The sequence below is a fragment of the Nicotiana tomentosiformis genome, chromosome 9 (assembly GCF_000390325.3).
Source record: "Nicotiana tomentosiformis chromosome 9, ASM39032v3, whole genome shotgun sequence".
In the NCBI taxonomy this organism is placed as follows: domain Eukaryota; kingdom Viridiplantae; phylum Streptophyta; class Magnoliopsida; order Solanales; family Solanaceae; genus Nicotiana; species Nicotiana tomentosiformis.
The window spans coordinates 6,175,157-6,247,245 of record NC_090820.1 but is presented as its reverse complement, the minus strand read 5'-3'; the positions used below and the strand labels follow the sequence as shown (position 1 = coordinate 6,247,245).

The following is a 72,089-nucleotide window of genomic DNA, read 5'->3' as shown; positions in this document are numbered from 1 at the left end:
ATTCGTGTTGATCAACCGTATAGAAGGGAGGTTGTCCAACTGTGTAATCTTGACCAATTTTTGGCAATTCTCAAGTTCAATAATTGCTAGATTCTCTAAATTTGATACTGGCGGGAGTGTTTGAAGATTCTCACAGTCATTCAAACACAACTTCTCCAATAATCGTAACTTAGAAAAATCGAAGGGTAGATAATGGAAACTATTGCCACTCAAATCTAAAAACTTTAAGGAGGATAAGCTCCCAATATCCCTAGGAATATCAGCATCGGACAAATTCCAGTATCTAAGGCTCAATTCGGTTACAAAAGTTAGCAAGGAATATTGTATCCGATGGACTCCTCTTCCAGAAATACTCATTTTGGCCTCTAACACTTGACCTCCCACTCTCAAAGCTACAAGATTTCTTAGCATTTCAACAGATCTAGGCAATTGTTTTATACCCGTACAAGATGCATAAAGAAATGTTAGACTTTTCATATCTCCAAGGTTATCTGGCAGTGTTTTTATAGAGGAACAGTGATGAATGAACAATTCTTCAAGGGATATTAGCTGGCATATGCTGCTTGGAAGATCCCTAAGTTTTTCGCAATGAGACATATTTAGTTTAATTAGTCTGTCCAAATTTCCTATTGATGGATGGATCTCTGTCAGACTTGAGCAACCATAGAGACTCAAAATCTCAAGACTCAGGGAACCATTGAAGTTTGGAGTGCTTCTGAGTTGCTTGCAACGAGAGAGATTCAGCTTCTTCAAACTTCTACAACACTAAAAGTAAACCAAATATAGTTTCAATTAACATTTTCTTTCACTCAGTTGCAATAACAGTACACATGAAATTGTAAAATTGAGTAACAAACCTGAAAATTCAATTGAAATTCTTGGATATCACTCTCCTCCATATCTAGAACTACAAGATTCTCAGCTGGAAAATTTGATGATATACATTTTAAAGGACATTTTTTCCAAGACAACCATCTGAGCTTCTTGGACAACAGCCCAAAATCTCCACTAATATGTAACTCATTGATTATAAGCACCCTAAGATTCTTCATTTGCTCAAATGCTTTGGTGCTCAAGTTCACTCCCTTTAATGTCCCTGGATCTACCTTCAGTACTTCTACATTTTCGGAACCCTGCAACTCAGTAAAAAGAAAAGTAACTTAAGCTCATGTTAAGTCCCAGAAATTAAGCGAGAAAAATGCTTTATACAAATTGGTGGACAAACAAAGAAAATACACCATGTATCAACAAAAAATGAACTTACACATTAGAGGATGTTAAACAAATTTAAAATTGCTCAAAAAGCTAAGATGAGAGCCTTTCAAAACTGGCTAGCATCATTCACTAAGTTCACATGATAATATCAAAGGGAAAAAAATGAATAAAGAGAACAAATTGCATCTAGAAACCTGATAATAGCACCAGAAGATAGAATATATATTTGAATATATTTAAAAGAATATTTTGTATATATTGTTCTAGAAATAATGTTTCACATATGTACCTATTCAATAGTTTCCAAACGTTCACATGCCTGATTTCTTCGAGCAAGCTTAATTTCCGCATTTAGTTAAGTAAAGTCAAATATCTTTGAATAACTAATCGTGGAGATACTATGGTCGATGCCCATAAGCATGTTAGTTATAAGAATTTAATAAGAAATATGCATCACCAAATTTGGATAATTGTTAAATAGGTGATTTTTTTTTTTCTTTGCCTTTGGTGTGAGTAAAGAATTTAGCAAATGTCATTTCTAGTTTACAATGGTTGACAAACAACTACAAAACACTTACTAACCATAGACGAAGCACAAAATGAATTCACTTCTTATGATGACAACAAAAATTATAAGCAATAAACAATTAAATTGAGAAATATATTATAAACAAGATACAGGATAAACGATTTACCGACTTCATTTCCTTGTAGAACATCACGAACTTCTTGAGGGATGAACAATCTACTTCGTTTTCCGGCGTCTCGAGTTGATTCCATGCGAACGATTTCTCTTCCCATATCTCGCACTAGATCATGCATCACCAAACCATGCCAAGATCTTTGGAGCAAGTGTTTTTGGACTAAAGTTGCAATTGCACTTTTAGCATGAAAGCCACATGCATTTAATATTTCAGTAACTTCACGCTCATTAAACCCATGGAAGGCGCATGTAATATCGAGGAAAACAGTTTGTGTTTCATCATCAAGTCCATCAAAGCTTATCTTGAGAATCTTTTGGATATCACAATGAGGTATTGCTCTTAATTTTTCGAATTCGTATCCCCATTCTTCTACAGAACTTCCTTGTAAATGTGACCCCAATGTCACAAGAGCTAATGGTAGCCTACCTGAATATTTGATTATGTCTCGTGCCAAATTAACATAATCTTCCGGTGGAAAATGATTGTCAAAAGCATGCCAACAAAAAAGTAACATAGCTTCATTGTCATTTAATAGTTTGGCCTCATATCTTTCTTTTTCTCTAAGCCGACATAGCAATCGCTTGTCTCGGGTGGTAATGATTATTAAACTACCCGAACCAAACCAACTTCTTTCTCTTGTTAAGGATTCTAATTGGTTTTTGTGGTCCACGTCATCAAGAACAATTAGAACCTTCTTTGACTCGAGTCTTGCTTTGATTAGATTGATGCCTTGAGCAACACTACCAACTTTGATGTCCTTATTTTTGAGTGCTTGTTGAAGAAGTTTCTCTTGTAGCTTGACAAGACCAAATTCTTCAGCTTCTGATCTAACATCTGAAAGGAAGCAACTACTATGGAAGAGTCGAAACATTCGATTGTAGATAGCTTTTGCCAGAGTTGTTTTCCCTATGCCACCAACTCCGTGAATACCAATCATGCGAACTTCATCTTCACATTCATTTTGCAATAACCACTCTATATCTTTGACACGATAATCTACTCCAACTGGGTGCCAAGCAACATCTAGAGGTGTCTGATTAACCTCTTGTAGGACTTGCTGTATAATGTTTTCAATAAACTTTGATTCATGCCTACAAAGTTTTTAGCAAAAACAAAAAATTAAAAGAAATACTACTCCAGTAAATAAAACTTTGATATATGAAAATATTTGACGGACAAATCAAAATCGATAGCCAAGACATAACACAGTGGGATGAATCTAAGCAACAAAATAGATAACTTACCGCGTCATATAGGATATTTTAAGAAATAATTTAAGTTATACATATTGATAGGGTAAGTATTTCAATAGTGTCAATGTATAAAATTTAAACTCCTTTTAACAGTTAGTATCATATCGTATAAACAATAGTACCCGTCAGCAACATTTTGCAAATCCCATCCAGATAAATTTGCAGCTTCAGTAAGTGCAGCTCTCCATTTCTCCACCCTTTGAGCTCCAAATAATCGTTCCTTGTGTTTAGCCAAAGCTTCACCAAATATCCCAGTTTGCTTTCGCACTTGAGAAGGATCAACATCATAGAAAATAGGCAAAACCATCTGCTTTAATATCTCTTTGCATTCAAGAATTTTAACTAGTTCATTTAGACACCAACTGGAGGAAGCATAATTTCTTGAGAAAACTACAATGGAAATTCTTGATCCTTCAATTGCTTTCTCTAGTTCTCTTGAAATCACGTCACCCTTTCTCAATTCCTCATCGTCAATGAAGGTATTAATTCCAACATCAGACAATTTGGAATAAAGATGACCGGTGAATGTTTTTCGGGTGTCTTCACCTCTAAAACTGAGGAATACTTCATAAGAGAAGTGAGATGATTCTCCTCTAACTAATTGAGTGTCCATTTGATTTGATGAGAATGCAAGAATTAAGGGATGTTTTTTCAGTAAAGGGAAAGTAGCTAAGCAGAACTACATATAAGCACAGGTCTTATAATCTTGGGTCAAGTCAACTACAGCCCTTCAGTAGGGTTAAACGAAATAAAATGGATGTTTCCCTTGATATTTCTTAGATTTTGTAGTTTCTGGCAGGAAACAAGGGGCCCGTTTGGCCATAATTTCACTTTTTTTACGAATTTTTGTTTTATTGTTTTCCCGAAATTTCACTGTATTTATATCCAAACGCATACTTAATTCTTGGGTCAAAGTCATTTACAATGCCTTACATAAAGTTGTTGACCGAAATAAAAGAGAAGTTTCCAAAGTTATTCCTTAGATATCTTTTTTGTATATAATGTTTAGTCTTATAGTGTAAATAATTTTCACAGTGTAATTCATACTGTACATCTACAAAATTAAACTAGTCTATTAATACTATATATGTAGATTGAAGTGATAGTATTTCTTAATTTAAATTTTTATTTTTTTTTAATCACATTATTCAATAGAATTTGAATCGAGAAAAACTCTTTTTGAATTGAATTATTTAGAATGGGTCGAACCGAATTAATCCAAAATGGATCAAAACGACGAAATGTACACTCCATAATCAATCTCGTCTGCAGTGGTCAGTTGCATTAAAAGCAGTGACACCCGTAATTATCAAATTCTGGATCCACCTCTGAACTTGCAGATATACATGACCTAAGTGTATTTTCTTTGTAGAGTGATGAAATAAGAATTTTGCAAATTCCTTTCAAATTTTTAGGCCATTACATACCAAAAAGGAAGTATAAATGCACACAGTATAGTTCACGGTTTGTGAGTTGTTCTAGGAAATTAGTTTTCGGTTTTTTCTTATTGATAGTATATACAACTCGCCTTGTTTGTGAGGTCCTCTTCTTTTGCATGTCAAAAGTTTTTTTCTTTGAATCGTTTTCACATTATCAGCAAGTGAATTGAAAGAATTAGTCAAAATTCATTTCTTTTATCCGTCTCAGTTTATGTGATGATTTTTACAAATATGAAATTAAAAATGGAAGTAAATTTTTTAAAACATGTGATATAAAACAAGTCACACAGTAAATCATTACAATAAGAACAAAATAAAAAGATAACAACGGTTATGATATAAAACAAGTCACAGAATAAATCAATACAATAAAAATAAAATAAAAAGTTATAGTTAAATTATTAATAAATTTAATAAGATATTATTTTTTTGGGACCGAATAAAAAGAAAAAAATCGTTACATAACTCGGGATAGTTGGCGTAGTAAATATGATACTGTATGTTTCATATGTGTAGAATTCAATTTCCTTTACTCTTCTCTTACCAGCTGAGCCTACCCAACTTCACTAGGAAAAAAAAAAAGAATCAAAGAAATGACTCAATATAAATTAAACAAAATGTTCTTGTTAACCTACAAACAAAAGTAAATTATAAAAGAGATTTAATAAATTTCTTGAAGTTTAACTCTAGTTAAAAAGATAACAAGGGTTAGAAGTTTGGCCTTTTACTTGCAAGCAAGCTATCTACCCAAGTCACTCACTTTTTGGGGGAAATGAGATATATTCTGATAAAAGATGTCCTTTAAATACTCAATAGTCAATAGAGTAGTAATTACTCCGTGTCAAATTTAAATTTTTAGTTGTCAGAGTATATTTTGTTTCAAAATTGTGTCTAATTTCTTATAAAAGAAAGTTTTTTTTTTTAATACTGATCTATACTTATACTATAGTCTTTTACATTACTAATTCTTCCATTAAAAAATAATAATTCGGGACTCATTTTTATTCTTTATCAATGTATTGAAATATCATCACGGACCTTTAATACGAGACCAGTGCCTACTTTTAATTTAAACCTATTTGATTTGAATTTTGGAGTATTAGGTATCCAAATCGAATGAAACTCTTAAAATATGAAGCGAGGTGTAACTTTGTTTATGAGTGACCTCATTAATAATTCTTTTCTTCTTATTAATTAGTAACGCTCTTTTTTTTAGTCTGTTTAAAAATAATATTATTTTTTTATATTTAAAAATAGTTGAACTTGAAAATACTCATTTAATCTTAATGAGATAATTTATAGTCACACTAATGTTTAATGCGCGTTTTAGACCGTATATTTCAAAAATTTTCATTTCTCTCGTCAAGCTTTGTGCCTAGTTAAACAATATACATATACTAGTGAAGTTGTCCGCGCTTCGTGCCGGCATAAAAGATATCATCCGTGAATTTACAACATAATGTTTTTGAAAATTTATTTATACTATTCCGTAAGGAAAGCTCTTCTCGTTCATTATTTCACTTTCCTGTTTTGAATGAGAGTTTTGTATTAATTATGAGGGAAGCCCCAGCAAAAGAGATACGATTACGTTGTAAAGGAGCAAAAAAGGCCCTCCAAAAGCTTCGTGAGATGTTGTGGCATAAGTCTATGTATATTGTAGATACTGTACCCCCTCAAACTAAGAATTTTCAACTTTTACGTTTGTCGGAACTTATCAAATCAAGTCCGATTGACCTCAAATTTTGCACACAAATCATAAATGACATAACAGACGTATTCAGATTTTCAGAATCGAATTCCGACCCCCGATATCAATAAAGTCAACTTCCAGGTCAAACTTCCGAACTAAAATTTTCATTTTAGCCAATTCAAACCTAATTTAACTACGGACTTCCAAATGATTTTCCGGACACGCCCTAAGTCCAAAATCACCATACAGAGTTATTGGAATCATTAAAACTCTATTCCAGGGTTGTTTACACATAAGTCAACATCCTGTCAACTATTTCAACTTAAACTTTAAATCTTGGAACTAAGTGTTCCAATTCATTCTGAAACCTCACCGACGAGTCACATAATTATAATAGAATACAGGATAAGCAGGAAATGGGGAAACGGGACTGTAATACTCAAAACGATCGGCCGGGTCATTACAATAGCTGAGGTTTCGTAGCTATAAATACATTATGTTGTAGTGATTTCGATAACCAATTTAAACATTGTGATTATCTTTTTTTCTTGAAACAGTAGAAGTAATACGGGTAGACCATGTTGTAGCATAAGTCTACGTATATAGTAGATACTGTACCCCTTCAAATTTCATATTCTGAAGGGTTAATGAAAAATCACAAATAATCATGATACATCAACAATGCTTCTCACTGCACGGAAAAAAAAAAATAAGAAAAGAACAATCTAAGTTTTCGGATACAATTTGATAAAGCTAAAATATTATTTCCGTAGTTACATTTTGCTCATGCACAAAGAAAAATCAGCATAACTTGTGTTACTCAGATTCAACATTCCTTATATTTACTAATGAAGGAATTAGTTAGGCATTTGACAAATTTGAATTAGGAATAAAATTCGTAACATTCAAATCCAAAACTAATGATCATGTAACCTATAGCCACATGTGTATTTGATGAGAAGATAATTGAAACTTACCTTGATGAGAGCAAACCGGCCTTTTGTTGCTAGTTCAAAAATAAAAAACTTTTTTAGTACATAAAAAGAATTATAGCAAAATATGAAAGAAAAAAATGTGAAAAGAAAATTTAAGAGATAAATAAATAAGGACACAAACGATTGGAATATTTCTTCACTTAATAATTCTAAACTGGAAATATGAAATGACACAACAATATAATGACATGTAATAGTCATAGAAACCTATCAGATATAGGAATGGCTAGTCGAAACTTGAAAAGTGGCTCCACCTTGATAATAATCCTCCACATAAATGGTTGTCCCAATGTTGTTACAAGAAAGCCAGGAATTTAGCGATGCAAGATTAATAAGGATTGTATTTGATGAGTCGAAGGGTTAGTGTAATGTCGGTTACAAAAAGACATTTAATGTGATTTGCCGTTTCAATTTTCATATAATTAAGTGGTGAGTTTTTTCAGTTATCAGATTAATTGTACGAATTTATTACTTTCAAATAGATGGAAAAAATATAGTATTTGATAGGAAAAGTAGATGGAAAAAATAGAGTATTTGATAGGAAAAGTTAGAGAAATGATCAAATAGAGAAAATAGATAAATAGGATCTTTGGCCAAAGAGAAGTGTCACCTCATCTCTTATTATTCATATTTTATATATAGAGAGAGAGAGATTAGGACGGAAGAAGTATTATTTTTGGGTCAAGTCATTTAAAACCTTGCAGAAGGGTCAACCGAAAGAAAACAGAAGTTTCCCTAGATATTTCTTAGCTAGTTCCTCTTTTGCATAACCATAATAAAAGAATTTCTTAGGTACTGTAGGGGAAAGTTGATAGAAATTATGTGGATACATTCAATTTTTTTTTTTTAATTCATTATTTCCATATTCAAAAACGAAAACATTTATTACTAGTGAATTTTGATCAATTTTCTGAGTTCACTTGTCACCCATGTGAAAGAAGTTAAAGAAAAAGACTTAAAGCAAACCCCCCACAAAGTACTTGGAGTCTTTCCCTTATCTTCTATCCCCTACAATGCATTGGATGCTCCGATGTCTTAAAACATACAGAACTCAAAATTGGACTTAATTCTTCAAATGAATTATAATTCAGGAATTGTGCCTATATAGTGTATGGTTTCAAGTTATCATTTAAGCTCGCTTGCCTTTTCGGAATCTACTTTTTTTTTCCTGGTGTAACGACCCGACTTATCGTTTTAAGAATTTATGCCTCGTTCAGTGACTTAAGGTCTTGAGCAACTTCACAATATGTATTATGACCCGTGGGTGTGGTCGAGTTTGAATTACTGAAGATTCGAAATTAAATTAAAAGAACAATCCTTATTTAGAAACTTAAATGTAAAGAGTTGACCGGAGAGTTGACTTTTGAGCAAACGGCTCCGGAATAGAATTTTGATGATGTCAATAGCTCCGTATGGTGATTATGAACTTAGGAGCATGTCCGAAAAATTATTTGGAGGCTTGTAGTGGAATTAGGCTTGAAATGGCGAAAGATAAATTTTTGAAAAGTTTGACCGGGGGGTTGACTTTTTGATATCGGGGTCGAAATCCGATTCTGGAAATTGGAATAACTTCGTTGTGTCATTTCTGACTTGTGTATAAAATTTGAGGTCATTAGAACGTGGTTTGGTAGGTTTCACGGTCGTTTGTGGAATTCGAAAATTTTTAAGTTCATTAGGCTTGAACCCGTGTGTAATTTGTGTTTTTGGTGTTGTTGAAGGTGATTTGAAGGCTCGACTAAGTTCATATGATGTTATGGGACGCGTTTGTATGTTTGGTTGAGGTCCCGAGGGCCTCGGGTGTGTTTCGGGTGTGTTTCGGATCATTTTTGGCTATTTTGAATGCTGATTTTCTGATATCTCGTGTTGTTCTTCGCATTCGCGAGGAGCCTCTCGCGTTCGCGAAGAAGGATTTGGCTTATGGGATTTTGTTCTTCGCGTTCGCGAAGAAGGAAATCTCTGTTGCAATGATCTAACATTGGAGGCTCATATCTCGCAATATTTAAGGAATTTGGAGATGATCTAAAAAAGAAAGTTGTAGCTCTTTGTGTCTAGTTTTCAGAAAAGTAAACCATATGTTATTTGGAATTGTGTACCAAAACTTATAGTAGATACACTACAGGCTGTCTGGAAAGAGTTTGGAAATCTCTGTTGCACAGAGCTGTCTTTGGAAGCTTATATCTCACAATCTATAAAGAATGGAGAGATGAATAACAAATAAAAGTTATAGTCCTTTGAGTCTAGTTTTCAGAAAATTAAACCATTTGTCATTTGGAGTTTTGTACAAAAAGTTATGACCATTATACTAGAGGCTGTCTGAGAAGAGTTTGAAAATGGTTGTTGGAGAATTTGTTCATCGCGAACGCGAGGGAAGGGTCACGAACGCGAAGAACAAATCTCCGGGCAGCAGAATAAAGTCCAAATTCGTCTCATTCTTTCATTTTTGGACCAAAGAAGCTCGGGTGAGGCAATTTTTCGAGAGTTTTTCAAGGAAAACATTGGGGTATGAATTGCTAACTTGATTTTAGTTAAATTACATGAATCTATTATTGTTTTTATCACTAAATTAGTGAATTGGGTAGAAAATGGTAGAAATCCTCTAGACTTTAATTTAAGATTTGAAGGGCGATCCGTTATCGGAATCTGATAATTTTGGTATAGTTGAAGTCGTATCGGAATGAGTGTTCGGATTTCGTAAAAATTTTATCGGGTTCCGAGGGGCGGGCCCCGCGCTGACTTTTTAGAATAAAAATTTAAGTTGGTATTTTATTATCCGGAATTATTTTCGATGAATTTTAATGAAGTTGTAAAATTAATTTGGATAGATTTGAGCTGTCCGGAGGTCAATTCAAGCAAGAAGGCAATTTTGGAATATCGGCATAACTTCAATAAGGTAAGTGTCTTGCTTAACCTCGAGTAGGGGAATTACCCCTTAGGCATCGAGTCTTATGTGCCATTTGTGAAATGTAAAAATCCGTGTACGTGAGGTGACGAGTACGTACTCGAACTTATATGTGTAAATTTTATTGGTTTAAAGTTTTAGGCATTCTTATGTATTAAATTAGATAATTGTTAGCATTAGTAAATCCTTGAATTATCATGCCTCGTTCCTTAATTGTCAAGTTTGTATTTTATATAATAATTTGGTATTATTGTCACTTGGATTTTATGTGAATTCCGTATGTTTGTTGACTTGATATTTTTCTTGGAATTAAATTCATGATGGTATCATTATCTGGAAATATTTATTAAATAAGTTTAAATTGAGGAGTTAATATAATTATTAAGAATTTGGATTAATGAAGGCGTTGCCCTATACTGAGTATTTTTCACCTATGTTGATTGTTTTGAGGTTTTATATATGTTGTGTGGAGCCTTGGGATATTTGTTGAGAAATTTATTGATTCTGCTACATATTTGGAATTTGGTTGTGGTTAGTGGCAAATTGTGATATGAATTGTTGTATTATGTTGTGGTTTAAACACTCTCCTTGATGTTATTTATGCTTCCTACCTTGCTTGTTAATGATATACATGTGCTTGGTAAGGAAGAGTGTAAAGCACGAAGAGTGATGTCATGCCATTTGAGAGTGTAAAGCACGAAGGGTGATGCCGTGCCATTTGAGAGTGTAAAGCACGAAGGGTGATGCCGTGCCATTGAAAGTGTAAAGCACGAAGGGTGATGCCGTGCCATTTCATTTATATTATCAGGTGAGGATGAGAGTAAAAGCACGAAGGGTGATGCCGTGCAATTATTTTGATATTATCATATATTCATGGCACGAATGGTGTTTCCGTGCAGGCGAGGCAAAGAGACATACATTATATTTTGATATCATTTTGTTGTGTATACATTCATACCTTTATCTTGAGATGTTATTGTGCACCTATGTTTTCTATGTGACTTGTAGTCGTTGTTGCTTCCTGTGTTCCTCCACTTTATTTCTTTTATTGTTATTGGCATTTCTCCCACCTAGTTGGTACTGTTATATATATGCACGGTGAGAAAGATATAAATGCACGAAGGGTATTACCGTGCCAATTGATATATATATATATATATATATATATATATATATATATATATATATATATATATTGAGTGAGAATGAGACAAGTGCATGAAGGTATTGTCGTCCCATTTGATGCGATATGTTGAATATATTTCTCACGCCACGAAAGTTAAATGAGGTGTCACATGGTGATTTTTATTTGAAAGAATTATATTAGAAAGATATCTATTTGAAAGAATTATATTAGAAAGATATTTACTTGAAAGAAGTATATTTGAAAGATATTTACTTGAAAGAATTATATTCGGAAGATATTTACTTGAAAGAATTATATTCGGAAGATATTTATTTGAAAGAATTATATTAGAAAGATATCTATTTGAAAGAATTATATTAGAAAGATATTTACTTGAAAGAAGTAAATTTGAAAGATATTTACGTGAAAGAATTATATTCGAAATATATTTATTTGAAAGAATTATAATGGAAAGATATTTATTTGAAGGAAGTATATTCGAAATATATTTAGTGAAAATGACTATATTCTAGATACTTTTATTGAAAAATTTATAGATAAAAGATGTATATTTTAAAGGACTTGATTAATTGGTTGTACCTGTGTTTATTATTCGTTTGAGTAATATTTATGGTGTTCCCGTTGCCTTGCTGTTTAAATCACTAGTTGATTGGTATTGCTATCACTGCTATTTATTTTCTATTATTTTTGTATGCTATATTGCACAGATTATTTGACTAGTGAGTGTCTTGACTGTACCTCGCCACTACTCCACTGATGTAACGACCCGGCCGGTCGTTTCGAGAGTTATAGCCCCATTTTTTCCCATTTCTACTTTTTTTTGTGTTATTCAGCTATATTATATTATATCGGGTTAGTTGGTTTGGGTCTGGGAGGAACTCGGAGTGAAATGAAATACTTAGTCTCATAATTGAAAAATTGAGTTAGAAAAGTGGACCGGATATTGACCTATGTGTAAACAATCTCGTATTCGAATTCTGATAATTTCAATAGCTCCGTATGGTGATTTTGGACTTAGGAACGTGTCTCGAATATTATTTGGAGGTCCGTAGAGGAATTAGATTTTAAATGCCGAAAGTTTAATTTTTGAGAAGTTTGACCGGGGGGTTGACTTTTTGATATCGGGGTCGGAATCCGATTCTGCAAATTGGAATACCTCTGTTATGTCATTTATGACTTGTGTGCAAAATTAGAGGTCAATCGGACGTGATTTGATAGGTTCCGGAGTCATTTGTAGAAATTAGAAATTTCAAAGTTCATTAGGCTTGAATTGGGGTGTAATTCATGATTTTAGCGTTGTTTGAGGTGATTTAAGGGCTCGACTAAGTCCGTATGATGTTTTAGAACTTGTTGGTATATTTGGTTGAGGTCCCGAGGGGCTCGGGTGAGTTTCGGATGGTTAACGGGTTGGATTTTGGACTTGGAACTCTGCTGGAATTTTTCTGATGCACCATCTGGTTTCCTTCATCGCGTTCGCGAGTGGAGCCTCGCGTTCGCGAAGAGGAACTGGGAGGCTGGCAATATTTGCTCTTCGCGTTCGCGAAGAGAGGTGTTACGTGTTCGCGAAGAAGAGAGGAAGCAGACGAAGACTCCAGGCAATTAGTCTACGCGTTTGCATAGGGGGTGTCGCGTTCGCGTAGTGAGGGGGAAACGAAGCACCGCGTTCGTGATGGGTTGAATACGTTCGCGTAGAAGGCATTGATGCAGAGGCATTTTGTGCTTCGCGAACGCGAGGGTGATGTCGCTTTCGCGAAGGAGGAATTTGGACGGGAGTTATTTTGTGCTTCGCGAACGCGAGGCACTGACCGCGTTCGCGAAGAAGAAAAGTCTGGGCAGTGAGTTTAAGTTCTGAAAATGGGACTTCGTCCCATTTTCAGTTTTTGGCGATTTAGAGTTCGGAAGTGAGGCCATTTTGGGTGATTTTTAGAGAAAATAACGGGGTAAGTATTCTTAACTCAATATTGGTTAAATTACCCGAATCCGTGGTTGTTTTTATCATTTAATTGGTGAACTGAGTTGGGAAAATTTGAAAACCCTCTTGGTTTAAATTGAAGATTTGAGGGTCGAGTTTGGGTCGGATTTTGGTAAAATTGGTATGGTTAGACTCGTGGTTAAATGGGCTTCCGGATTTTGTAACTTTTGTCGAGTTCCGAGACGTGGGCCCCACGGGCAAATTTTGAGCTAATTTTTGGTTTTTTATGGAAAAATCATTATTATCTTGTGGAATTAATTCCAATGAATTTTATTGACTGAAACGAATTATTTATGACCAGATTCGAGGCGTTTGGAGACTAATTCACGAGGAAAGGACATTGTAGAATAAGAATTTCGCGGTTTGAGGTAAGTAACGATTGTAAATCTAGTCCTGAGGGTATGAAACCCCGGATTTCGTATCATTCTACTATTTTGAAGTGACGCACATGCTAGGTGACGGGTGTGTGGGCGTGCACTGTTGGAGATTTGTGACTTGGTCTGTCCCGTAGCAACTGTAAAGTTGCATACTTTGTTGAAACCATTTGATACTTATATGTTTTAGAAAGAATTTCTGTAAATTGGGCTGAATGCCATATTTGGTCCTTGCACCAATGCTGTTAGGACCCTTAGGGGTTGTTTCTTACCATCCTCTCATTGTTTTCGATTGAAAATCTATACTCAGTCATGTTTATACTTGTTTACCGTATAACTCAGTTTTATGACTCTATTTTGATGCATATAAATGTTTTGGGCCAAATGCCTTGTTTTACTAAAATGCCCGAGTGGCTTGAGAGATTTATGAGTGAGTGAGGCCGAGGTCCTGATTTGTGAGGATGAGTGTGGATCGGGGCTGCCCACCTGCAGCATACTTTATTATTTATGCATGTGAGTTGTCCGTGCAGATTATAGCGCTTGGGCTGAAGGAGCCCCTCCGGAGTCTGTACACACCCCAGTAAGCACAGGTACCTACTGAGTGCGAGTGCCGAGTACTGAGTGACTGGGAGGCATAAGTGATTGTGAGGTATGCCCGAGTGGCAAGAGTGATTGTGAGTATGCCCGAGTAGCACGAGTGACAGTGAGGTTTGCCCGAGTGGCACGAGTGACAGTGAGGTTTGCCCGAGGGGCTGTTTATGAGTGATGTTTTGCCCGAGGGGCTGTTTATGATTTCATCATTTCTTTTGCTCACCTTTGCATTAAGCCTTGGTTTGAAAAACTGTTGGAAAAATATCTTTAAATGATTTCTACTGGAAACGGGTTCAAACGAGATAATTCGATTCAAACACTGATTTTTAAAGCATGTTGTACTTTACTGAGATTTCATGATATGAACGTTATATGCTTTATTGCTCGTCACTACTGCTCAGTCTTTATTTATTATTATTACTTACTGAGTTGGCGTACTCACGTTACTCCCTGCACCTTGTGTGCAGATTCAGGTGTAGTTGGACATGATAGCAGTTATTGAGTGTTCTGGTTGCAGATTTTTCTTGGAGATAGTAAGCTAGCTGTTTGGCGATCACAGCCCCTGCTCTTCTCTCTCTTATCTTCCTCTAGTTGTATTTAGCTATTTTCCAGGCTGAGTTAGCCTTGATATTGTTAGACAGATTGTAGTAGATGCTCATGACTAGTGACACCCCGATGTCGGACTTTTTCTTTTCCACACTTCTATTTTTCTTTAATTTGAACTCTTTAAATGGAGGTTTTATTTTAAATAACCTTGAAATTATCTTTGAAATAAAAATATCGGTTTGTTTTGGAAATGAGTCGGCTTTCCTAGCTCCACGATAGGCGCCATCACGAAAGAGGTTAGTTTGGGTTGTGACAGATTGGTACCAGAGCCTAGGTTACATAGGTCTCACGAGTCATGAGCGGGTTTAGTAGAGTCTTGCGGATCGGTACAGAGACGTATGCACTTATCTTCAGGAGGCTACAGAACCTTTAGGAAACTCCACATTCTTGAAGTCTTGTTATGCCAATCTGTTGATTCTAGTAATTAAACATCTGTAGTTTCATTCTCTCACAGATGGTGAGGACTCGTGCTACCGGTCAGGAGGGCCAGCTACCAGTACCATCAGTCAGGGCCGCGAGAGGCAGAGGCCGCGGTAGAGGCCGTGGTAGGGGCAGAGGTGCAGCCCGTATAGCAGATGGGGCAGTACCTGCAGATCTACCGGTTGTCCCAGATCAGGACCAACTTCCAGTTGTTGATGCACCAGCTCAGGAACCACCTATGGCTATTGTGATTCCAGGCCTTCAGATTCTGACAGCGTGTATTGGCCTTGCTCAGGCGGTTTCTATTTCGACGGACGCAGCCACTTCTCAGGCCAGGAGAGGCACTCAGACTCCCATTGCTCGCATACCCGAGCAGGTTATTCAGGGACTTCAGACACCAGAGCTACCACCAGCCCAGCCGGTTATTGTTGCTCAGGATTATGTGGTTCCTGCTATGCCTGAGGATGATCAGTGCAGGTTGGAGAGGTTTAGGAGACTTCAGCCACCACCTTTCAGTGGCACAGAGAGAGAGGATGACCAGGACTTTTTGGACAGGTGTTAGAGGATACTCCGTACTGCTAGTATTTTGGAGACTTGTGGGGTCTCATTCACTACCTTTCAGTTTTCTGGGGCTACACTCAGATGGTGGGAGACTTACGAGAGGTGTAGGCCTGTTGGCGCAGCACCCCTTACTTGGCAGCAGTTCTCTGTGGTCTTTTTGGAGAAGTTTGTGCCTCGATCCCGCAGAGAGGAGCTGTGCAGACAGTTTGAACAGCTTCGCCAGGGCGATATGTCTGTGACACTCTGAGTTGGCTTGTCATGCTATCTGGTTGGTTCCCACGGACAGAGAGAGGATCATGAGGTTTATTGATGGCCTCACTTATCAGCTATAGTTTCTCATAACCAGGGAGCGGGTTACAGGTGCTACCTTTGATGAGGTTGTCGACATTGCTCGGCAGATTGAGATGGTTCGCGGTCAGGAAAGAGTTGAGCGGGAGACCAAGAGGCCTCGTGGTCAGGGTGGATTCAGCGGTGCTCCCACTCATCACTTAGTTCCCTTCCAGTTCAGAGTTCGTCCTGTGCTCCACCTGTTCAGGGCTCGTCTATGCCAGGTTCTTCTACCAGTCATCCAGGTGCTAGGGGTTCCCTTCAGTTTCCGCCGCCAGCACCAGAGAGTTGTTTTGAGTGTGGGGAGCTTGGGCATATGTGGAGGCAGTGTCCTCGTCGTCATGGAGGTCTATCTCAGTAGAGGAGTCAGCCTCCAACTACAGCACCAGCTACCTCACCACCCGCCCAATCAGCTCGGGGTGGAGGTCAGTCAGCTAGGGGTCGCCCTAGGGGGAGAGGCAGATCAGGGGGTGGTCAGGCCCGTTTCTATGCTCTCCCTGCCAGACCAGATGTTATTGCTTCAGATGCTATGATTACAGGTATTGTATCAGTTTGTCACAGAGATGCCTCAGTATTATTTGACCCTGGTTCCACGTATTCATATGTTTCCTCGTATTTCGCCCATTTTCTGGACATGCCCCGTGAGTCCTTAGTTTCATCTGTACTTATATCTACTCCTGTGGGCGATACTATTATTGTGGACCGTGTATATCGGTCATGTGTGGTGACTATTAGGGGTCTGGAGACCCGAGTGGATCTATTGTTGCTCAGTATGGTTGACTTTGATGTGATATTCGGTATGGATTAGTTATCTCCATGTCATGTTATTCTAGATTGTCACGATAAGACGGTGACGTTGGCTATGCCAGGAATTTCGAGGGTTGAGTGGAGCGGTTCTGTAGATTATGTACCAAGTAGGATGATTTCATATTTGAAGGCTCAATGCATGGTTGAGAAGGGTTGCCTATCTTATTTGGCTTTTGTGGGGGATGTTAGTGCAGAGACTCCTGTCATTGATTCTGTTCCGGCGGTACGTGATTTTTCGGATGTGTTTCCTGCAGACCTGCTGGGCATGCCGCCTGACAGGGATATTAACTTTGGTATTGATTTGGTGCCGGGCACTCAACCCATTTCTATTCCACCGTATCATATGGCACCGGCGGAGTTGAAGGAATTGAAAGAACAGCTTCAGTAACTCTTTGATAAGGGGTTTATTCGGCCTAGTATGTCACCTTGGGGTGCACCGGTTCTATTTGTGAAGAAGAAGGATGGTTCCATGAGAATGTGTATTGATTACAGGCTGTTGAACAAGGTCACAGTCAAGAATAAGTATCCTTTACCTCGCATTGATGATTTATTCGACTAGCTTTAGGGAACGAGGGTGTTCTCTAAGATTGATTTGAGGTCCGGTTATCATCAGCTGAAGATTCGGGATTCATATATTCTTAAAACAACTTTCAGGACCCGATATGGCCATTATGAGTTCTTCGTGATATATTTTGGGCTGACCAATGCCCCAGCAGCGTTCATGCATTTGATGAACAATGTATTCCAACCCTATTTGGACTCATTCGTTGTTGTATTCATTGATGACATCCTGGTATACTCTCGTAGCTAGGAGGAGCACGCTCAACATCTGAGGATTGTATTACATAAATTGAGGGAGGAGAAGCTTTATGCAAAGTTCTCTAAATGTGAGTTTTGGCTCAGTTCAGTAGCATTCCTGGAGCACGTGGTGTCCAGCGATGGTATTCAGGTGGATCCGAAGAAGATAGAGGCGGTGCAGAGTTGGCCTAGACTATCCTCAGCCACGGAGATTAGGAGCTTTCTTGGTTTGGCGGGTTACTACCGTCGCTCTGTGGAGGGATATTCATCTATTTCATCGCCCTTGACCAAATTGACCCAAAAGGGTGCTCCATTCAGGTGGTCGGATGAGTGTGAGGAGAGCTTTCATAAGCTCAAGACTGCTTTGACCACAGTTCTCGTGTTAGTTCTGTCATCAGCTTCAGGTTCTTACACCGTGTATTGTGATGCCTCGAGGATAGGCATTGGTTGTGTTTTGATGCAGGAGGGTAGGGTGATCGCCTATGCCTCGCGCCAGTTGAAGACCCATGAGAAGAACTATCATGTCCATGATTTTGATTTAGCAGCCATTGTTCACGCCTTGAAAATTTGGCATCATTATTTGTATTGGGTTCATTGTGAGATCTATACTGATCACTGGAGTCTGCAGTATCTGTTAAAGCAGAAGGATCTTAATTTGCATCAGCGGAGATGGTTGGAGCTTCTTAAGGACTATGATATCACTATTTTATACCATCCGGGGAAGGCCAATGTGGTGGCCGATGCTTTGAGTCGCTGGGCAGAGAGTTTGGGGAGTTTAGCATATCTTCCAGCAGCAGAGAGACCTTTGGCATTGGATGTTCAGGCCTTAGCGGGCCAGCTTGTCAGATTGGATATTTCGGAGCCTAGTCGGGTGTTGGCTTGTGTGGTCTCCAGGTCTTCTCTTTATGACCGTATCAGGGAGCGTCAGTATGATGACCCTCACTTGCTCGTTCTTCAGGACAGGATTCGGAGAGGTGATGCTAGGGATGTGACTATTGGTGATGACGTCGCACTGAGAATGCAGGGCCAGATATGTGTGCCTAATGTAAATGGGCTTCGAGAGTTGATTCTTGAGAAGGCCCACAACTCGCGGTATTCCATCCATCCGGGTGCCGCAAAGATGTACCAGGATTTAAGGCAGCACTATTGGTGGAGGCGGATGAGGAAGGATATAGTTGGGTTTGTGGCTCGGTGTCTAAACTGTCAACAGGTTAAGTACGAGCATCAGAAACCAGGTGGCTTGCTTCAGAGATTAGAGATCCCATAGTGGAAGTGGGAGCGGATCACTATGGACTTTGTAGTTAGACTCCCACGGCCTTCGAGGAAGTTCGACGCTATTTGGGTTATTGTGGATCGGCTGACCAAGTTTGCGCACTTCATTCCAGTTGGTACTACTTACTCTTCAGAGCGGTTGGTTGAGATTTACATCCGAGAGATCGTTCGCCTGCATGGTGTCCCAGTTTCCATCATTTCATATAGGGGTACTCAGTTCACATCGCAGTTTTGGAGGGCCGTGCAGCGAGAGTTGGGTACTCAGGTTGAGTTGAGCATAGCTTTTCACCCTCAGACGGACGGGCAGTCCGAGTGCACTATTAAGATATTGGAGGACATGTTGCGTGCTTGTGTCATTGACTTTGGGGGTTCATGGGACCAGTTTCTGCCACTCGCGGAGTTTGCATATAACAATAGTTATTAGTCGAGTATTCAGATGGCTCCGTGCGAGGCTTTATATGGGAGGAGGTATAGATCTTCGGTTGGATGGTTTGAACAGGGTGAGGCTAGGATCTTAGGTACAGACTTGGTCCAGGATGCATTAGATAAGGTGAAATTGATTCAGGAGCGGCTTCTCACTGCGTAGTCCAGACAGAAGAGCTACGCGGATAGAAAGGTCCGTGATATGTTTTTTATGGTTGGGGAGAAGGTTTTGCTGAAGGTATCTCCCATGAAGGGTGTTATGAGGTTTGGGAAGAGGTGCAAGTTGAGCCCCCGGTTCATTAGGCCTTTTGAGGTGCTTCAGAAGATATGAGAGGTGGCTTATAAGCTTGCCTTGCTACACAGCTTGTCGAGTGTGCATCCAGTGTTTCATGTTTCCATGCTCCGGAAGTATATTGGAGATCTGTCCCATGTTTTGGATTTCAGCACGGTTCAGTTGGAGGGTGATATGACTTATGATGTGGAGCCGGTGGCTATTTTGGATCGGCAGGTTCGAAGGTTGAGGTCAAAGGATATAGCTTCAGTGAAGGTGCAATGGAGAGGTCAGCCTGTGGAGGAGGCCACCTGGGAGACCGAGCGGAATATGCGGAGCAGATATCTACGCCTATTCGAGACTCCAGGTATGTTTCTAGACCCGTTCGAGGACGAACGTATGTTTAAGAGGGGAAGGATGTAACGACCTGGCCGGTCGTTTCGAGAGTTATAGCCCTATTTTCCCCATTTCTACTTCTTTTTGTGTTATTCAGCTATATTATGTTATATCAAGTTAGTTGGTTCGGGTCTGGAAGGAACTCGGAGTGAAATGAGACACTTAGTCTCATAATTAAAAAATTGAGTTAGAAAATTAGACCGGATATGGACCTATGTGTAAATGATCTCATATTCGAATTTTGATAATTTCAATAGCTCTGTATGGTGATTTTGGGCTTAGGAGCGTGTCCGAAATATTATTTGGAGGTCTGTAGAGGAATCGGGCTTAAAATGCCAAAAGTTTAATTTTTGAGAAGTTTAACCGGGGGGTTGACTTTTTGATATCGGGGTCGGAATCCGATTCTGAAAATTGGAATACCTCTATTATGTAATTTATGACTTGTGTGCAAAATTTAAGGTCAATCGGACGTGATTTGATAGGTTCCGGAGTTGTTTGTAGAAATTAGAAATTTCAAAGTTCATTAGGCTTGAATTGGGGTGTAATTCATGATTTTAGCGTTGTTTGAGGTGATTTGAGGGCTCGACTAAGTCCGTATGATATTTTAGAACTTGTTAGTATATTTGGTTGAGGTCCCGAGGGACTCGGGTGAGTTTCGGATGGTTAACAGATTGGATTTTGGACTTGGAACTCTGCTGGAATTTTTCTGATGCACCATCTGGTTTCCTTCATCGCGTTCGCGAGTGGAGCCTCGCGTTCGCGAAGAGGAACTGGGAGGCTGGCAATATTTGCTCTTCGCGTTCGCGAAGAGAGTGTTACGCGTTCGCTAAGAAGAGAGGAAGCAGACGAAGACCCCAGGCAATTGGTCTACGCGTTCGCGTAGGGGGTGTCGCGTTCGCGTAGTGAGGGGGAAATGAAGCATCGCATTCGCGATAGGTTGAACGCGTTCGCGTAGAAGGCATTAAGGCAGAGGCATTTTGTGCTTCGTGAACGCGAGGGTGATGTCGCGTTCGCGAAGGAGGAATTTGCAAGGGAGTTATTTTGTGCTTCGCGAACGCGAGACAAAGAAGAAAAGTCTAGGCAATGAGTTTAAGTTCTGAAATGGGACTTTGGGTAATTTTCAGTTTTTGGCAATTAGGAGCTCGGAAGTGAGGCAATTTTGGGTAATTTTCAGAGGAAACAATAGGGTAAGTGTTCTTAACTCAATATTGGTTAAATTACCCGAATCCATTGTTGTTTTTATCATTTAATTGGTGAATTGAGTTGGAAAAATTTGAAAACCCTCTTGGTTTAAATTGAAGATTTGAGGGTCGAGTTGGGGTCGGATTTTGGTAAAATTGGTATGGTTAGACTCGTGGTTGAATGGGCTTTCGAATTTTATAACTTTTGTCGAGTTCCGAGACGTGATCCCTACGGACAATTTTTGAGCTAATTTTTGGATTTTTATTGAAAAATCATTATTATGTTGTAGAATTAATTCCAATGAATTTTATTGACTGAAATGAATTATTTATGACGAGATGCGAGGCGTTTGGAGACCAATTCATGAGGAAAGGACATTGCAGAATAAGAATTTCGTGGTTTGAGGTAAGTAACGATTGTAAATCTAGTCCTGAGGGTATGAAACCCCGAATTTCGTATCATTCTACTATTTTGAAGTGACGCACATGCTAGGTGATGGGCGTGTGGGCGTGCACTGTTGGGGATTTGTGACTTGGTCCATCCCATAGCAACTGTAAAGTTGCATACTTTGTTGAAACCATTTGATACTTATATGTTTTAGAAAGAATTTCTGTAAATTGGGTTGAATGCCATGTTTGGGCCTTGCGCCAATGCTGTTTAACCCTTAGGGGCTGTTTCTTACCATCATCTCATTGCTTTCGATTGAAAATCTATACTCAGTTATGTTTATACTTGTTTACCGCATAACTCAGTTTTATGACTCTATTTTGATGCATATAAATATTTTGGGCCGAATGCCCTGTTTTACTAAAATGCCCGAGTGGATTGAGAGGTTTATGACTGAGTGAGGCCGAGGGCCTGATTTGTGAGGATGAGTATGGATAGGGGATGCCCACCTGCAGCATACTTTATTATTTTGGCGCGTGAGTTGTCCATGCAGCACGTGAGTTATCCGTGCAGATTATAGCGCTTGGGCTGAAGGAGCCCCTCCGGAGTCTGTACACACCCCCAGTGAGCGCAGGTACCTATTGAGTGCGAGTGCCGATTGCTGAGTGACTGGGAGGCATGAGTGATTGTGAGGTATGCCCGAATGGCAAGAGTGATTGTGAGGTATGCCCGAATGGCAAGAGTGATTGTGAGGTATGCCCGAGTGGCACGAGTGACAGTGAGGTTTGCCCGAGGGGTTGTTTATGAGTGATGTTTTGCCTGGTGGGCTGTTTATGATTTCATCATTTCTTTTGCTCACCTTTGCATTGAGCCTTGGTTTGAACAACTGTTGGAAAAATATCTTTAAATGATTTCTACTAGAACCGGGTTTAAACGAGATGATTCGATTCAAATACTGATTTTTAAAGCATATTGTACTTTACAGAGATTTCATGATATGAACATTATATGCTTTATTGCTCGTCACTACTGCTCGGTCTTTATTTATTGTTGTTACTTACTGAATTGGCGTACTCACGTTACTCCCTGCACCTTGTGTGCAGATTCAGGTGTAGCTGGACATGGTAGCAGTTATTGAGCGTTCTGGTTGCAGATTTTTCTTGGAGATAGTAAGGTAGCTGTTTGGTGATCACAACCCCTGCTCTTCTCCCTCTTATCTTCCTCTAGTTGTATTTAGTTATTTTCCAGGCTGATTTAGCCTTGATATTGTTAGACAGATTGTAGTAGATGCTCATGACTAGTGACACCCCGATGTCGGGCTTTTTCTTTTCCGCACTTCTGTTTTTCTTTAATTTGAACTCTTTAAATGGAGGTTTTATGTTAAATAACCTTGAAATTATCTTTGAAATGAAAATATCGGTTTAATTTGGAAATGAGTTGGCTTGCCTAGCTCCACGATAAGCGCCATCACGACAGAGTTTAGTTTGGGTCATAACAACTGAGGTTAGTCTTGATACTTAGTGGGTACCGACCGTGGTGTACTCATACTACACTTCTGCATATTTTTGTGCAGAGCTAGGTATTGAAGATATCGGATCCAGACAGAGATTAGAGTATGATCGCAAGGATTCAAGGTAGGACTGCTTGGTCATCGCAGTCCCTTGGAGTCTTTCTATCTTATTGTACTGTTAATTTCTTATTCGATCAGTACTGTATATTCGATCCTCGAGATAATTTCATGCATTTAGTTAGAGTTCGTGACTCAGTACTACCAGTCTTGGGAGGTTGTTATATTTATATTTGTTCCGCTGTTGGTTTTGCTTACCTATTTAATTCATATTCAAAAAAAATGGCCTCGAAATATAATGGAAATCGGCTTACCTAGTCTTAGAGACTAGGTGCCATCACGACGCCTGTGGTGAAATTTTAGGTTGTGACACATGGTTAGGTATGTAACAAGCTTAGCCGCAACTCTATTTCCTTTTGAGTCAGATTCAATATTCTAAACAAAGGAAGCACAAATAAATGAGAGAAATAAAGAAGAAAAATATACAATTGAAATAAATAATCATTGTATATGATTAAACTCAACTTATAAACAAATGTACCTTCCCTGTCACGGGCCCAAATCCTTACATTGGGTAGCGGCACCTGCTCGCCCGTGCGGCGCCTGCAGTTCCCCTCGCTGCAGGCCAGCCTGTTTCCTATCTCAGGATTCCCAAGCACAATCCTGTTCCTGTTGGTGGGACTCGCCCGTAGGCTTGCCCCAACTTGTGCCTCCTTGGCCCTAGACATGTCGTGGCGCTTCATCTTAGGATCACTATCCATGCGCGCCCTGGGGGAGTGGCTTAGGACATGTCTTGTCCCTCGCCCAAGACTGAGCATTGCTCTCGCGTGCACAGCCCAATCCTCAAGCTTGACACTCGCCTAGTACATCTGCGACTAGCTCATGCTTCGCCCGAGTAAGGCAACCTTTAGCCCTTGGCCATTGTCATGTGCGTCTTTCGTGCCATGCCCATACATTGCCCTCGCGACACGCTTCCATCCCGAATAGTGCAGTGTCGCCCCACAACTGCACCTTTAGGCCAACAGACCCTTACTTGCATGGTTGAACCCAAGTCATGCTCACAAGTCGACACATGATGCCCCTATGACAGGTGCGTCAAGTATCCAATCGGCACGGAGGTCTCGTTCCAACATTCGGCAGCCCGCAGGGCTGACCGTCCCACACATCGAGCCTCCAGCGCCACTTTGATGCCCAACGCTAGCCCGAAGGCGTTGCACCGCCCATAGAGTTTCCCTAACTCGTATGGGTATTTTTGACACTCCTTTGAGTCATCTAGGCAGGCCCCTGAGGTTGCCCCCAAGGTAGCTCGTTCTATACGGCTCGGTGGCAGCACGTGTGGGGGAGGCAGGTCGGAGCTTTCATCACCTATATCCTCCTTATATATGCTTAAAATTAAAAAGCCCAAGTTGCCCGAGTAGACAGTTCTACGTCAGACCATCAGAAGGACCTTTTCTCACCAGTTCTTGGCCGAAATCACAACTCCAAATTGCGAGTTGTGACATCCTCCTACACTCATAATGTCATCGTCCCCGATGACACATCATGGCTTAAGACATCCCTGAGTCTGCCTCCTCAGGTATGCCCATTCAAGCTCCCTTTGTCCTGTGGGTTGGACTTCCTCGAAGTCCTTTCTCAAAAGGAGTCATGCCCCATGCACTTCTCCCCCAAGTATCTTCCAAGCGTGCCTCTGTACTTCACCTCCATTCGGTGTTCACTTGGAAAGTGCCTCCGCACTTTCACCCTCTGGTGTCTAACTTTGTGATTGACCCACACTAGTCAATCACACCATGACCCTCACAGCCTTCATGTCCGTCTGAAGCTTTCCTTCACAGGTTAGCACATCAATGTGCTTTTTTGACGTCGCTCCTGTAGCCTTTAGCTTCCATAGCCTTAAGATGCCCTCTTTGGCATGGCTCCCATAGCCTTTCGCTCCCGTAGTATTAAAACGCCCTCTTGGCATAGCTCACGTAGCATTCCGCTCCTATAGCTTTTAGTTTCCCTCACTACCTTGAAGATGTGTTCGCTTCCAGACCCACGACTTCGCCCATATGCCTCTTGCATAGGTGGGATCCTCCCACACTCAATGTGGAGGATACATCTTAGCGCTGTCGTCCCACTTGGTATTCGGCCAGCACTTGGGATGACATTTGGTGAGTACTATATTCCCAATGGTATTCGGCCAGCACTTGGGATGACCTTTGGTGAGTACTATATTCCCAAAGTCATAGCATCGCCGCATTCCCGAACAAAGCTCTTTGTTTTCCAACTGTCACTTCCTCAGCAAGTAGCCAATGCTCCTGGTAGTACTTCAATACTCGCCCTATAAATAGGCACCCTCTTGGTCCTGCTAGCACGACTTCCCAGTTCGGTGTGCCTCGCACCAGGACACTCACGGTCCCCGATCATTCGACGTACCTCTTTCCAGAATGATGACACCTTATAACTTAGAAATCAGCCCAGTTCCGAAACTTCGCTATACCCTCGAATTCGTTTCCTCACCTTGGCAATGCTCTCAGGCAACCCAAAGGTCTTCTTCCGTAGGAAAGAGACTCAACTTGATGCGTTGCACGCATCCTTGGCAAGATCTCCGCTATGATCATGCCCAAGTTTATAGTCCATGGCTCCCACTCTTCGCAATATGGTTGCACAACTGGAAAACATGGCTTTTGGCCATCCGACTCATCGGCATATCACCTTATTCAGTAGCACCTTAGACTCACGAAAGACAATGGAATCACCCATTTCTTTCGTCGACCATCAGTATCGGGTTCTCGATCTTTGGTAGCATATGAACATCAATCTCTGCTTTGACGTGATCTCTGCACTGACATCCAAAATGCGCTCGCCATATCCACCCTTTGCCTTGACATTGTGCCATGGCATAGTATGGCCTTAATCAGCTCTGATACCAAGTGTCACGGGCCCAAATCCTTATATTGGGTAGCGGCACCTGCTCGCCCATACGGCGCCTGCAGTTCCCCTCACTGCAGGCCAGCCTGTTTCCTATCCCAGGATTCCCAAGCACGATCTTGTGCCTGTTGGTGGGATTCGCCCGTAGGCTTGCCCCAACTTGTGCCGCCCGTAAGATGTCTAGACCCTTGGCCCTAGACATGTCATGGCGCTTCATCTTAGGATCACTATCCACGCGCGCCCTGGGGGATTGGCTTAGGACATGTCTTGTCCCTCGCCCAAGACTGAGCATCGCTCCCGCGTTCACAGCCCAATCCTCAAGCTTAACACTCGCCTAGTGCATCTGCGACTAGCTCGTGCTTCGCCCGAGTAAGGCAACCTTTAGCCCTTGGCCGTTGTCATGCACGTCTTTCGTGCCATGCCTATACATTGCCCTCGCGACATGCTTCAATTCCGAATAGTGCAGTGTCGCCCCACAACTGCACCTTTAGGTCAACGGACCCTTGCTTGCATGGTTGAACCCAAGCCATGCTAACAAGTCGACACATGATGCCCCTATGACAGGTGCGTCAAGTATCCAATCGGCACGGAGGTCTCGTTCCAACATTCGGCAGCCCGCAGGGCTGGCCGTCCCACACATCGAGCCTCCAGCGCCACTATGATGCCCAACGCTAGCCCGAAGGCGTTGCGCCGCCCATAGAGTTTTCCTAACTCGTATGGGTACCTTTGACACTCCTTTGAGTCATCTAGGTAGGCCCCTGAGGTTGCCCCCAAGGTAGTTCGTTCTATACGGCTCAGTGGCAGCACGTATGGGGGAGGCAGGTCGGAGCTTTCATCACCTATACCCCCCTTATATATGTTTAAAATTAAAAAGTTCAAGTTGCCCGAGTAGACAGTTCTACGTCAGACCATCAGAAGGACCTTTTCTCACCAGTTCTTGGCCGAAATCACAACTCCAAATTGCGAGTTGTGACATTCCCTCCTTATAAAGAATGCTATAGCATAGGATTACACTCAACTATAAGGAGACAAATACAGTAAAAATTAAATTGAAGTAAAATCATGGTCAAAATGATGCAATCTCACATAATCCATCTTCACCGCCACTTGCGAAACTGCAAAATGAAATAGCTAGTTCATACGAATGATTTAAGTGTTATGCATATTCACTTTGATTTATTGATTCTTAAGATTAATTATATAGTTAGGTATAAACACCTGATACATGTAAGTCTTTATTGTTCATACGACACTTAAATATCTACAATAAAACAATGGTCACAATAGTGTGTTCTATCTCATTTTGAGCTCCAAATTTTCCAAGTACACCCATTGAAGTTGTATTCCTTGAGGATGCAATTTATTGATGGTAAAACCGAAACAAAAACGTTTTCGACACCTCAATTCCAAACTAATTGGAGTCAACTATATAAATATTTTTAATTGTTTATCTATTTGAGCCCATTTCACTAGAATACCAAAATAATTTAATTTGTCTCGTAAAACAAACAAATTACGGGTACTCTAACTAGAAGTTCTATAAACCTCAGATTTATTATACATTGATCCCTTGATCACTTATTATAGTGATGTACATTTGAGACCAAGTACAAAATTTTCTTTTATCTGAACAAATACACACTGAATATGTAAATCTTCACATAACTTAATAATTATGTCTTTCTTTTCCCATTTTGACCTTTTAGTTGAAAGGATTCACATATAAGATGCAAGAACATGGAATGATCAGGCGTTACCTTTTCCCATTAGGATTGAAAGCCAAAATATTTATTGGTCCAAAACAGCTGAAGCATCCTTATCGTTTCCCAAAACCACCTATAAAACCATGAGAACCATTAGATTAGAAATATATCATTTACAGCTTGTTTGGATACATGCTGTAATGGCGTTGAGAACTAACGATATCATTTAAGTAGAAGGTCCAAAAATGCAATGGCGTTTCTGTTTATAATTTATATAAGATTGGTGAAGAAAATGGCATAATAGCTTCCGCCAATTAAACCGTAGGGTTTTTAAAAGCTGAAATTTCAATTTTCTCATTTGAACACTCGAACTCATTTTTTCTTGTAATTAATAAACGCATTTGACCATTGACCATGCGCGCGTGTATATTACACATACACATACGTGTCCATCTAGTCAACAAATGACCAATGGATGTCTTACACGTCAAGGCCGCGAAAATCCTAACCCAACAGATCGGGGTCCCCTCTTTTATTCTATAGACCGACCCCCTCCCCTCATTTTAATCTCTCTCTAACCAAGCCCTCCTTTGTTAAACATGGGTTATCAATGGGCTAACGTTCATTCACCCCCTTTCAAAATCGATCATAATCACTCACCCATTTTTTTGTTTTCGTTTATTATATGTTAATCTCGTTCTGGTTGAGTTTCGTTTGGTATGTGCTTTCGATTCTAGTGACGTTATATGATCTGAAGGTTCGTTTGTTTCTTTTCTATTCCATTATTTTCACGGCCTTGAAAAAGAAAAAAATTAGAAATGGAGCTTCTTAAAAAAGGAGGAATAGAGTATTTTAGAAGGAATGAATAAGAAGACACTTAAATACAACCCATTTTGTACCGTTAGACGTTGGGAAGGGGGCTTTCACGCTCCTGTGCGTCGTGTTCCTCATGTGGCCTACTGATAGGACCAATTGATGTCACATGGGCATGGTCAATGATCAAATGTGTTTATTAGTTACCGAAAAAATGAACTGTTCAAATGGAATATTAAAAATTCATGTATCGGCTTTTAAAACCCCACAAGTTTAAATGGCCAGAAAGTCATTCTTCCAAAGAAAATCCTTACTAAATCGATTTTTTCGAGATGTGGGCTTAATGTGGATTAGTTTAAAGTACCGACCTAGACGTTTAGAGTCTCATGCGGCTAACGTCTCAACATGTGAGACATTCGACTTATGCATGCTTACGCCTTGAATTATTCGGCTATTTGTTCTTTATTTACAAAAACAAATGTTCTAATATAGTTTTATATAAATGCTATTTTTATTTTCAGAAATATTTGAAGTTAATAGTAATTCGTTAGTTTCCCTCTCTTAAAACACTGGTTATGAATGCATCACTCTCAATTTCTTCACCAACTTCAACGATGCGCCAGATTCCATTTCCCTACCGATGGCAGAAAATTACATGCTCAAATAGTCAAGATTGGCTTAGACAATTGCTCGCTAAAGCTTTGCAACAATCTCATAGACGTGTATGGCAAATGTGGCCTCTTAGACAACGCCGTCCAACTGTTCGATGAAATGCCACAAAGAGATTTAGCTTCATGGGCCTCTATTTTTACTGCACACAACGAAGCTAACAAACACCAAACGACCCTTTCCCTCTTTTCCAACATGTTTTTGGATGGTCTTTGGCCGGACCATTTCGTTTTTGCTAGTATTGTTAAGGCTTGTGCTAACTTAGGCACTTTGAAAATTGGCAAACAAGTGCATGCTCAGTTCTTGAAATCAGAATTTTCTCATGATGATGTTGTTAAGTCTTCTATGGTTGATATGTATGCAAAATGTGGATTGCCCGATATTGCAAGAACTGTTTTTGACGCTATCTTGGTTAAGAATTTGATTTGTTCAAGTGCAATGATATCGGGGTATGCACGTGTTGGGAGGAAAGATGAAGCTTTTGAGCTACTAGGGAAGTTGCCAGTAAAGAATTTGCAATGTTGGACTGCTCTGCTATCTGGGCTCGTGCAAAATGGGAGCTTGGTTGATGCCATTGATGTATTTCTTGAAGTAAGAAGAGAGGGTATCGATATGAGGGATCCATTTATTCTTTCAAGTATAGTAGGAGCTTGTGCTAGCTTAGCAGCATTACAGCTCGGGAAACAGATTCATCGGTTAGTTTTAGGACTTGGGTATGAATCCAGTTTATTCGTTAGTAATGCCCTTGTGGATATGTATGCAAAATGTAGCGATATCATGGAAGCAAAGAGAATATTTGATAGCATGTTGACAAGGGATGTTGTATCTTGGACCTCAATTATTGTCGGGATGGCACAGCACGGGCAAGCTATTGAGGCGTTATCTTTATACGATGAGATGATCTTTGCTGGCGTTAAGCCAAATAAAGTAACTTTTGTTGGATTAATCTATGCTTGTAGTCATGTTGGATTAGTAAGCAAAGGTCAGAGTCTTTTTAAATCCATGATTGAAGATTATAAGTTAAGTCCTTCTCTGCAGCATTATACTTGCTTATTAGATCTGTTTAGTCGATCTGGTCACCTTGAGGACGCCGAGAACCTTCTTAACACAATGCCATTTCAGCCTGATGAAGCTGTTTGGGCTGCTTTATTGAGTGCTTGTAAGCAACACGGAAATACTGAAATAGGAGTTAGGGTTGCCAATCGCTTACTAATTCTCGGTCCAAAAGATCCTTCAACTTGTATATTGCTGTCAAATACATATGCTGGTGCAGCTTTATGGAACGAGGTATCTAAGTTGAGGAAGCTGCTGGCAAATTTGGAAGTTAGGAAAGAACCTGGTTACAGTTCTATTGATTTGGGAAAAGAAACTACGACATTCTATGCTGGAGAGGCATTGTATCCAATGAAGGATGAGATATTTGCTCTCTTAAAGGAGTTTGATTCTGAGATGAGGAAGAGAGGTTATATTCCTGACACCACGTTCGTTTTGCATGATATGGAGCAGCAAGAGAAGGAAAGGCAGCTTTTTTGGCATAGTGAGAGATTGGCTGTGGCTTATGGACTTCTGAGAACTGTTCCTGGATCAGTAATAAGGGTGGTGAAAAACCTTCGAATTTGTGGTGATTGCCACACAGTTATAAAATTTATATCAAGCATTACAGGTCATAAAATTGTCGTTAGAGATGCAAATAGATTCCATCACTTTGATAAGGGGATATGTTCATGTAATGACTTCTGGTGATTGTGTGTCTTCAACTGTTAAGTATCTATTTTCCTCATACTTGGTAAGGTGCACACTGTTCGACAACCATCTAACCATCCTTGAGAGCTTTCAAGATTCGATATAGCTGTGCTTAACGATCAAACGCTCGTGCTGAGTCTTTTCTTGCTCTCAGGAATTTCGGTGCACGTTCTTCAGACACGATCTTGATTCACTATGAAGAGAAATTCTTTACACTTGGTAGACACAATGGTGATGGTGGTGATCAGGCTTTGTTAAACCCTTATGGTAATACATTGCTTTGAACTTTTCATAATACACCATTTTCCTGTGTTTTCTTTAGCATTGGAGATGGAAAAGAATGGACAAAGGGAAATGTAATTATCACAGATAGCATAGTCTCCTTTATGATCATTTCCTATTCAGTTCTACTACTCTATGTTGTATTTTGCCACAAGAACAGGATTTGTTATAAAGATACCTAACCCTTAGAACTCATTAGAGTTGGAATGCAAATAATAACATGTATTTAAGTGATACATAACGTCAAATCTGAGACCTCTTGTTAAGGATGGAGGATTCAAACCAACATTCGAGATACTCAACTAGAAGTTAAAGTTGATTTAATTTGAAATTCCTTTTCTCAAGCAATTCAAATAATCTAAACTCTTTACAAATTCTGTTTGTTTATCCTCACGAATATATTGTTCTCTCACTCTACTTTGTTTTTCTATTTCTTCCCTCCATCTGAGTAGTTTTGCCTGGGGCTAACCATGTAATTAGGAGGTTTAAGTACGGAATAATTGTTTTATCGATAAAACAAAAATTAAAAAAAAATGCATGGAATAGAAAGAAGAAAAAAAATAGCAAGAACAAGTGCAACATCTCCCAAAATTGAATGTAATTTATTTTTCAGGAGACAATATTACATGCTTATTGAACAAGTTTGTGGTACAAAAGTAGTTAAATTTGCCTTCAATTACAACTTTTACATCCTCATAAATATACAGTTCTATTAGATCTATTCAATTTCAATCACTACATTATCATTACAAACACATTTTTTTATGGAAAAGTTCTGAAAACCCGTTCGCCGGTAGCAATTCAGATCTTGCAGCTTTCATAGAAAAAAAAAGTGGGGATTCCAGAGACAGGAATCATTTGTACAAGTTCTCAATTTGCTCTTTGTATAGAGCTGCAACTCTGTCTCTCTTGATTTTCATGGTTGGTGTTAGTAAGCCACTATCAATCTGCATGCCAAAAAATTGTCTAAGATATACAAATAGTCTTGACATTTAAATCAAATTGTCAAAGAGGTACAGTTAATAAATGGTACCGTGAAAGGTTCATCGACAATAAGGATAGGTCCAACTTGAAATGAGCAACCTGAAGTCCTGCATTTTCAACAAAGATGGCAAAGATTTTTATTTTAATGGAACTGAAAATAAAATACTGATAGGATACGAGTAGGAACACGAAGGGGAGCCTTGGCGTAATTGGTAAAGTTGTTGCCATGTGACCACAAGGTCACGGGTTCGAGCCGTGGAAACAACTTCTTGCAGAAGTGCAGAGTAAGGCTGCTAGACCCTTGTGGTCTGGGCCTTCCCCGGACCCCGCGCATAGCGGGAGCTTAGTGCACCAGGCTACCCTCTTTTTTTTTTTACACGAGTAGGAACACAAAGATATATCAGTATAAGTGTAACGGACTTGGTCAATGGCAGACATTAGAACTACAATTAGTATGACATAAAGAATGGAGTTAAGACCTTTCCACAATCTTATAAGAGGGTTAATTTGGTGATTCGTTGCATCATTTACACATTTCCATCAGGAAGTGGATAAACAAGTTTTCTGATATACGATATGCGAGGGAATTGGTCAATGTAGAAGCTGTAAGTCCGTACCATTTTCTTAACTCCTCGTATAATAGGCCAACTGCTTTTTCCTTGCTAAGTTCAGTGGTTTCAGAATCCACAATAGCTGATCTTTTAGCTGCTAACAGAACCTCCTCCTTATTTGGTACAATTATAGCTCCAAGGCGTCGTTGATCCTACATGTTACTGATGTCAAACTTGTGCAACGTGAGAGAAAATCTTAATTATGCGCTCAATGACAATTCACCTGGCCAATGACAACAATCTGCTGAATCAGACGACTTCCCATTGCAGCTTCTTCAATCTCTGATGGTTCAACATTCTCACCTAGTTTTTCCCCAGGAGGCAAATACATAAAAATAAAGTTCAAAGCTCTGAATTGCAATTATAATAAGGCCAATCTCATGGCAGTTTACGAAGAGAAAAATCATCTATGATAATAAACACATAATAAAGGCCCTAATTACAAAAAGGTGTTGCATTCACAACAACTACTATGCTTCAATACCAAGCTAGTTGCGGTAAGTTATATGAATCCTCATTGTTCAAGTAGCTCGGTTACGCCCGTTTTAATCCAATTTTATAACTATTAGTTTCTCTAACGTTAAAAGTTCTCTACATCTATCTCTAAATGTCTAAGAAGACTAAAGACCCTAACAAATGTTGGACTAAAGTAAACGTATTAACATGACTAAAACTTACTCACAATTAATTGGATCAATTATAGCTAATCGAATACTAGCCATAACAAGCTTCAGATCTTTATTCTTTGTACATGAGTCAATTGCTAGTTTCTATGGGATCTATTCTGGAACTTCTTTTATAATGGTGGTGTTTGGCCCATCTTGCGCGCCTGGACATTCTATAGGTTACCTGCTACCACCCCACAAGCACAGGCACCAAGCAAATCTGTCCTTTTCGCCTAGCATTTTCTAATTTGGAACTTCCAACAGCAGCAAGTTTCAATGGGAATCTAATTTGGATTCCTCTGAACTCACAAACTCCTATGTATTGAACTGTAAGTCATAGCCCATACGACCCAACTCAAATCAGTTTTCATTTGTTTATTTTTCTTTTAAAATATCTACCTAAATTAATATATCAGCAATCCAACTCGTCCAAACTCTACCTAAATGAATGCATCATTCACCGGTACATCCAAGCTTGGGTGCGTTGAATGGCGTACACATTTATAGGTTAAAATTGACACTTATACTTTTGAATTTCAGCTATAAATTGGACAGGTCAAAATCTTTATTCATTGGAGGGGAGAGTTCCAGACGTTCTGCCTCTTATTTTTCATCTTTTTCATTTGGGGTGGGCGAGAGGGTGGGGGTGGGGTGGGGGAAGGTGGTCGGGACTTTGAGGTTTGGTGACAGTTGATCTTCATTCGAACACATAACTGACAACAACACTACAACATAGACAGACTTACACGTTGCTAGGGCAGTCAAAGAGCAGGCACACTAGAAATAATTATAGCTCACCAGTTGAAAGGACTATGGTATCCTTTGCACGGCCTTCAAGGACTATTACACCCCCACTTTTACGACTTCGCCCTACAGAATGATCAGGCGCAATCCAACCAAGATCACCAGTGTTCAGCCATCCATTCTCATCAATAGCTTGTTTTGTTGCCGACGGATTCTAACAATAATTCACATAATAATGATGGTTAACCAACACTGCCAGTGGAATAATATTCCGGAGTAACATATACAGCAGAAAAGTGACCACCTATGAAGCTACTGAAGGCAAAACATGCTTTTGATGTTTTTCATAATGACGAAGAGTAACAAGGAAGCTCTTTTATAAGTATTGCTGAAAAGGCAACAATAGGGAGAAATGGAGTACTTACAATTCATAGGATTCGACTGATCAAGCTATTGCATTGCATTGCATTAACAGGTCGAACTAAGATGAACTGTAGAATTCATTATGCTCAAACAAAAATTTATGCACTAACCTTATAGTAGCCCTTCATTACTAGTGGCCCTCTGGCTTTTACAATGCCTCTTGAGCCTGGAGGAAGGACCTCATCTGTTTCTGCATTTACAACTTTTACTTCTACATGCCGAATGGGAGGCCCAACTGAGCCGAGTACCTTCAGAGATTAAATCAATGACTGTGTTATATGAATATCACATTCAGAATATGCATAGTTAAAGCAAAGTAGATATAAACTAGCCTAAGAATATGTAAAATATAAATCGCATATTTGTGTTGTGGGAAGCAACAAATGTGCCATATGAAACAATTTCATGTGATGGTTGTGGTATTATGGCATATTTAATAGATAACCAATGGTACGTGAAACCTGTGAATTGAATAAATTCAAAGAATACTTTAGGAAAAACTCTTTTTCAGCATAAAGTCTGACTAGAGGTAATGTCATGCTCTTATATGAATAGCAGTTAAGTTATTGGTAACTATATTCGTGATTGCTCGATTCAGAGGAAAGTATTTTTTTATCATTATACAGAGGAAAGTATTTTAATTTACTTCACGCCCTCCACCAGATTCCCACGTAAGAATTTATGATGCACGCCTGCAGAAAGATGCTTAGAAGCTCAAGGCACTGCTCTATACCAATATCATACAAGGTATCTCTATGAGAAACTTCAATGTCGAAGCAGAAGTTGAATTCTTTTGGTTCTATAGGTAGAGGATACACTACTCACATTACACGCAGGATGACGGGCAGCAACCACAGGAGATGACTCAGTCAGACCATATCCATTCTGAATCTTTATGTCAATTGCCTAAGAATTACCAAATGACATGTAAGAAAGGAGCACGAATCCAATTGCCTACAAACAATAGTTAAGACTATAAGAGCTACTAACCTCAAAGAACTTGTCAACATGTGAAGAAAGACTACCACCTCCACTTACGCCAGCCTGTAAAATATAAAAGGAAGGTAATCAACTGTCTTCACAATCTAGTGGACCTAAGTCACGTTGGGCCATGCAAATATAAATAACAATAAAATATTAGCAATCTTTACAGAAAAGAGTAGGATGTGGCTGTTAACAAGGTATTGAAAGATGAAAGTTTACAACTATGCATTTGGAAAAACAACAGCACGAAAACATGTAAGCTATTTTCTGCAACCTTTTCTAGTTATTTCCACTTACATTGACATGAGAGTAGGTGTATTGTCTCCAACCTTTTCAAATTATTTCCACTCACATTGGCATGAGAAAAACTTTCATCTTCTCACTTTTAAATTTCTTATTTTACTTTCTTTCTATTTCTAAACTTACTTTGTCCTACTGATGTTGTAAGTTTATCCTGTTAGCTCTTCTATTTTCTTTTGATACACCCTAACTGCATCAAAAATTTCTGTGTCGTGGATATGTACAGTGTACCTAGCTCGCCCATGTTTTAATAATATAGGGAAAATGGCAGAAGTTTAACAATGACGCATCAACCTTCGAACTTCAGAGATGCACCAGACAAAGAACACCAGAAGTCACAAACAGTAGCATATCCAACCTTTGAAATACCAATGCTTGCGTGTATTTTACTGTAAACAATTTTCTTCGCCAGCATATGCAGCGGCCATAATATAGCAGCAATAGTTCTAGCCCACAACCAGTCGAGCAATGATACAATATATGAAGGTTGCTTGGTGTCCTTCATTAAACATTTCCCCTGCATAAGAGACCGTGATACAAAAGAGTAAATCATGATTATCTAAGCAAAACTCTGTGCTTATTCACTACAATAATGGTGCATATAAGCTGAAATCATAGTACAATAATATCAGGAATTAACCTCGTAAATCCTTTTTGCCTCCATGTAAGCCATACTGATCCTTAAAAATAATAGGGCAATGAGTTTACGAGCAGCAGAGTTTGAATTGATCTGCTTTAGAATTCCACTGTAAAGTTCATAAACAGTAGTGTATCATTTAATAATATACAACAACAACAACCCAGTAATATCCCACTAATGGGGTCTAGGGAAGGTAGTGTGTACGCAGACCTTACCCCTACCCCGAAGGAGTAGAGAGGCTGTTTCCGAAAGACCCTCGGCTCAAGAAAACAAAAAGACAAAAGGACAAAAAGATACAATATTAGTATCACCACAGCAATCATAGGAAAAATGAGAACACCATGAAAACCAGAAGAAAGATGCAAAGCAAAAGCGATAACTAGTAAATAGGTCCTTCACTGAAAAGCGAAATAGTAAGACAAAACATTGCCACTAGCTATCTTAGATAAAAACCCTACCTGGCTAGTCCCACAATGGTACGAAGTAAGGCAAGACTCAACTACCTCCTAACCTACAACCCTAATACTCGACCTCCACATCTTCCTATCAAGTGTCATGTCCTCGGAAATCTGGAACCTCGCCATATCCTGCCTGATCACCTCTCCCCAATATTTCTTAGGTCGCCCTCTACCTCTTCTCGTGCCCTCCACAACCAGCCGCTCACACCTCCGTACCGGAGCATCTAGGCTTCTCCTTTGAACATGTCCGAACCATCTAAGCCTCGCTTCCCGCATCTTGTCATCAATGGGAGCCACGTGCACTTCTCCCGAATATCATCATTCCTAATCTTATCTATCCTAGTATGCCCGCACATCCACCTCAACATCCTCATTTCTGCTACTTTCATTTTCTGGATATGTGAGTTCTTAACGGGCCAACACTCAGCCCCATAAATCATGGCCGGTCTAACCACCGCTTTATAGAACTTACCTTTGAATATCGGTGGCACTCTCTAGTCACACAGAACTCTAGATGCTAACCTCCACTTCATCCATCCTACCCCAATACGGTGTGTGACATCCTTGTCGATCTCCCCTCCCCCTGGATAACCGAACCAAGATACTTGAAGCTGCCTCTACTCGGGATGACATGTGATTCAATCCGCACATCCACGCCAACTTCCACCGGCTCAGCGCTGAACTTACACTCCAGGTATTCCGTCTTCGTCCTGCTCAGCTTGAAACCCTTAGACTCAAGAGCTTGTCTCCAAACCTCTAGTCTCTCGTTAACACCGGCTCGCGACTCATCAATCAGAACTATGTCATCGGCGAATAGCATGCACCATGGCACATCCCCTTGAATATGGTGTGTCAACGCGTCCATCACCAGGGCGAGTAAGAATGGTCTGAGCGCAGAACCTTGGTGTAACCCCATTACAACCAGAAAATTCTCAGAGTCGCCTCCTACTGTTCTAACTCGAGTCTTAGCCCCATCATACATGTCCTTAATCGCCATAATGTAGGGAACCGACACACCTTTTGCCTCTAGGCATCTCCAGAGAACTTCTCTAGGATATTTTGTCATACGCTTTCTCTAAGTCAATAAACACCACGTGCAGATCCTTTTTCTTCTCTCTGTACAGTTCCACCAACCTCCTAACAAGGTGTATAGCTTTTGTAGTCGAACGACCCGGCATGAACCCGAACTGGTTGTCGGATACAGACATTGTCATCCTCATCCTCGCTTCAACCACCTGCTCCCACACTTTCATGGTATGACTCAGTAATTTGATACCCCTATAATTGTTACAACTCTGGATATCACCTTTGTTCTTATACATTGGAACCACCGTACTCCACCTCCACTCATCCGGCATCCTCTTCGCCTTAAAAATAACATTAAACAACCTAGTCAACCACTCCAAACCTGCTCTCCCCACACACTTCCAAAATTCCACTGGAATCTCGCCTGACCCGGTCGCTCTGCCCCTGCTCATCTTACGCATAGCTCCCACTACCTCCTCGACCTCGATACGCCTGCAGTACCCAAAGTCACGGTGACTTTCGGAATGCTCCAATTCGCCTAGCACAATATCCCGATCCCCTTCTTCATTCAGAAGGTTATGAAAGTAAGTCTGCCATCTCTTCTTAATCTGGGCATCTTCCATCAATACTCTACCATCTCCGTCCTTGATGCATCTCACTTGGTCCAAATCTCGAGCCTTTCTCTCTCTCAACTTGGCCAACCAGAATAACTTCTTCTCCCCGCCTTTTTTCCCCAGTTCCTCGTACATACGACCATAAACCGCAGTCTTAGCCTCCGTGACCGCCAGCTTAGCCTCCTTCCTAGCTACCTTACACCTCTCCATGCACGCTCGCCTCTCCTCCTCTCCTATACTCCCCACTAACTTCAGGTACGCTGCCTTCTTCGCTTCCACTTTACCTTGGACCACTTCATTCCACCACCAGTCTCCTTTGTGCCCACCAGAGATGCCCGTCGAGACCCCTAACACCTCTCTCGTAGCCTCTCTAATACAGTCTGTTGTCGCTGACCACATAGTGCTCGCGTCACCACTGCTCCTCCACACTCCCATAGCCGACAACCGCCCCTCCAACTCTTGGGCTTTATCCTTAGTTAAGGACCCCCACCTGATTCTCGGTCTTCCTCGAGCAGACCTTTTCCTCCTCTTTAACATAATACCAACGTCTATCACCAAGAGTCTATGCTGCGTCGCGAGTATCTCATCCGGAATCACCTTGCAATCCTTGCACAACCCTGTGTCACACCTCCTGAGGAGGAGATAGTCAATCTGAGTCTTCGCCACCGCATTTTGAAAAGTAACCAAATGCCCCTCCCTCTTTGGAAAGCTAGAGTTCGCAATCACCAACCCAAAAGCCTTAGCTATCATTTAATAATATAGAATAATAAAAAATGATTACCTGAAGATATTTCAAGAGAAAAATGCCATAAAGCACAAAAATTTCCAGCAATTTAAGAAACGAGAAATTCAAAGGAATGAGAAACCAATTTATCTAATGCACGGTGACATTTGGAGAAGAATTTCCATCATATTCAAGCGGTAAAATTGTTTCAAAAGATTAAGGGAACAAGGAGATTTATAGCAGAGGTTTTACTCAGTATTTCTTCAGAAAACACCTTGGCTGACAAAGTACTACCGTCTTTTATCATTCAGAAGGTTACCATTTTCTATTACCCAATCAGTTCTCAGCATGCAACTGATTTTCTTCGTTGTCCCAGAAAAAACGTATATTTTAGAGGAAGAGTTTATATGAATTAGACAAGAAAAGTTCTCCGGAGCACAGTCTTAGAATAGCCATCCACATTAAGGACATACCTGTATAATGTCTCATACACTAAAGGAACACTTATCAAGTAATGTGGCTGATAACGCCGCAAATCTTCCTACAACAGTAAGAAGGTTGCTGAGGCAGTGGTAACAAAGATTAATAATCAAAGTACCAATAAATTTAAGGGGACAAAATATTAGGGCAGAGATCAGATCAATGTTTTAGATTCTCTCAAAACATCATTGGCGAAATAAGGGGTTTAGATTGACTACAAAATGGAAACACACCTTCAAATTTTTCACAGTTGTGTACACTTGCTCTGTTCCGTGTGTGAATATGAAATATTCACAAGCACGCTCATATGCATGCCAAGGCGGAAGCATGCTTAGAAATCTGTCCCCAGGTACAGCAGGTACAATCTCCCCCAAATTCAAAATCTAACAAGGAGAATGCAGGGATGTCAACAACTGTATGTACCCAAATACTAGCAGTCCAGCATACTTATCAATACCACAGATACTTTTAGAAGTTAAAGAACACGGATGCTTGGCTATTAACATGATACTAAAAGATGGGAAACCAGCCAAACAAAAGATCAATCAGAAAAATAACAGCAACAGCAAAAAACATTATTTTCTATATACAATGGTAATAATAAGAAAACAGGCACCCATTCAAGTAATTAGGATCGCCAAGAAACATTTCTTGTTGGTTTTTGTTTCGCACAGCTTTTACGGTGATTTATTCCGACTGTATTACGATTCTTTCTGGTGATGTTTTAGTGACAATGTGACTCTTTTATGTGACCGTTCTGCTGGCACCGTGTCTCTTTATAGTGATCGCTCTGGTAGAACCACGACTCTTTCTAGTGAGCGTTCCAAAGGTAACATATTTGTTCTCAGTGGCTTTTACGGCGTTACTGCTAAGCGCCTCGCATGAACACTATTTTAGAAACATTTAAAGCAATATATTCTCCAAAACCCGTTCTCTTCTTTCTCTTCATGATATCAGAGTCGGGATATTGAGTCCATTTCGTGGACATTAAATTTCGATCATTGTCCTGACAAGTTTTTCGATTACTCTAAGCTGCCAATTCAAGCAATGCTCATGATGTTCTAAAGATTTGTGTATTTGTACCTCTTCGGGAGGAGTAAGAAAAGATCCATTTCCATATATGTTACAAGAAGCACTTTCTTTACACAATTACCATCAAATTTCAGGGGGAAAAGAATTCCAGCACTGCTTTTCTTTTGGGGATTGTTCATTATTCTAGCAACACTACTCGGACAGTTGTTCACTAATCAAGTATTTTTTTTTTGCAGTTCTTGTATTGGAAATAAAGTAAACTCACGACGTTTCACCACCTTGAGTTTGAGGGCTTCTGAACGTTAAGAAAATCATTAAATATTTGGTAGAATATCCTCGATAATGTCATAACTAAGAATTCAGAAATAGGATTCATTCTTTAAAAAGCCTATATAAGGAGCCCGCTTAGTAGTTAACCTACAATTCAGCAAGAGGTTTTTTCTCTTTTCTTTTTCTCTTTCACAAAACTAAACCTCACTTCTCAACCTAACTTTTTCTCACTGACGCCTTTCTCCAAGGGTATTTTATTCGTTTTTCTGCCACAAAAAAAATCACAAGAGTACAGAACCAATTGAAACACAAATTTTAAGATGACATAGCACTCAAGTTCAAAGACAGATTGGTCCATTTATCCTTTTCCCCGATTTTGTACCTCAAGTTAATAGCTTCTTTTCAGAACCAAGATCAGAATAACAGGATAAAGTTAATAAGACACTGATGAACCCGCAAAAATTAGCTACAACTACAGAATTCTTAGCACTAGAGTAAATGTACAAGTGCAAACCTGGTGAAGCAGATTTTTATGCGTAAGCATGACACCTTTTGGATTACCGGTGGTTCCACTGGTATAGACAATTGTAGCCACATCATCAGAGTTGATTGCCTCATATGAATATTGTTTCCCTAAAAAATTATTTTGTTAGTTACAGATATTCTCCCCAAAGGGAACTACATTATTGAAAAGTGCAACTTCAGAATCGAAGACAAAATAAAACTGTTACCAAACTGAATTATCGCATTGAACACATAACTGCGAAACATATAACTGCTAAATATATATAGCGAATACAGACTAGATATCGAGCTCATTACCAACATGGAAGTTGTAACAGAAATAGAAAGGAAAAAAAACAGAGTTGCTCTAATATCCATGAAAGATGTTAATAATCACTTGTCACTGGCCAAATTGATTTGAAAACACAAAAATTCCTACTAGCTTGAATAAGCATGTCCAAAATTCCATAAATTACAGGGTTACATTTCGACAAGCTAAAAGGGAAGCAGCAGGCCAAATTGTGATGATAGAATTAGCATGAGCTTCAGGATATTGATCTCTACGCTGAAGTCTCGAAATCTAATCTACTAAGTAATGATTTATTGTGTTTACATTAGGGAGGAGTTATCTTTAGCTTAGTATCTCAGAGAGCTCACAAACATAACATATACAGGAAAAGAGTCGGGAAGATAAACTTGCAACTTGAAGTCGAAAACTTCTTAAGACAACTATGCTCTAAGAAGATGATAAAGAAAAGTAGAGAGGAAAGAAATGCAGGATAAAGAGTCAAGGAAACTCTCTTGTTTGAAGAAAAGAAACCACCAATATATCATCTTAGTAAAACACTAATTAGTTTTAAGCAAGAAATATTTTTTTAATTTAAATTATGTCTCTTACAGTAAATGTCTTACTGGCATCTTCAGAATCAAATAGATCCACACGACTCTTGTGACCCAATTCTATAATCTCCTTATAAGTATATACAGGATATCCCTGCACGGCTTCTCTTCCAAGGCTTGATTTCTCTCCCCAAAGTAAAATAGCAAATCGTACAGCTGCATGGGAACCAAAGGTGTCTGCAATCCGGTTGTACATCTCAGGATTGTCAATAGCAAGAGCGACACTGGCAAAATGCATGCAGAAAAAACAGGCTACTTCGTCAAATTGATCACACTTGCTGGTGTAAACTAAAGAACGAGAAACCCATGATTCTATAATCTGTCCACAAATGAGCAGAAGAAATATCATGCTCATTAACATGTTAATTAGAACAACCAACCAAATCTCAATGCGCAAGAACATCTGCACTAACCTTTCAGAGTGGCTATATAATTGCAATAGCTCTTGAACTGATGACCTTGAACCCCTCACAACGTTGATAGCCCCACTTGTCATTGTACCTAAAGGAAATTGGACACTTTTACGACAGAGCTTCCACTAAAATTGAACATAATTTGGACTGTAATTTTACACTATATCCCTACTTCACATATCATAACAACAAAAGAAAACCACAGTACATATAGTAGTCCTTTCGAATAAGCACATCAGTGATTAAGCAACCCCATTTACCATCTCGTCGACATGCTTGAGTTCAAGTTATTTTACAGGACAGCATATTATCTGGACCTTATGATGGAAAATGTTGATTTTGTAGGTTTGCAAATGATAGACGAGCGCATGTGAATAACAGCCTGCTGACTTATCCCCTATTTAAACAAGCTAACACAGAAGCTTGCGCACTTGGCAGCTGTTCAGTATCTCATTTTCAAGAGATTTGAGAACTCAAATCCTGGAGATAACCAAGCAACTACCACCCCTCAATGGATGAGCTGAAAAGTAGCCCCTTCGTTCTCCATGATAATGAGCAGGAAAAAAGAAAAAGTGGTTAAATAGGCAATTACCAAGGTGGACGATGAAATGCATGTTATTGATTCCTTCCCTAATATGAGAATTCCTCTACAGAACTCTTAAGTAAGGAAAAACTGGGTACTTCTCCCATTATATTTTCAGAATTGTGTGCGCTTTCAATTGTTAATTTGGTTCATGAATTACTTTGGTTATGAATGTACTATTGTTTACTACTACAAGCCAGCCATTAAGTCCTAGAACAGGTAATTTATCAAAAAAAGATTGTCCTGCTACAAATAAACTTGGGTGTTCTTTTGACGGATAAAACAAAACAAAGCACGAACATAATTCATAGATTCGAACCATGAGCCATTGGCTTTAGGGGATTTCTCCGTAACCAAAAAAAATACTCTAGGGGTTTGGCCTAGTGGCAAGAGCGCAGCGTGACGTATGGGTTGGGCACACAACACGGTTAGACCAAAGCCTGGTATTTAAGTGGAGGAGGATAGAGGGGTGAGCCCATTATCCACCAAATTTTGAACCGTGAGCCACCGACCTCAGGATTTTCTCGGTTATAAGAAAAGACAACAATAACAACCTAGTAAAATCCCATCAAGTGGGGTCTGGTGAGGGTAGAGTGTACGCAGACCTTACCCCTACCCCGAAGGGGTAGAGAAGCTGTTTCCGGGAGACCCTCGGTTCAAAAGGCGAACAGAGATAATAGATCCTTACCAGCAGCAGCAACCAGAGAGATAATATAATATCAACATTGTAAGAGACAGAAAATAGATGGCAAGGCAATAACAAAAACAGTTACTAGTAACACAATACTATGAAAACGGGAAAATAATATGAACTCGGTTATAAGAAAAGATGAAAAATAATTCAAGGGCTTTAAATTCAAGTTATGTACATGATATATTTCTTGAGACATAATGGAGAGAAACAGTTAAATGATCAAAAGGTTGGTATTATATATGCCCTTCAGCATATGGGCAGTCCAGTGCACAAAGCATCTCATCATTCATGCAGGTATGAGGAAGGGCCGCACCCCAAGGGGTGTGATGTAGCCAGCGTACCCTAATGGAAGCATTAGTGCCTGCTTCGACGGCTAGAACCCATGACTTATATGCCCTTCAGCATACAAACTAATATTATCATAGTTTAATCGCAAAGATGGTGCTTCCAACTTCTGTCTGCTTATGTAGAGGGTTCAACTTTTTCAAGAAGCCATTATATGATAATTGGTGAGCCAATAGCCTGACTTCTTTTGTCTTTTTCATTAGCAGATCAGTATTTTCACGATCCATAAGTTTTAAATGCGCATTTTAGGTTCATACCATTTATGATAATCAAGGGCTTTAATAAGTACCTAGGATTATCCTAATCCGCAAAAGAGCATGGGAATTTTTTGAAATCCGAAAAAGAAAACAGGAAAAAGAAAGAAAAAAGTAATACGTAATAATAAAGCTAAGAGTTACCGATTTCTAGGATTTACAAAATAGGACGGATTGATTTACCTTGATCTGCAACAAGCCATCGACATGAATTATCAGCAAAGAGTGCAATCTTCTCATTTGGCTTTAGCCCAACAACTCTCAAACCTTCAGAGAAATCCACAATCTCCTGACAAAGCTGCATTTTTTGGTAATGCATTTAGAAAAAGTACTATGGATAGAATAGGAGAGCTGATAACATAGTTAAATGCACTTAATTTTCCAGATTAGCTAGTCGCCTTCTTGCAAAATTTTGATTAAGTAGTAACTACAAAAACCATGCATCCAATTACACCCAAAACAGATTTTGACTAGGGAGACCACCAGGGGCGGAGCTAGTGTTTCAGTGACAGGTTCAGCCGAACACAGTATCTTTGACCCTAACTCTTTATTTGTCTTTAGAAATTCATTGAATATGTAAAATTTAATTTAGAACCCAGTAACTTAAAAAGACTAAAATCCCCCACTCATAATCTTCAAATCCTGACTCCACCTCTGGAGACCACAACTTTACTGCATTATCCTCTGCTATTTAGATTTAGTGCAATTACTCTCAAGCACAACCGTATATTCATGATAAATGATCTGCCCAAGTCTCAAAAGATCCAACAAACATTAACATTAGATTAGATTAAAAGAAGATTGCTAAGTCATCTCATCGTTTCCCTTATATAATAAAAAATAAAAAATAAAAAAGAAGATTGCTAGGTGAAATTTCTGTTGCCTCACAGTTTTTCAACTCTTCAGATCCACTTGATGTTAGGGACGAAATACTACCACCCCCCAGAATGATCAGGTCTAGAAGCATTCATGACACTATTCATAGAAATCATGTTTAGAGCTATAGAAGCTTGAAATAAGAAATCAAATTCTACCACCCATTTTTGGAACAAAGGGAGCACAGAATATACGACAATTTCTTTTTTTGAGAAGGAATATACGACAAATTTACCTGAAAGAAAAGAAAGAAAAAGGAAGACGGCCGGGCTAAGGATGAATCAAATTCCTAAAGTCAAAGGCAAGGCCATACACCGTTTGGTTCACCACGCCTAAAAGCAACCACATAGTCAAACAAAAGACTATAATCCTACACCAACATTGACTCATAAATACTGAAAAGGAAGATCCTACCTAGGAACTCATGTTGATAATATTTGTTCCCAGCAAGCACTTACAAATGAAAGACAGGAAGCCCACGCCTTCACGCATACGGATAAAAAGATGGATAGTCTCATACAGTCGGCCAACAGAGGGCCACTACACAAACTTGTGAAAGCAACTATCATTCCAGAGAAAAAGCTCTTTAAAACAGAAGAAAATTTTATAGCAGGATTTAATGAATTCCCATAATGCAGGACTTCACATATTAAAATAATTAACACAAAGGGTTGATTATTTCATCTTTAGATAAAAATAAACCAAAAAAAGGATATTGAAAAGAATAAAATGAGAATAAAGAAAAAAAATTGACCTGTTTATAAGTCATGCTTGTAGGAGGATCATGATATGGGTCCACAACTGCTACACGATCACCAAATTTCTCTGACGAAGTCCGCCAAATGTCGGGAACAGTTCTCCACTCTGTCAAGGGCAACCCACCATTACCGGACAACAATTCACTTTCTAGAAAAGGCGAGCACTTCCTGATTTCCATTTCTGCAGTCTGGGAACATGATTCGATGAATCCCATAAATAAATACACAATAGAAGCAGTAGCTGAACACTACATGATAAGTTTTCAAATTGACTAAAAACAATTGACAGGTACAGGTAAATTTATATACTTATAGGATGATGCCGGAGAGTCGGTGAACGTTACATTTAAAAGACCACCATGTGTTTCCTGACACTTTATCTTCTCTAGTCTCCCACAATAATAATTTTTGAAGATTCAACTAACAAGCTTAACTCAAAAACTGGATAGGGTTATAACTTATAAAGGATGGTGGATTGGTAGTGAAGATTTTGAAACTTCATAATAAAAGTTTTCTTTGATTGGGAGATTAGAAGGGTGAACCTTTTGATTGAGAAACTAGCAGTGATTATCGAAGAAAGTTCGTAAAACTTTTCTAATAGCCAATGTAGATGGCAAATTTTCTCTGAACTCAAGTTATAGGCTGTTGTGAAAATAAAATGTTGAAAATGAGATTTATCTGCCCTGGAAAATGTAAATGGAAACAAAATCTCCACCTAAAATGGTATGCTTTATATGGATTCTTACATAATGCAGCCTAACCCAGGATAATTTATAGAGAAGAGGCTTTAAATATGCAACATATGATGCACCTAAGGGTATGTCCAGTGGTCAATGAAGTTGAATAAAGACCACGGAAGACAGCAAAACAATAGGTAATTTCTTCTTAGCTGCCTAAGTCTGGGCGAACAGAGTTACCACCTAGAGTTACCCAATATCTATATAGTTTGGATGGTGCAGCTATTCAAGTTGAGGTGTCTGCAAACTAACCCACCCGATTACCACTACGATAAAAATACAATAAAAATTATCAACAGTCCTAATATTACTCTCGCCCAAATATGCTTAAATTCAAAGTTCTGATGGAATCCAGACAGTTATGGAGCATTTGTTTTAACATATATGGAGTCCAGTGGGTTATGCCCGAATACTTGAAAGAGGCTACAAGCTGGGTAGGGACAAAGGACACTTAAGAGGCAGAGACAAGCTTGGCGAGAAATTCCTCTCTATGTACGCAGGACAGTGTGGAACGTGGATAGATAGAAACCATAGATGCTTGATGGGAAAGAACATACATCTCTTGTAAAGTTCAAATATCTTGAAAATCATCATTTTTATGCAGGATGAATAGTGTAAACAAAACAGATGATATGCTGGACTTAATTGACTCCTTATAGCTATAAAAGCGATCAGCCACAGATGACTACACCTGCTTTGTGCCACTCTATCAATGAGATTACTTTAACTGTTCGAAGAATTATTTCAAGATCGGTACACAAAATGCATCAACAATAAAACTGTAATTGGAGGCTAACTAAATTTAGTTGGTATTAAGAAAATTACATTTAAACACAAAAGGGTACTGAATCCAATAAAAAAGTATTCGCAACATATTCATTCAGGAAATTTCCATTCTAAATGCAATTAATGCTGCTTGTCCTTCCCAAGCTTAAGTCAATTATAGCAATTGTACTTTCAAACCTGGACTAAGTTATAACAAATAGGAAAAACATTGCAAATTAATGTAGAACAATGATAAATACTCCCTCTGTCCCAAATTTATGTGACACACTTTCCTCTTTAGGCTATCCCAAAAAGTTACACCTTTCTACACTTGGAAACAATAACTTTAAACTTTCAATTTTACCCTTAGTGACATTTAACTGGAGCCAGTATGGAGGGATAGAGATAGGCTGAGTCCTCGGTACTAAGCCAATGCAAAACTCAACTTCTCGCCTAGGAGGTAACCCAAGAAATCTTCTGGAAATACATTTCTGAATCCGCAATTTTATAGACATGCAAATGTCTATGACAATGTTTTAGACCACAAGTGTCAAAAAAATTCTATATTTCTTAACTTTGTTCCTACTTCCTAGTAAAAAATCAGTCACGTAAAATGGGACAGAGGGAGTATAATTTACAATGATGATTACAATTAACAACTATAGTTAAAGGGCAGCCCAGTGCACTAAGCTCTCGTTATGCGCGGGTCCAAAAAAGCATCATACCACGAGGGTTTATTGTACACAGAATTAGTTTCCACGGCGGCTCGAACGCGTGACCATCACACGGCAGCAACTTTATATGTTACACCAGCGCTACCGTTCAATTAAAAACTATAATTATTTTTAAAAAAAGAAAGAAACAGAAAGAGCATTACATAAAACAAAGTACTAAGAATCACCTTAGACTCGCAATAAACTCGACCAACCCTCTGACTTGTGTGTGACTTGGAGTTGACCAATTTCTGCTGAGACCAAAAATGGCTTACCCCATATCTTCCACTATATGGGGTAGCAAAAAGATTGGATTTTAGGCTCATGGTAATCATCTCTGACATCTACAACAAACCCCTTTTAATTTCTGTGCATAAATATATTGTACAGAGGGTAATTCCCTGATGTTACAGATTGAAATCTCGAGGGTATTAATGGTGAGAAGGAGTCAATAGTTAGGAATTAAGCAAAGAAAAATAGAGAGGAACAAAGCTGCAGCATTGAAGTAACCGCAGAGAAGAATTGAAAGGGGTGGAAAATAGTGAAGAATTGATGACTTCTAGGAATTCATTCACGAGTGAGAGGAGTGTGTGTGAGAGAGAGAGAGAGCGAGAGAGCGCATTGATTAGTGTGACATTCGACAAGTTTGGCAACCAATCTATAATTGTAAAACTCTCTTTTAACTACTTCTAGTAGTACTATGAAAATTTTGTCCATAAAAAGAATTTTTTTTTGGAAGAACCATAACCAATTTTTGAGAAGTAGAAAAAAAGTAGTTTCTTCCCGAGAGCACAAGCAGAAACAGTTTTGAGTTTTTTTTTTTATCAAAAATATCTTTAATAAAATATAATATATATTAAAATAACTGTTAAATCTTATACTTAGGCTATTAATATATAAATATTTCTTACTATTTTTAGTATATCTTTCTAATATATAGTGACTTTAGGAGCGAATGCTTTTATATTTGTTGAATAATTTTTAATATATTTAACTTATATTAAAATAATTAAGTACTTTTAAGTTTTATTTTTATATTTTACTTAAATAAAATAAAAGGATCTAATTATTGCTTGTAATAATAAATTTTTAAGATTATATATTTATTTATAATATTAACTATTAAGTAAATATATTAATGTCCTTATTCGTAATTTGATACTTAAAAGTACTTTCTGAAAATCTTGACCAAACACAAATTATTGCTCAAAAGTATTTTTCAGAGTGATTAGCCAAACACAAACTTCTTCTCTCCAAAAGTACTTTTTTCAAAAGCACTTTTGAAAAAAATACTTCTCAAAATAAGTTAATTTCTCTAGTTTGGCCAAACATGCTAGTAATATCCTACCCCTATTTGTCTCTTCTTGAATTTCAGGAAACAAATTAATATAGAAAGGGTATTTAGTTTGTGAAAATGACTAGAAATATTTGTGTAAAAGTATACTCGGCCTTGGCCCAGTAACTCCATAAGAACATGGGCTCTGAACTAGAAGTGCACCAATAACCACTTTTTAGACCATTATTTAAAATAAATTCATAATTATAATATATTTAAATAATAGCCAATTCACTCAAACTTCATGACTAAGTATCCTAAATTTGGAAATCTAAGACTTAGTGTCCTGAACTTTTGAGCTGCTAATTTGAATTTCAGGACTAAGTATCCTGAATTTCTGAACTTCTAATTTAAAATTCAAGACATAAGATTCAAACTTCTGGACACAATTTTCGAACTTTAGGATACGATATCCTGAAGTTTGAACTTTGAGGTTTGAACTTTGAGGTTTAAACTTCAAGACGTCATGTCCTAAAATTTGAATAAATTGGCTAATTTTTAAATACATTGTAAACTATAAATATATTTTAAACAACATGCTTAAAAGTGACTACCTAGTGTCATTTTTATGGACTAGATAGATAACGGGGTTTTACAAAATTCAGAGCAAAGAAAGGGTAGAAATGACACCAGGTGGCCATTTTAAAGGGATGTTATTTATGAATTAGTCAGTGCATCCTGGATTTCAGTTTTTCCGTTTAATTTTTTAGGACAAAAATATCATGAGTTGTACTGAAGTTAAGATTTTAGTTTAAAATTTCAGGACAAAATAATTATTGGCTTATCTCTAAATAACATCTCTACAAATGGCTATATGTACACTTGTCATTGGGGGCAGGAAAAGGCCCAAATACAATATCTTCGGTTTGCACAAATAATTGAAACAATTAGGAAGTGTAGAATATGTTTCCTCGCAATAATTAATCATAGAAGATCCACATGCAATTGAAACTTTTCTGTTCTGTATTTTTTTCTTTTTTTACATCCAGATATTTATTAGGAAATTTATTTTTGAATAAAATACTAGGAAATACTCGATAATTGCAATCGAATTGAACAAAACTTGAGGACTCGATGTGATGATTTTACAATTCCATGATATTATCCCAAAAGTTTTCTCATTAGTGAGCATGGGTGACTCGACTACAATACCAGTAAAGCAATTGCTTGGAGGCCATCTTTTTTGGGGTTTCATTTTTTTATTAAAAATATATTGTATATGTATTATTAAAAAATATGTAAATTTAAATTTAAATAAATTTTTGGAGCGAAAGTAAAATTATTTTCATGTGAGGATCGTTATAATAATTAGTGAGTGAAATAATTTTTAATGAATTGTTTCCTTACATGGGTGGGGTAGCTATTTTTTGCCTCATTTATATCCTAACAACGAAACTAATACGGGCCCATATTATTATTTATATATTTGCCCTCTACATTCTCTGACAAGGTGGGTTGCTCTGATGGTAAGCATCCTCCACTTCCAACCAAGAAGTTGTGAGTTCGAGTCACCCCAAGAGCAAGGTGGGGAGTTCTTGGAGGGAAGGATGCCGAGGTTTTCTATTGGAAACAGCCTCTCTACCCCAGGGTAGGGGTAAGGTCTGCGTACACACTGCCCTCCCCAGATCCCACTAGTGGGATTTATCATGACTTATTCGCTTTCGTTACTTTCATTTTCATACCGTATTGAATTGATTGTCCTTATCTGACCGTTTTTTTTGCCATGCGTACACTTTACCTCTCCAGACCCCACTTTGTAGATTTTCATTGGGTATGTTGTTGTATATCAACATATTAAATTCTTGAGCCGTTTTTATGATTCTACCTTTATTAAACTACTCTCTATTTAGATTATATACAAAAAAAAAACTAACTCTAGGCTATTCCACACGCTATCTAGTAAAAATATGATTAGCTGAAGTGGATTTTCTTTTTTTGTAGTAGATGTCGAATCTGCCGTGCCTCATTGGCGAAGAAGGGGGCAGACAAAGCAAATACATGAACCGCTTCATTTCTCACAGCAGGCAATTCTACTGACAGAGCAATCTTTAAGCAATGATTGTCAATTGACACTCTTTTTCCCCAAAATTACGAACTATAATTAGATAGAGTTATTTTTATGTATGTATATTATATTTTCTGTTGGACGCTAAAGGAACAAGATTCTTCATTACTTTAATAGATTAATTAGTAGATTAATTAGCAAGAGATTTCATTTCTGTTTGGATGGGCAGAGGCATATTCATGATTTAAAGCTTAAGAGTTTCTACATCGACTCTAAGTACAGTACTCAGTGCCCTAAACTCCCGTTATGCATTGGATTTCGAGGAAGGGTCGGATTACAAGTATCTATCGTACGCAACCTTATCCTACATTTCTGTAAGAGGCTGTTTCACAGCTCGAACCTGTAACCTCCTGGTCACATGACAACAACTTTACCAACTATGCCAAAACTCTCTTTCCTACATCGACTTCAAGTAAATTTATAATAATAACTGAGTTTACAGTCAAATATTTATTAAACTTCTTAATACATAACAAAGTCTAAACAAAAGCTATTAGGTTTTCACAAACCGTACGTCGAACACTCGAACTCTAGATCCACCAGTCGATGGGGTAATAATCACTTTGCATGTGCAATTCCCAAAGTTATACAGAAAGATTAATATTTTTTGTTGCGAATCATATGCCAAAAATTAATTATAATTGTGTTTATCCGAAAAACGGATAGAGTTAAATTTATACGTAGTCCTAAGGATACATGATATAACTTAGTACAAACCGAAAAAATAAGTAGAGATATATCGAATATTGACTGTAAAAAGGAATTAAAACAAACCGAAATTGAGTGGGGAATGATATTTATATGAACAAGATGAACCAATGTACAAAGCCCAAAAAAGGATAATCTTTATTATATGTGTGTAAATCTCAATAATTTCTGAATATGAGAGTGTATCAATGTTTGCTTCTCTGGATGCTCAATCTGCCTTACAGAAATGATACCCACTCTTAATATAGTGAAAAAATTCTACTTTGGATATACTAAAAAATACATAATGGGGATTCCATGATAGATTAGTTAATTAGCTTTTCCTTAATTTTCGTCGAGATTCTCTCCCTAAGTGCGGCTACAACGGCTCTTTATCTCTTAGTTCGATCTTGGTCGGTCTTGGTATTGGACGATCTCCGAATCTCGAGCTCGATATTGACTCGAGCTCGATATTGACTCGGGCTCGGTATTAATCGGTCTCTGGATCTTGAGCTCGATAACACTACCTCATATCATAGCTCGATATTGACTCGAGCTCGATATTGACTCGAGCTCGATATTGACTCGGGCTCGATATTGACCGGTCTCTGGCTCTTGAGCTCGATAACACTACTTCATATCATAGCTCGATATTGACTCGAGCTCGATATTGACTCGGGTTCGATATTGATCGGTCCCTGAATCTTGAGCTCAATAACCTGGCTTTACTTATTATCTCGATGTTACAATGACGACCCTTAGTTCATCATGTTCCAATCTCGACTAATTACACGAAGGGCAAACTCAGATTTGACCGTATACAGATAGTCCCCTTGTTTCTCGGAAAGAATGTGGCGAGAAACAATATGATTTTCCAATGATATGACTAGATATACACTGATGTCTGCATCGAGTCCGACCATGATGTACGTGATAATGTTCCGTCGGTTCAGTTACCAAGGCATTAAATATGCGTCAGACAACGGTCGGCCACTGCTGATATTGAATTGTCATCGCCAAATCTATAAATAGCTCCTCTCTTCACCATTTTTTACTTTTAAAATTCCAATCTCCAAATCTACTAAGTTCTTTTTTGCATCTTCTGAGTTCTTCATCTGCAAATCTGCGATTTTCACTGCTAACCTCTTCTTAGAACACCAAATCTTATCATCTCCCTCTATTTTAACTTCAAATCCAAATGGCGAAAACGTCAAAAATTGTTCCTCAAAAAGAAAACGCTTTTTCATCGCGGCCGCCCGGCGACAAAATACTGGTGGAGCCACGACCTGAGGAGTGTATTCCCGGGGGGTGTGTCCTCACTTCTGATTTTAAGACCGATAAAACCTCGTCGGTTTTCGGTCGATGCGAGCCAATATCGAGGTATATATGCTCGATACTGAGGGATACCTTAAGCAGGTAAGGAAAGATTGCAACTGGGAGAACAAAGAAGTGGTGATCCCGACTCCCGAAGAAGATATCACCACCCGTGTGGAAGGATTTTTAAGTGTTTACACTTACCCTTTCATGCTGGGCCCCCTCGACCCTGTTGTCGTTGATTTTTGCCGTCAGTATTAAATAACCTGAGTCCAAATCCATCCTTCATTTTGGGGAATTATTATTCTGCTCCAATTCTTTGTGAGAAAAATCGAGGGGATGCCTTTTACCTTCGACAACCTCATCAGGTTGTACAGTCCCTGCCTCTATCGAGGTGGGTTAATAAAACTCTAACGCCAGGCTGCCAAAGTGCCGTTCTCGAGCATAGATGAGGATAAGGACCGAGGTTGGATGGGCTGGTTCGTTCGAGTGAAGACTTCCGATCTAATCCCGGCCGAGAAGATGCCATTTTCCGAGAAATGGAATATGAAGAGTAAGTATAATCCCACTGTCAGCTCCTATTTATTGTTTTGCTCCTTTGTTTCTCTCTCATCGATATCCTTTTCCGTGATGTAGTGGCTGCTTGGATGCCCGGTGCAATTCCTAACCTCAAGAGCTGGGTTCGGGACCTGGCCTCAACCTCTACATATGCCGAGCGCTCGTGGCGCGATTTATCAAAGGGCCGATGGGAGGCAAAAACTCATGATAAGCCTCTTTCCCACGTCTTCGATGATTTTATTAAAGCATTTCTTACTTATTTTCTTTTCATACAGGCCTTGGCAAAGATGTCGTTGTGATGCCCCTATCTGGCGAGGAGGAGACTTCGATCCTGGCACCGAAACTGGCGAAGGACAAAAAGAGGAAAAAGATCTCAACCTCCGAGGATCCAGAACCTAAGAAGAAGGTGGCTCGTAAGCCGAGGAAGAACATTATCCTTTTGACCCGAAGACTATGTTCGACGTCTAAGGTATGAAGACGAAGAAGAGATAAAAGACTACTCCGGGCCGGTGGCCCGAATGAAAATGAGCACCGAGGCCCCAAAGGCTACTGAATCGGTGAAGGCTGCAGAGACTCCATCTCGAGATGAGGGAGTCTCGTTCCCACGTCATTGATGATTTTATTAAAGTGTTTCTTACTTATTTTCTTTTCATACAGGCCTTGGCAAAGATGTTGTTGTGAGGCCCCTATCTGGCGAGGAGGAGACTTCGATCCTGGCACCGAAACCGGCGAAGGACAAAAAGAGAAAAAAGATCTCAACCTTCGAGGATCCAGAACCTAAGAAGAAGGTGGCTCGTAAGCCGAGGAAGAACATTATCCTTTTGACCCGAAGACTATGTTCGGCATCTAAGGGATGAAGACGAAGAAGAGGTAAAAGACGACTCTGGGCTGGTGGCTCGAGTGAAAATGAGCAGCGAGGCCCCAAAGGCTACTGAATCGGTGAAGGCTGCAGAGACTCCATCTCGAGATGAGGGAGTCTCGGGGAGAGACTTGGGCAAAGTCCCCGAGTCATCGAGGATTGAGGATGCCTCCTACCATAATGAGCCAACGGTGGGTACGGCTGCAGGGGCTGATCTCGAGACCCCCCGAGATGGAGAGAACACCCGAAGTGATCCACTTGGGGCAGTAGAAATTAGAGGCTCCCCGCTGCTCCCCTCGTTTTTCGAGGAGATAATTTAAGAGGCTCGGGCCTTGAAGGCCCTCTCCATCGAAGGAGGCCACGGAAAGGAAGATCCCTTCCGTGATTATTTTACTGGGGTCGAAGATGCTACCAGCCTGAGCGACTTGGAGGTCTCGAGGAAGGACTTGGGCGAGGCATCGAGCCTTTTCAACGAAGCGCAGCAAGCTCTGAATCGGGTAAGCCTTAACTCCCCATGTTGGTTTTACCCTTGTGTTTATTTTTCTCTTCCTGTCTAACTTCTTTTCTTCTTTCTGCGTAGGCCTCAACACTTCATCAGGAAGCATTTTCTCGGTCTTGAGCTGAACTGAGTCGGAATGAAGCCGACCTCTGAGGGCTCACGGAGGAGAGAAATGCCCTTAAACTTCTCTGTGGGCAAAAAGAAGAGGAGATCAAGGACCTCCGAGCCGAGTTGGCCAAGGCTCACCAAGATCAGTCCGACCTAATCGAGCAGGTAATGAAAATATTAAAAGCTCATGGGCTCGATTCGGGAACGGTGGAAAATATTTCAATCTCACAGTTGCAGTAGAAGATCGAGATGATCGGGCAGCTCCGCGAGGAGGTCGACATGATGAAGGCAGAGACCTTGGGGTGTTAAGAAGGCATGGGCCGCTTTGCTGCAGAAAAAGAGACTGCTTTATCCCAATTGCCATCGGCCGAAAGTCAGCTTCGAGGCATGAAGGAGAAAAGCTCAATTTAGGCGAAGAAAATAGAGGAGCTCGAGGCCCGTTTGGCTTCCGAACTTGCAAAGGCCAAGTCTGAAGCCGAAAAGGCAAAGGCCAAGGCAAAGTCGATCGTGGCCGTCTACCGGGCCGATACTGAAGCCGCTCAAGTCCAAGCGAGAGAGGCAGCCGAGACCGCTCAAACTCGAGCATATTGGATTGCTGAACTTGCCAAATGCCAATCTCGGAGGGAAACCCTCGAGGAGATCCACGCTCGAGGTTTCGATTTTTTTGACGAGATAACAAAGGCTAGAGAGCTCGAAGCCGATGCTGGAGCATTGGCCTCCTCCTATGATGATGATGATGATGTCGAAAGCAAGAGCGGGTCCGAGAGCGGGGAGGACCTCGACGGAGAAGAAGCTGCCCCCGGAGAAAATCAGGAACCTTAGGATTTTTCATTTTTGATCTTTTGTGTAGGGTCCTGATCGGACCTTGTAAATATTCTCATATATGTAAAGATCTCTTTCTTTTCCGACTTGTCTTTATTTCATTTTTTGCCTTGTGAAAATTTTGTTTCATTCATGCCTTATGAAAAATTTGTTCATAAGTTCGAGGCTTTAGGCAATTTGATCGAAGTCGGACAAGTGTAGTTTTTATAATCGAGTGAGTACTTGCTCTAACTCGGAGTAGGGTGAACCTTAGGTTTTAATTAAGTGAGGATGATTTCTCGAACTCAGAAATAATATGGCCCTTAGGCTTAATGGTCGAGTGAGTGTTTGCTCGAACTCGAATTAAGAGTAGCCCTTAGTCTTTATGGTCGAGTGAGTGTTTGCTCGAACTCGAATTAAGAGTAGCTCTTAGGCTTAATAGTCGAGTGAGCGTTTTCTCGAACTCAAAATGAAAACAGCCCTTAGGCTTAATAGTCGAGTGAGCATTTGCTCGAACTCGAAATAAAAACAGCCCTTAGGCTTTATGGTCGAGTGAATGTTTGCTCGAACTCGAATTAAGAGTAGCCTTTTGGCTTTATAGTCGAGTGAGTGTTTACTCAAACTCGAATAAAGAGTAGCCCTTAGGCTTTATGGTCGAGTGAGTGTTTGCTCGAACTCGAATTAAGAGTTTCCCTTAGGCTTTATGATCGAGTGAGCGTTTGCTCAAACTCGAATTAAGAGTAGCCCTTAGGCTTAATAGTCGAGTGAGCGTTTGCTCGAATATGAAATGAAAATAGCCCTTAGGCTTAATAGTCGAGTGAGCATTTGCTCGAACTCAAAATGAAAATAGCCTTTAGGCTTTATGGTCGAGTGAGCATTTGCTCGAACTCGAAATGAAAACAACCCTTAGGCTTTATGGTCGAGCAAGTGTTTGCTCAAACTCGAATTAAGAGTAGCCCTTAGGATTTGTGGTCGAGTGAGTGTTTGCTCGAACTCGAGTTAATGTAGCCCTTAGGCTTAGTGGTCGAGTGAGTGTTTGCTCGAACTCGAGTTAATGTAGCCCTTAGGCTTTATGGTCAATTGAGTGTTTGCTCGAACTTGAGTTAATGTAGGCTATATAGAGCTTGATCTCGTTGATTTTTCGGTTGGAAGTTCCCGATTTATGGGGTAATTTTTCAAACTTCGGTCATGGTCGGCCCTTAAGCCTGTTTGCATAATTGATCACGAACATGAAGTAGAAGAATATTTCTGAGATATGAGATATCGGTAAAGAAGAAATTTCTCTTTATAAGTCATTATACATGTGTTCATGTTTTGTGCCAGGGCTCGAGCAAACTATGCGGGCATGGTTCGTTTGACAATTTGGCCCTTATAATTTTTCTTATCGAGACCCTGTTTGCCATGAAGTAACTTTCTTGCATCGAACTTGATTTATTCGAGGGCAATGCCCCCCAGTATTCGAGGTTGATTGAAAAGAGGCCTCAGATACTGTTGAATTGTTCCAAGTTAGCACGATCAATGGTTGCCTCATTAAAAACCTTGCCGAAAAACCTATTTGGGACAAAATCGGTCTAAGGGAAAAAGAGTGCAACGTGTGCTTTTAGGCCTAAAGGCTTCGAGTTGAACAATCCATCCCTGTTTTTGGTCGAACACATGCAAGGGTTAATTTTGAAATAACATGGGAGGGTCGCACCTTAGCAGTAGTATCGTTTTAGGTGCGAAACGTTCCAATTGCTCAGTAGTTGTTTGCCATATCACGTCGAGCTTGTAGAACCCCTTTCCGACGATTTCGAGAACTTGATATGGTCCTTCCCAGTTCGGACCCAGTTTCCCTTCATTCGGATTTCGGGTGTTGAGGGTGACTTTCCTTAGTACCAAGTCCCCGATTTTGAAATATTGAATATTGGTTCTTCGATTGTAGTATCTTTTGATCCGCTGTTTTTGTGCGGCCAATCGGACGAGAGCGGCCTCTCGTCTTTTATCCAATAATTCTAGGCTCGTGTTCATGGTCTCGTTATTCGACTCCTTTGTTGCATATCGAAACCTGATGCTAGGTTCTCCGACCTTAACTGGGATCAGAGCTTTGACGCCATAGACCAACGAGAATGGCGTTGCTCCGGTATTGGATTTCGATGTTGTGCGATATGCCCATAAGACCTCAGGCAGTATTTCTCTCCATTTTCCTTTGGAGTCGGTCAATCTCTTCTTAAGGTTTTGGATGATGGTTTTATAGGTCGATTTGGCTTGTCCGTTTCCGCTGGGATGGTACGGTGTTGATAGGATCCTTTTGATCTTGTGATCCTCGAGAAATTTAGTTACTTTGCTGTCGATGAATTGTTTTCCATTATCATATACAATCTCGGATGGCATCCTGAATCGACATATGATGTGGTCCCAAATGAAGTCTATCACTTCTTTTTCTCTGACTTTCTTGAAAGCCCGAGGTTCAACCCATTTAGTGAAATAATCAGTCATAAATAAAATAAATTGAGCTTTACCTAGGGCTGATGAGAGAGGCCCGACAATGTCCATTCCCCATTTCATGAAAGGCCATGGAGATAGGATCGAGTGGAGTAGCTCCCCGGTTGATGAATCATGGGCGCATGTCTTTGGCATTTGTCGCATTTTCGAACGAACTCCCTAGCATCCTTGCCTATATCGATCAAATAATATCCAGCTCTGATTGCTTTGTGGACCAGCGAATCGGCACGGGAATGGTTTTCACAAGTGCCCTCGTGAATTTTTCGTAGGATGTAATCGGTATTTCCTGTTCCCAAACATATTGTCAATGGTCTATCGAACGTCCTTCTAAACAGCGTTCCGTCTTCGGACAGGGTGAACCGTGCTGCCTTTATGCGCAAAGCTCTTGATTCCTTTGGATCCGAAGGAAGCTTCCCGTTCTTGAAGTACTCTATATATTTGTTTCTCTAATCCCAGGTTAGACTCGTGGAGTTTATCTCGGCATGACCTTCTTCGATCACCGATCTTATGAGTTATAAGACAGTCATCGAGTTGAGTTCATCATCTTCGACCGATGAGCTTAAGTTTGCAAGGGCGTCGGCCTCGTTGTTCTGTTCTTGGGGTACATGCTGCAAATTCCATTCCTTAAATCGATGTAGAGTCACTTGTAATTTATCCAAGTACCTCTGCATTCGATCTTCTCGGACTTCGAATAACCCGTTAACTTGGTTAACTATGAGGAGGGAATCACACTTAGCCTCTATGACCTCAGCTCCCAAACTTCTGGCTAGTTCGAGACCTGCAATCATGGCCTCATACTCGGCCTCATTGTTAGTCAATTTTGCAGTTCTGATAGACTTTCTAACTATATTACCTATGGACGATTTTAGTATGATTCCTAGTCCGGACCCCTTTGCATTCGAGGCACCATCCGTAAAGAGGGTCAAGACTCCCGAGGAGGTACCCGATTTTATTAGTAGTTCTTTTTCAATCTTGGGTACGAGGGCCGGCGTAAAGTTAGCCACAAAGTCCGCCAAGATTTGGGATTTGATAGCGGTTCGGGGTCGATACTCAATATCGTACCCACCGATTTCTATGGCCCACTTAGCCAACTGACATGAAAGCTCGGGTTTGTGCAAAATACTTCGAAGAGAATAAGTTGTTACAACATGTATCAGATGACATTGGAAATATGGTTTTAGTTTCCTAGAGGCGCTTATTAAAGTAAGCGCTAATATTTCCAAGTGTGGATACCTAGTTTCGGCCTCGCCTAAGGTCCGACTGACATAATAAATAGGGAATTACGTACCTCGTTCTTCTCGAACCAGGACATCGCTTACCGCTATCTCCAAGATAGCTAAGTACAAATAAAGTTGTTCGTCCATTTTCAGGGTATGAAGCAGAGGCAGGCTCGATAAATACCGCTTTAACTCCTCCAAAGCCTGTTGGCATTCCGGAGTCCATGCAAAGTTGCTTTTCTTCTTAAGTAGTGAGAAAAAACGGTGGCTCCTATCTGAGGATCTCGGAATGAATCGTCCTAGGGCGGTTATCTATCCCGTCAGCCTCTGCAAGGCCTTTACATTATCTACTAATGTGATGTCCTCGATAGATTTGATTTTATCGAGGTTGATCTCGATTCCTCGATTGGATACCATGAAACTAAGAAACTTGCCCGAGCCAACCCCGAATGCACATTTTTCGGGATGGAGTTTCATATTGTACTCCCTTAGTATGTTGAATATTTCCTGTAAATGCTTTAAATGGTCCTCTGCTCCCAGGGACTTAACTAACATGTCATCAATATAAACTTCCATTGATTTTCCTATTTGTTTTTCGAACATTCGGTTTACTAGGCGTTGATAAGTTGCACCAGCATTTTTTAGACCGAATGACATTATGTTATAACAGTTGGTACTGTACTTAGTGATGAACGAGGTCTTTTCTTGGTCTTCTGGGTTCATCTGTATCTAGTTGTACCCGGAGTAGGCATCGAGAAAACTAAGAGTCTCATGGCCGGCCATGGCATCGATCATACGATCGATATTAGGCAAAGGAAAAAAAATTCTTAGGGCATGCTTTATTCGGGTCTTTATAATCTATACACATTCTAAGTTTGTTCCCCTTTTTAAGGACTACCACCACATTTGCTAGCCACTCGGGGTATTTTACTTCGCGAATGGATCCTATTTTAAGAAGTTTGGTTACCTCATTTTTTATGAAGGCATGTTTGACCTCGGACTGGGGCCTTCTTTTTTGCTTTACTGGATGGAATTTCGGATCCAAGCTTAGTCTATGAGTGGTTACTTCCGGTGGGATCCCTGTCATGTCAATATGGGACCAAGCGAAACAGTTCATGTTAGCTATAAAAAATTGAATAAGCTTTTTCCTGAGCTAGGGATCTAACCCCGTGCCCAGGTATACCTTTCGTTCGGGTAGATATTCGATTAGCATGATTTTCTCCAGTTCTTCGACCGTTGATTGGGTAGCGTCAGAATCATCGGGGACCACAAAGGATCGAGGGACCCCATGTTCATCATCTTCGCCAGTCTTCTGATTCTCTAGTCGGGTTGAGGCTGACGTTTGTGATTGCTATTTGGTATCCCGTTCCCCCTTCGAATCCGATCCTTTTGTCGTCGATAGTGAAGATATCGGAATTACTTCATCGATGACAAATATTTCTTTTGCGGTTGGTTGTTCTCCGTAGACTGTTTTGACTCCCTCCGATGTTGGGAATTTCAGAACCTGGTGGAGGGTCGAGGGTACAACTCTCATATTGTGGATCCACGGTCTTATAAAAAGGCGGTTATACCTCATGTCGCCTACGGTGACGTGAAATTTCATTTCTTGGATGGTCCCGACCACGTTTATTGGAAAAATGATCTCGCCCTTGGTAGTTTCACATGCCATATTGAATCCGTTTAGAACTAGGGTTGCGGCCACGACCTGGTCCTGTAGACCGAGCTGCTCTACAACCTTCAATCTAATAATGTTGACCGAACTACCTGGATTAATTAACATACGCTTAACTTGAGTTTTATTCATAAGTACAGATATTACCAGTGCATCGTTATGGGGTTGCATAACTCCTTATGTGTCTTCATCATTAAAGGACAATGTTTATATAGGTGCGTAATCCTGAGTCCGAGATCGCTTCTATCTTACGATCGACATCTTAGTGCTTTTAAGCACCGACCCCTGGGGGATATCGATCCCACCGATGATCATGTGGATAATGTGTTGTGGCTCTTCTTGTTCGTTTTGTCTACTGAAATCCCTATTTTTGAAATTGTTTTTGGCCCGGTCACTTAGAAATTCTCGAAGGTGTCCTTTATTGAATAATCGGGCTACCTCCTCTCTCAGTTGCATGCAATCTTCCGTTATGTGGCCATGAGTGCCATGATGTTCGCACATTTGATTAGGATTCCTCTGGGCTGGAACGATCTGCAGAGGTCGAGGCCATTTAGTATCTTTGATGCGTCAGATAGCCGACACGATGACAGATGCATCGATGTTGAAGTTATATTATGATAACCGGGGTGCTTCCTTAGGTCCGGTATGTCTGTCGAACCCATTCATGTTCATTAACCCCCGAGACCCTTGGCCTCAATCACTTCTTTTATCGCCTTGTATGGTGTCACAACCCAAATTCACCTATTGGTCGTGATGACGCCCAACATCCCAGTTAGGCAAGCCAACTAATTATTTAAACATATATTCATTTCTTTAAAAATTATCCGAGTAATAAAACTCCTCGAAATTTCAAAAATTAAGAAGATATGAGAAAATAAGATAAATTAAAACCCTAAGTAAAATAATTAAATCCAAAAATTCTACTAGTGTATGTGCCAAGACCTGGTATCACAAGTGTATGAGCATCTAGTAGATTATACAAAATTCTAAATATTATCTGAAATAAAATAGACAGAATACAAATGCAAGAAGAGGTACTAGTTGTTGCAGAACAGCTCAGAAAGGCAGCTCACCACTATTCCTCTGGATAATGTGGGTGCGCTCCGATAGGTCCTCCGATAGTACTTGTCTCGGATCCTGCACAAAAAGTGCAGTAAGCGTAGCATGAGTACGTAAAAAACGTATACCCAGTAAGTATCAAGCCTAATACCGAAAAAGTAGTGACGAGAGGTCGACTTTGACACTCACTATGGGTCAATAATATTACAATAGAAATATTTAATTAAACATGATTTTTAGGTGAACAACGCTAATTTTTTAAACAAGGAGAAATAAATAAATTCCTTAAATTTCAATGATTTTCAATTTATCAATTTAGCTTCACAAGCTGCAATTAAAATATCAAGGTATCGTGTTATTATTATTATTAGGTACGATTTCTGTCGAAGTCGTACGACCCGATCCAGAGTGTCGTGTATACTGCCGAGGGACGTGCGGCGCGATCCATAGATGCATCTATACTACCGAGGCGTTTGGCCCGCTCCACAAGAAATGAGTACATTTTCTTATGAACCTACGGAATGAGAATATATATATATATATATATATATATATATATATATATATATATATATATATATATATATATATATATATATAAAACTATATATATATATATAGTTTTGGAGATTAACACATGAGGATGTACAAATTTCTACAACAGTTAAATATTCTGAACAAAAATTCAAGTATGTGAGATTTCAATCTTTTACCATTTCCTCTAACAATTTGCAACATAATTCTATTGCTTTAATTAAATAAGGATACAATTATCACAAGGAATTCATGATTTGAGTCCTAAACTACCAGGACTTTAGCAATATTAGTAGCTACGCACGAACTCTCGTCACCTCGTGCGGACGTAGCCCCCACAGTTAGCAATAATTATTAATTTAAATCACCCATGGGGTAAATTCCCTCTTACAAGGTTAGGCAAGAGACTTACCTTGTCTCAAAACCCACTTTCCGATCACCATGTCGCGAAAAATCTCAATTATGTGCTGAAAAATCCGAAACTATCCAAAAATTATATAAAATAATTAATACATGCTCAATAATTTGAAATTGGACTATTAAATAAATTACCCTATCCAAAATGGTAAATTTCTAAAATTCACCCCGGGCCCACGTGCCCGGATTTTGAAGATTTTCGGAGAAAATCGTTACCCATAATCTCAAGTACTCAAATATACAATTTTCATCCAATTCCATAACCATTTTCGTGGTTAAAATCTCATTTTTATAAAAATTTAGGTTTTTCATCTAAACACTTAATTTTCTAAATTTACAGGTTATAATTTACCCATAATCTATGTATTTAACTCAAAGTGTATAGAATTAACTTACCTTCAAGTTGCTAGTTGAAATCCCCTCTCAAAAAGCTCCAAAATCGCCCAAAAATGGAGAAAATACGGGCTAAAAATGACTGAGCCTCGTCCCTTTTCATAATCTACTGCAAAAACTTGATACTTAAACTACTCGCAATGATACCAAATTTTGCGTGCAAGTCTTAAATCACCATACAGAACTATTCTCACGCTCAGAATTCCAAACGGGCTTCAATTACTCCAAAACCTACTCCAAATCAAATTTAAAGAACCTTAAACCTTTAAATAGTTAATTTTCACTATTAAGCGTCGAAACGCTCCCAGGTTGTCCAAATTCCGATTCGAACATACACCCAAGTCCAAAATCATCATACAAATCTATTGAAACCGTCAAATCCCGATTCCGGAGTCGTTTTCTAAAAATGTTGACCGAAGTCAAACTTGCCCTCTTAAAGCCAAACCAAGGAACTGAGTGTTCCGATTTCAACCCGAATACTACCAAATTCCGAACCAACCATCCCCGCAAGTCATAAATTAGTAAAAGTACATATGGGGAGTCTTATTTAGGGGAACATGGTTCTAACAATCAAAACGACCAGTTGGGTCGTTACATTCTCTCCCACTTAAATATACGTTCGTCATCGAACGTGCCAAGAATTGCTCCGGAGTTTGCTGAAATTATTGTTTAGCCCCTCGTGCACCTACCCGTGCTACCACAACTCAGCTGAGCACATTAGCCAGAGCAGATCTAAAGATCCTCCCCTTTATTTAGGCAAATAAGTCTTAGAGCCAAATTCCAACATCCGAAATTCTCTACTAGGCCTGCTTTCAACATACGAACACCGTTTCAATCACTATACGATGTACTACTACATGATTGTATACTCTTACCGAATTCACATCATGCACCATATTATTCACATGACCACAATAACATCCTCTGATAACAATAGCCGAAATTTCACGAATCTGATGCTCACAACACACCTCATGATACATATAAGTCCTGTTCCAACTCTTGCAATACTGCCACGACGGAAGAGATATGTAGAAATTCATAACCAACTGCATAGTCAACAAATCCTTTAGTTCCTCCTCCTGACCGGAACCATTACCTTATTATGAACCAAATAACGATTTTTGCTCTTTAACATGCCTCATATAATTCCGTTCGCACTGATCCCAGGTCCAAAAATATCGCTTCACCCAGTACAAGTCATTCCGGTAATAAGCCACCACAATCACTACCAAAAGTCCCATATGATACCACCATGTTCCAACAAGCCACAAACTCGAATGTGGTACATAAGGAAAACGAATTCTGGAAAGAATTACTTAACCCATGTAACAGATTAAACAACCGAAAAGGTGTTATGAACCTTCCTCATAACATGATAAGCAAGACACGCAAGAATAGATATAGGGAATTGTATTGTTACATTCAGTGGTTATGGGTTGTTTAGTAATTTAGTTGCTAAAATATTTATCATTTACTCCATGAGTTCTATCTTTACTATTTAATTGAAGAAAATTTCAATTCAAAAATACTAAAATGAGTAATTAAATTAATTAGTCAAGGTTGGCTTGCCTGACAACGGTGTTAGGTACCATCATGACCTTTAATGGATTTTGGGCTGACATATGGGGTTACGTCTTGGTTCGTTACCCCTATGATCTCCACTATACGGCCGGTATCGGTCCCTGATCGGCCTTGGTTCTCGGTTGATGTCCCTTTTAATAATGGACCCAGAACCCAACTGGTCGTCTTCGACTCTAATCTTCTATTGATACCGATTGTGTACATCAGCCCAGGTAACAACTGGGTACTCGATCAGGTTCTGCTTCAACCGTCGTGAAGCCATCGAGCTTCGTTCATTTAGACCTTGAGTGAAAGGTTGAACATCCCAATCGTCTTTGACTGGTGGTAGATTCATTCGTTCCATTTGGAAACGAGATACGAATTCTCTTAGCATCTCGTTATATTTTTGTCTTACCTTGAAAAGGTCCGACTTTCTGGTCTCGACCTTTATGGCTCCAACATGTGCTTTTACGAAAGAATCTGTAAGCATAGCAAAAGAATCGATAGAGTTAGGCGGTAAATTATGATACCATATCATTGCTCCCTTTGACAGGGTTTCACCGAATTTTTTCAATAATACAGATTCGATCTCGTCGTCTTCCAGATCGTTCCCTTTAATGGCACATGTGTAAGAGGTGACATGTTCGTTGGGGTCGGTCGTTCCATTATATTTAGGAATTTCGGCATGCGGAACTTCTTGGGGATCGGTTTCGGAGCTGCGCCTGGGTGGGGAGGGCTTTTGTACGATTTTTTTTTGGAATCCAAGCCTTTCAATATTGGTGGTGCCCCCGGGATCTGATCAACCCTGGAGTTATACGTTTCCATTTTTTTATCGTTTGCTTCAATCCTCCTTTCTCCTGACTCTATTCGTTTTGTCAGTTCCTGGAGCATCTTAACAATTTCGGGATTAGTCCCTGATTCTTGCTCATTTGACCTTACTACAACTGGCTCTATTATGTGGGTGACTTCTTGGTATGGATTGAGCTAGGGCCTGCTCGGTGCCTGGGTTTGGCTCTGCAACTGAGCTATCACTACCTGTTGAGCTTGCAATATTTCGAAAATCATACGCAAGCTAATTCTGTTTTCCTCAATGTTTTGGGTATTTCGAGTTGCAGATCGAGTTCTACCATGAATGTTATTTTCAGGGTCGGAACGTTGGTTTGCCTCGATGGCCACATGTGAATTAACGTCTATTGGCCCTTCGACCCGAGCTCCAATAGGATCGACGAGTGGCCTTTCAACCCCGGGCGTCAAGTCGTTGTTCTCATCTTGAAGGCCAGCTTCGTTGTCGATAGGTAGGTCCATTAATTGAGAATTCGTCGTTTTCAACCTGAAATCAAAGACACTTCCAAGAGCAAGTGTAAAGTAGTGTATTTCACAGAGATTCGTACCAAATAACCACTATTATCCTTAGCCCCACGGTGAGCGCCAAACTGTTTATCCGAAAAACGGATAGAGTTGAATTTATACGTAATCCTAAGGATACGTGGTATAACTTGGTACAAACCAGAAAAATAAGTAGAGATATATCGAATATTGACTGTAAAAAGAAATTAAAATAAACCGAAATTGAGTGGGAAATGATATTTATATGAACAAGATGAACCAATGTACAAAGCCCCAAAAAGGATATTCTTTACTATATGTGTGTAAATCTCAATAATTTCTGAATATGAGAGTGTATCAATATTTGCTTCTCTGGATGCTCAATCTGCCTTACATAAATGATACTCACTCTTAATATAGTAAAAAAATCCTACTTTGGATATAATAAAAAAATACATAGTGGGGATCCTATGATAGATTAGTTAATTAACTTTTCCTTAATTCCCGCCGAGATTCTCTCCCTAAGTGCGGCTACAACGACTATTTGTCTCTTAGCTCGATCTTGGTCGGTCTTGGTATTGGTCGATCTCCGGATCTCGAGCTCGATATTAACTCGGGCTCGGTATTGATCGGTCTCTGGCTCTTGAGCTCGTTAACACTACCTCATATCATAACTCGATATTGACTCGGGCTCGATATTGATCGGTCTCTCGCTCTTGAGCTCGATAACACTATTTCATATCATAGCCCGATATTGACTCGGGATCGATATTGATCGGTCCCTGAATCTTGAGCTCGATAACTTGGCTTTACTTCTTATCTCGATGTTACAATGACGACCCTCGGTTCATCATATTCCAATCTCGACTAATTACACGAAGGACAAACTCGGATTTGACCGTATACAAATTGCTATATTGTTTGTCTTTGTCATCCTATCTCGAAGGCTACCCTATCATTGCAATTTGCCGTCATACCTTGTATTATGAAAATACATGAACAAAATGTTTTAAGGAAATTAATACCAGTTTTCGTTAACTTATATTGCTGAAAATAATTTTTTTCAAAGAAAATAATTTCGACAAAATGGCGGAAAAAGATTTATCCAATTTAAGAGCAAAGTCATTTTCTGTTAAAATATCACAATATATAATTAGACATCGTTATTTATATTGTACGATTAAAATATTTCACCTATTTTCATAACCGGTCATACACTAAAGTTTTCAGGCGATACATATTCCCATTGCATAAAAAGCTTATTAACCAATTATAGTACTTATAATGTTTTTAATCTTTGATCGTTTTTTTTTTTTTAAATATTGCTCCATATAATCAATGGATGTCAAATAAAATTTTCCTTTTTTTAAACGGCAAAGGGCCAAATATACCCCTGTACTTTCGAAAATGGTCTAAAAATACCCCTCGTTATACTACTGGGCTATATATATCCTTCCCATCATACTTTGGAACAAATATACCCTTATTTTGGATGGAGTGCCACGTGGAAGCACCAAATGAAAACGACCCATTTCTTTTTTTTACCCGATCCGTTTTAAAAAATCCACCACCTGACATGTTTTAAAATTCAGTTTTTTTAGTTTTTTTAAAGCATATATTTTGTAAAAATTGGAATTTCTTTTTGTAAAAACTGAAAAAAAAAAGAATTTACAAAATATATATTTTTAAGTCTTTTCAGTTTTTTTAAAGTATTTGTTTTGTAAAAACTGAAAATAAAATATTTTTTTTGTAAAATCTGGAAAAAGAAGACTCTCATAAAGCAGTGGACTACATATGTATTAGTTTTAAAAAAATAAAAATATTTTGCAAAGTCTTTTTTTTTTAATTTTTACAAAAAAATACTTTAAAAAACTGAAAAAACTAAAAAATATATATTTTGAAAATTCCTTTTTTTTTTTTTCAGTTTTACAAAAAAATATTTTTTTTAAAAATACTTAAAAACTGAAAAATATATATTTTGTAAAAACTGGAAAAAAATTTTTGCAAAATATATATTTTTCAGTTTTTTTAGTTTTTTAAAGTATTTTTTTTGTAAAAACTGAAAAAATAAGATTTTGCAAAATATTTTTATTTTTTTTAAACTAATGCATATGTAGTCCACTGCTTTAGGAGGGTTTATTTTTCAGTTTTTACAAAATATTTTTTTAGTTTTTACAAAAAAAATACTTTAAAAAAATTGAAAAGACTTAAAAATATATATTTTGCAAATTACTTTCTTCTTCTTTTTTTTTCCAGTTTTTACAAAAAATAAATTCAGTTTTTACAAAATATATGTTTTAAAAAAACTGAAAAAACTGAATTTTAAAACGGGTCGGGTGGTGGGTTTTTTAAAACGGATCGGGTAAAAAAAAAAGAAATGAGTCATTTTATTCTGGTGCTGCCACGTGGCTCTCCATCCAAAATTAGGGTATATTTGTTCCAAAATATGACGGGAAAGGTATATATAACCCAATAGTATAACGAGAGGTATTTTTAGACCATTTTCAAAAGTACAAAGATATATTTGGCCCTTTGCGGTTTTTTAAATGCTAAGAATTTTAGTCATTCAAGAAACGAAACAAACAAGATGAGTTTAAACGATACACCTAACATGCTAAAAGTTTCTTATTCATGTAGTTTAATCACCAACATATATACGTGTCATTTTCGCAGTGCAATCGAAATTTGACAAATGTAGTTAACCTCAATCATGACCATTAAAAAGGAAAACAACGATACATAATGCTTCTACTAATATATATTTTTCAATACATCTTGATCAACTTCATGTACTTAATTATACTAATAGTAACCATACTTTCATTGATGACTTTCCCCTGCCATCAAAGGGAAGTATTTCTTTATTATTAATCACAAGAGGTTAAAATTTGGTATGAAGTCGTTTTTAATTGAGAGCGTTTTATCCAAAGTTGGACTTTCCAATACGAATCTCATCTGAATCGATCGGGCCCAAAGTAAATACCGATGAAAACCAAATTTTCATAAAAGTATTATAGTTTAGTGCCTAGTAATTAAAGTTTGCTTAATTACTATTCGTAGCTACTGTTCAATTGTTACTCACTTGTATCACTTGTATTCAAACGTGTAACGAATACGGCCCGTGTCAACTATATTCGTTCGTGCAACGAATAAAACCTGTATCAACTGTATTCGTTGGCGTAATTTATTCATTCGCGCAGCGAATACAACATGTATCAACTGTAACCAAGGCGAATACAAGGGTATATAAAAATGATACAACTTGTATCGACTGTATACAAGGGTGTTAACAAAGGATACAACTTGTATCGACTATATTCGTTCGCACAACGAAAATAACTAAGGCGAAATACAGAAAAATAAAATGCTTTCGTTGAGAGTCAAACTCAAAATCTACGCTAACTAAACGGACCCTCTAACCTACTGAGCTACAAGAGTTTGTCGCTCAATTGTTTCAGTTCAAAACAATTAATCTCTTGTTTTATGAATTTGCTATAAAATTCAAATATAACTACGAATGGTAAATTTACTGAAAATACAGTTACGAATGATAAATACAATATAAATATTTGATATGTTTTAAAAAAGAAATTAGACTTTCCCAAACCCTTCAATCATGGCACTTATGTTGCTCTACCAGCATCTATCAGCGACAAAGATATGACTTGTGCATTAGTATAATGATTAGTGGTTGCCAACAAATTGAAGATCAATCATCTTATACTTAGACCTTTGATCCCATGTGTTATGATTAATTGTAGCACAATCATAGGACATCTTATATGCAAAATTAAAGCAAATAATTTATAATGTGTAGTATTTTTCTAATGAGTGAAGAAAATTCAAGAAACAAATCAATTACTGGCAAATGTACTCCAATAAAGAAATATATTGTATACTACTAGAAACAAAAATATCTAACTGATATACACCTCATACACAGAAGTTTTAGAAAACAATATAACATGCTATATTCGGTTTAATGAATTGGAGCAGGTAATGCTTAGGTTTCTTTGGAGGTTTCTTTGGCCAAAAAAATTGTCTATTTTTTAACACATAAGAGGAACACAAGTTGGTACTACTACTATTTTCAAAGGTTAGTTTGCAACTTATAGTAGTTAGAGTGTGAAAATGACTTGCGAGGTTTCTTAATTATTTACTAGTATATTGTATTAGCATACCATTTTCTTAATATAAAATGAGGTCATTATTCTTTTTTTTTTTTTTCAATTTTAAGACAATTACACGTTTTGAGATTATATTGGTTTTACTCTCTGACGTCTTCGG

The 72,089-nt window shown here is 39.0% G+C and overlaps 3 protein-coding genes across 4 annotated transcripts in view; 1 reads left to right on the top strand and 2 right to left on the bottom strand.

Moving 5' to 3' along the window:
• Positions 1-3,848, bottom strand: part of LOC104086853 (disease resistance protein RUN1-like) — a 4,985-nt gene extending 1,137 nt beyond the window's left edge. The window contains exons 1-4 of one of the 2 annotated variants that reach the window (XM_009591197.4): positions 3,295-3,848; positions 1,915-3,010; positions 858-1,133; positions 1-765 (exon numbers count right to left, since the gene is read on the bottom strand). The exon at positions 1-765 is cut by the window's left edge and continues 87 nt beyond it. In XM_009591197.4, coding sequence (XP_009589492.1) covers positions 1-765; positions 858-1,133; positions 1,915-3,010; positions 3,295-3,785 — 2,628 coding nt within the window. In that variant the 5' untranslated portion in view covers positions 3,786-3,848. The remainder of the gene's footprint in view (positions 766-857; positions 1,134-1,914; positions 3,011-3,294) is intronic. The other variant, XM_033653576.2, reaches the window with a different exon arrangement.
• Positions 3,849-29,069: 25,221 nt separating this feature from the next.
• LOC104120172 (pentatricopeptide repeat-containing protein At4g14050, mitochondrial) lies at positions 29,070-31,611 on the top strand. Its single transcript, XM_033652573.2, has one exon. It carries the CDS (start codon positions 29,302-29,304, stop codon positions 31,132-31,134), a length of 1,833 nt encoding a protein of 610 aa, XP_033508464.1. The 5' UTR covers positions 29,070-29,301; the 3' UTR covers positions 31,135-31,611.
• Positions 31,612-31,997: 386 nt separating this feature from the next.
• LOC104120182 (probable acyl-activating enzyme 16, chloroplastic) lies at positions 31,998-49,576 on the bottom strand. Its single transcript, XM_009631911.4, has 18 exons — positions 49,102-49,576; positions 46,695-46,886; positions 45,248-45,362; positions 43,189-43,276; positions 42,788-42,999; positions 41,886-42,004; positions 40,303-40,452; positions 40,063-40,130; positions 36,768-36,873; positions 36,486-36,644; positions 35,834-35,887; positions 35,669-35,749; positions 34,954-35,091; positions 34,475-34,634; positions 33,235-33,314; positions 33,018-33,163; positions 32,450-32,507; positions 31,998-32,363 (listed from the first exon to the last, which is right to left on the bottom strand). The coding sequence occupies exons 1-18, from the start codon at positions 49,255-49,257 to the stop codon at positions 32,271-32,273; spliced, it is 2,175 nt and encodes a 724-aa protein (XP_009630206.1). The 5' UTR covers positions 49,258-49,576; the 3' UTR covers positions 31,998-32,270.
• Positions 49,577-72,089: the final 22,513 nt, after the last annotated feature.

Bases quoted from the DNA above. Each gene is read 5' to 3' on its own strand.
- LOC104120172 (XM_033652573.2), top strand. From the start codon at position 29,302: ATGCATCACTCTCAATTTCTTCACCAACTTCAACGATGCGCCAGATTC.
- LOC104120182 (XM_009631911.4), bottom strand. From the start codon at position 49,257: ATGTCAGAGATGATTACCATGAGCCTAAAATCCAATCTTTTTGCTACC. The intron at 35,888-36,485 runs GTTGGATATGCT...TATATTTTACAG, and splicing joins CAAGCATTGGTATTTCAAAG to GCTGGCGTAAGTGGAGGTGG. The intron at 35,092-35,668 runs GTGAGTAGTGTA...TAATCTCTGAAG, and splicing joins CCCGTCATCCTGCGTGTAAT to GTACTCGGCTCAGTTGGGCC.